Source organism: Pogona vitticeps, chromosome 1 (assembly GCF_051106095.1).
Source record: "Pogona vitticeps strain Pit_001003342236 chromosome 1, PviZW2.1, whole genome shotgun sequence".
In the NCBI taxonomy this organism is placed as follows: domain Eukaryota; kingdom Metazoa; phylum Chordata; class Lepidosauria; order Squamata; family Agamidae; genus Pogona; species Pogona vitticeps.
Window position 1 is genome coordinate 119,799,063 of NC_135783.1, and position 72,089 is coordinate 119,871,151.

The following is a 72,089-nucleotide window of genomic DNA, read 5'->3' on the forward strand; positions in this document are numbered from 1 at the left end:
CCTCCCAAATTTAAAAAAAGGCTGGAACTAACCATTTTCTTTCAAGGTAAACAAGTTCTCTGGGATATGGTGGCACTGCGGGTTAAACCGCAGAAGCCTCTGTGCTGCAAGATCAGAAGACCAGCAGTCGTAAGATCGAATCCATGTGACGGAGTGAGCTCCCATCACTAGTCCCAGCTCCTGCCAACCTCGCAGTTCGAAAGCATGCAAATGCGAATAGATAAATAGGCACCCCCTCGGTGGGAAGGTAACAGCATTCCGTGTCCGTTCTGAAGAAACCGTTTTCAGACAAATGGGGATGAGCACCGTGCCCTACAGTCGGACACAACTCGACTAAATGTTATGGGGAACCTTTACCTTTACCTAAACAAGTTCAGTCTTTTAAATGTATTTGATCTGTTTTAATCTGCAAACATAGAAAGTTGCTGATGTCTGGGGTGGTAGTGTTACTTTGTACAGAACCTTAAATTAAAATACCATTTGCCTAAATGTTTCCAGGTTTGGTACTGAGCAAGAGCAGACTATCTGGCACATCTGTGCCCATTTCGGTGCTGATATGAGTGCCAGTTTCACAGTTGCAATTTTTTGTTTGGAGCACTCCTATTTTTTTAGTTGGCTTATAGAATGCTGAATTGGGCTGTCACATAATATCTATTGGCGCACTCCCATGCATTCCCATCCACTAATAACCTAAGACCAGCTACAAAGCAGACATTTCAAAGAAAAGGATAAACCTGAATTTCACTTGGTTCTAAAATATGGGGCTAAGTGACACCACTAATCCTTTAGTTTTCTTTTCTCATTAGAATGAATCTGTGTACATCAAATCCAGCAGTTTCTCTTAATCCACATGTAGCACTGGATTAGATGCAAAATGAGTTGTGGATACATTGCCTGTTCAGGAACACTAACAATCTGGGCCATAATATTTCAAAATGAGCTATGTATGTATGTATGTATGTATGTATGTATGTATGTATGTATGTATGTATGTATGTATGTATGTATGTATGATTTATTTATTTATTTATTTATTTATTTATTTATTTATTTATTTATTTATTTATTTATTTAACAGATGGGAATTCACTGAATCCAAGATTAAAGGGCAAATTTATTACAAATAAGCCGCATATATGGTGTGAAAAAATGAGCTTAGTACTATTTAAACACTAAAATTTTATATACATTTTCTAGGACTGTAGGTATTCCACTCCATCAAATGCATATAATGAAGCTCTCCCTACACCTAGCCCTCTTGAAATATGTAGGGAACATCTAACAAAACACATATCCTATAATTCCCTGTGGAATACATAGTTTCTCATGAAATTTCCAAAAGAAGCTAATGCAGTCAGACCTAAGGACTCATCCATTGCAAATGATTGTTCATAGCAACCTGAAACTTGAATTTGTCCATTCCTGCCTTTCCTTGGTTGGAGGATAGTACAGAGAAGGCAATTCTGACATCGCATGTGGAAGTATACTTCCTAAAGAAAGCCACACACAACCTCCAAGTATCATATATCTTGAAGCCACCTGTTTCTACAAATTAGCCCTGCCAAATTGGATAAATGTGTAGCTGCTTGTATCCTTTTAAGCTAATTTTGTGGCAGCATCAACTAAAGACGAAATGTATCTGTTGCCTTCTTTTCTATTATATTGCAAACAGATGGGCAATAGCCATAGCAATACACACACACACACACACACACCGTGCACACAGTGATGGGCAGAAACACATAAAAGCATGCTGTCAGATAGCAATGTGTTACATAGGATGCAGCTAAAGATGTGAAGATGAAAAGCTAGTTTTAGAACAATGCTCAGGTGATACTTATGAGAATATTAATAAGTCTGACACTGAGAAACCAGTGAAGTTATTTGCACATGCTCTCCCTCACAGTCAGCCTTGTAACTGAACATCTGGCCTGTTATATTCCTCACATAGTGGAATTTCTCCTGGATAAATCTGTATCACAAAATGGAAGCAGATGTATGGACAGCTTGGAACAGAAAACATTCTAAGTTGTGTCAGTCGGTTTGGTATGAATTTGCCAAAATATGAACTTTCATTCACATTCAGAATGGAAAGTAAGCAAAGCTGTTTGGACAGATTAAACAAGTGGAGCAGGAATGGCATGGAGGTGAGGGACCTGCTCTACCTTCTTCCCACCAAATTATGGGGCTGGGAGTCTTTGAATTCTGAAGATCCCATTCCTGGTCCATGGTATCAAAGCTATGTGACTCAAATACTGAAAGACCTCTACTGGTTGCCAGTTGTTTTCCTAGCCTGATTCAGAGTGTTGGTTCTAACCTTTAAAGCCTTAAATAGCTCATAGCCTAGCTTCTAAGAGATCAGAGTATGACCCTGCCCCAATATTAAGGTCTTCTGTGGATAACCTCTCAGGAGTACAATCACTTGTAGCCATATATTTGACACATACAGGAGAAACACCTTCTCCTGTGTAGTTTCCAGAATTTGAAATACACTGCCTTCAGAATTCTTATCAGTTTCTGATAAGAAATTTGAAAGTAGGATATGAAGCCACCTCTTCAAACTGTCCTTTTGAACCCTTTTACAGACCATTCTGATGATTGTAATGGCACTGATAATAGTGAGGGTCTTAATGCTTTCATTACACAACTTATTTTAGGTTTTTCTTAAGACCAAATCATTTTCCAAGCTTGATTTTTTCAGTGGAAAGATGGGTTAAAAATATGGTGAATAAATAGATAAATAAAATTTGACATTAAAACAAAATGATTGGGAATGGGAATTGTACAGGAACCTTGGAGTGGTTCAAGAGCCACCACACCTATGCTGAATCCTTGCCTTTCCTTTGTGGGAACTGACCGACGCTGTAAGTGGAATGCTGGATACTTCTTTAGAAGAATAAAATGTTGCAGTCCAACAAGAAGTGGTGATAAAAAGATATTTATGGAAAAGAAAACCCTCCCTGACCCCCCACTTTAGTGGATAATTACCAGCAAGGTTTTGGAATGTGTGGTGGGTTATCAGCTTCAGGATTTTCTGGATAAGTGAAGTCCATGGATAGCTCTGTGGTCTAGGTATCTGGCTGCGGACCCAGAGGTTGGGAGTTTGATTCCCCACTAGGTCTCCTTGACAGGGGCTGGACTTGATGATCCATAGAGTCCCTACCAGCTCTGCAGTTCTAAGTTTATTATTATTGTTGTTGATGTTGCTGTTGTTTTTGTTAACATCATTAAAACTAACCCACTAGCTATGCCCATTCCTTGAGATGTCAGATCTGGCCACAGTGACACGGCTGTTTGGATTATTATAACATACTCTGCATTGGGCTGTGTTTGGATACTCTTCAGAAATGTCAGAAGTTCCAAGATGCAGCAGCTGGATCACAGCTGGATATAGGAAGAATAGAGACTCCTTGGTACAGTACTTCATGTCTCTTTCCAGACCTACATCAAAGTGCTAGCTTTGATTGATAAGATCCTTTACACCTTGAGTCCAGGCTCCATGAATATCCCCATATGAGCTTTTCCAGATTTTACATTCCCTGGGAGAGGCTTTTTTTTCCCTTAGTTTCTGCACCCACCCAGGTATGCTTGTTGAAGACCTAACAGAAGGCCTTTAAAGAAGCTGCTCCCAAGGTGTGAAACTCTCTTCCATGGGAAATCACTGCCATTTTCTGCTGGCAAGGAAACACTTCGGTATTTTAGGTAGGCATTTAAGGAGCTGAATGACTTATCTTTTAAATATGTTTAAGTTGTTTTAAATTATTCTTATTCAGCCATTTTAATTTGTGCTGTACTTCTTTTTTTAAAAAAATTGCAATTCATTGTATTTTTAGTGGTTTTAAGCTTTGTTGTTTAAAGTGTTTTGCAAAGTGCCTTAGTCCTTTTGTTGGGAGAGAGATGTTGGAGTATTTCAAAAAGAATCAAAGAAAAATAAATAAAATATACAGAATAGCACTCTTAAGAATGGCACTACTTGTGCCGTGAGTCATAAATAGATTGCTAATGGAAGTCTAGCAGTAAACCATGCACCCGACAGAAACACATTTGTGTTGAAACAGTCAGCAAAATGTACTTGATTTACTTGTTTCATCTTTAAATCCTGTGGTGATAAACGCTTGAGCACTTTGACAGACATACAGGGTAAAATCCAAGGGATGAAACCAAGTGGGAAACCAGGCATCCGTCTGCAGTACAGAAGTGGCTTATTAATCTTCAATGTGGCTGTACTTCTGGATGTTCCACAATATGTTACCATGACCAGTGGCCTTTAAACTCTTTGCAAAGTTCACTTTGGATGCAGTACTTGGGTGGCATGTTGACAAGCGATAAGTGGCTCACTTCAGAAAATGTCTTTCCTCTGCAGTAATTATGACACAAATGCCAAAGCATTCCCTGAAAGCAGCACTGCTTTAAAAAGAGCGAGCTATTAATTGCACTCAGCCAGATTCCCAGGTTCAAATTCAAAGGTGAGATTTAAATGTTTTCAGACAAAGTGCTACCCATTTTTGTTCATCTTAATGATAGTAATTTAGTACTATGACAGTGGCCAGAATCCAATCAACTCTTTCTGTCAATGGAGACCATCCTATCCGTGGAAGAAAAAGGTAGCAACTCTTTCCTGCCTGCAACTCCCAACACAGAATCAAAATGTGCTCTGGAAGACTAGGAAAGTCTCCACAGCAGATTTTTGGGCATCCAAGAAGGTTAAGGCAGGAGGTAAAAAGAAGAGAAAGTCCCATTGCTTTAACTGGGTGCTGTAAGTATAATGAAAAATGTAACCTATTGCCTGATATGCATTAGTTGCTACACACAGATATGGAAAAATCCTATCTACAGACTCTGCTTGGGGAAAAAATCAATGTAAACCCAACTGGTGTGTACCCAGTGTAGTGTTGTAGATACAGTGACAGTCTAGGACTGTGGAGAAGAGGGTTCAGTTCTCAGCTCAGCCATGGAAACTCACTGCAGAAAAGGAACTAGTAAAACCGCTCCTTAAATACCATACCTACCTTGAAAGCCCTGTCAGAGCCTCTATAAGTTGGTTTTGACTTGATGGGACACAACAACAAACCAAATGGTGATTTAGAAAAGAGAAAACTCTTACAGTGTCTGGGAAGCAGGCGACAATTTGAAAACAACAACAACTAACTTGGGAACGAAAGTGCAATATATTTAAATACAAAACAAAATAAAATAGAGAGAGGAAAATCAATGAGGGAATATCTAGATTTCCTCTAGACTATATGTTTTAAAGTAAGAGAAAGAGACATCCAGCTGAATAGGGAATGGCAACCTCCTGTAGTACAGATTTTTGGTTTGTAACTACCAAATTCCTTTCTATTGGCCATGCTGCCTGGGGTTAACAAGAATTGTGGAGGGTCTCAGGTAAGAGAGAAGGTACCGGAAAGAGAAAAAGAGTGAGGAAATGGAGGATTAGTAAGGTCAACAATTGAAAAATGAGGGGATCAAGGAGCAGAGCATGATGGCAGAGATCCTATTCTATATTTCCATCGCATAATACCAGTAATACAACTTTCAGCAATAGTCCATAAAAATGCACAAATGCTGCAGTTGCTGCCAAGTCCCTGGACTTTGGGCAATGTGACCAGCCCTTTGCCCGCCACCCGGGATGGAGTGAGAATGCCTAAGTCTCTTGAGACTGGCAAGGGGGGGGGGAGCCTAAAGTACTTAAAGGGCTTTCCTCCCCTCACACTGCCCACTTCCAGACCAACAGTCATCGAGTAAAGATGACTTGAGATCTGGGGGTGTTTTATTAGTGACCAACTGGGTTACTGCTGTCTTTAAGACCGCTGGAACCTGGGGTCGGGGACGCATCCATTTCTTGATCAAGGGGTATTTAGATATCCTTGCCATTTACCTGTTTCTGCACTACAGCAGACCCCCTCCTTTTGCCAAAGGATGGCAAACATTTGAACCTGAATTTATATTAATAAAGTGTGGCCCGTATTTAACCCATATCACCGTCTCACATCTTTATTCCAGGGTTGGGAGGGCAAAAGACAACATTTATAAAAAGTTTACACAAAATACAAACAAGCTGAGTGTGGCAACCCCAGACCTACTGGAGTATCCCACCCTGTAATTATGCTGCCACCAACCATTCCCTATAAGGAGTCACACAGACCAGGAATGGATTTTAATAAATAAAAGAACAAGGTTTATTGAAACAACAAACAGGGTACATAAAAGAATCAGGTAAATAGGAAACTGGAACGTGGCATAACCCCAATCACACACATACAACAGCTTGGTTCCCACGGAACACTTTAAGGTAACGCACAGACCCTGAACCTATCAGTTCTGGCTACCTAGAAAGAAACCTGAACCTATCAGGTATGTACTAACTGACAAACAGTTGTACCCAGTCTGACACACAGACTCCAACTCCCCTTCTCCACACAAGCTCCAAATATATATACAGTACAGCTCCTCCCCCCTGATGTCACGCCTTCCACTCCCCATAGGATGGAACTTTCCCTCCAAACCCATGACAGACAGGTACCATCAGTGCTGTATGTGACACCTCCCCTCTTTATAAGTTGTTTTGCGGGGGAAAAGCTAAAGTGCTTTTCTCCAAAAAACAACCAGGATCAAAACACAACAACAGTTATACATTATAACACAATCCCATAACCCATACTGACTCACTCTAGGTCAAACATATCACTTATGCATTTAAACATTAATATTTGCAATACATTAAGTTACCTTTATTAATACAAACCAAGCCTGTTCAATAAACAGGTACATTTAACTTTTGGTCACCAAAATATACATAGTCCATGGTTTCTTCGCCGTCTTCACTCGTCGGGTCTTCTTGACAAGGCGTCAGCAACACAGTTCATTGACCCTCTGACCACCTTCACTTCGAAGTCAAAATCTTGCAGGTTTAAAGCCCACCTCATAAGTTTACTATTATGGGTTTTCATTGTCTTTAACCACTGCAGTGGTGAGTGGTCAGTGCACAGAACAAAATGTCTTCCCCAGATGTAAGGTTTGGCCTTCTGAATCGCGTATACTATGGCCAGGCACTCCTTTTCCACGGTTGCCAAATGTCTCTCACCTTTCTGGAGTTTCCTACTCAGGTAGGACACTGGATGCTGGTCACCATTTTCATCCTCCTGGCAAAGAACTGCTCCTACCCCGCTGTTAGACGCATCGGTGTAGATGATGAAATCCCGGTCGAAGTCGGGAGCACGCAGCACTGGATAATGGACGAGCGCCTCCTTCAACCTCCGGAACGCCTCCTCACAGTCGCTGGTCCACGGGATGCGGTCATCAGTCTTCTTCTGCGTCAGATCGGTCAGCGGAGTCGCTATCTCGCTAAACCTCGGGATGAACTTTCTGTAGTAGCCCACCAACCCAAGAAATGATTTGACTTTTTTCTTGGTGTTGGGTCTGGGCCAATCACGAACGGCTTCTATCTTGGCCTCTAGGGGTTTGATCACTCCTCCCCCTACTATGTGACCCAAGTATTTTATTTCTGGGCTACCCAGCTGACATTTGCTTGCCTTTACTGTTAGCCCTGCTGCACTTAACCTCTGCAGCACTATCTCCAGGTGTTTCAGGTGATCTTCCCAGGTATTGCTGAAGATCCCTATATCGTCAATGTAGGCCACAGTAAAGTCACTGAGCCCTGCTAAGGTCTGGTCCATCAGCCTTTGGAATGTGGCTGGTGCATTTCTGAGACCAAAACTAAGGACTCTAAACTCATATAGACTGAAAGGGCTGCAAAATGCGGTCTTTTCCTGATCCCTGGGATCAATCCTTAATTGCCAGTAACCCTTTACTAGGTCCAACGATGAAATGAACCGACAACCCCCTATGGTTTCAATCAGCTTGTCTAGCCTGGGCATTGGGTAGGCATCAGGAGTGGTTACGCGGTTTAATTTCCGGTAATCTACACAAAATCTAATGCTCCCATCAGGCTTGTCCACCAGGACTATCGGAGAGGACCAAGGACTAGAAGAGGGGACAATTATGTTCTCCCTAAGCATCTCGTCCAGCTCCTTCCGCACCTTGTCCCTATAGGGTCCCGTCACTCGGTATGGGGATACTGCTTGCGGGGTTGCATCCCCTGTGTGGATCCGATGCATCACTCCCTTTACTATCCCCGGCTTATTTGAAAAAACCTTATGATATTTCGTGAGCAGCACTTTTAGTTCTTGCTGCTGGTCTTGGGTGAGTGCAGGACTGAATAAAATTGTTCCAGCGCTATCAGGTCTTTGAGCTGCTGGAAGGTCTCTGTCCCCTCCTGAGACAGCCATTTCTCTAGCAACCTCACCAGTTGGGCCCCCACTTGGGTAAAAGTCTGCTCTGGCTTTTTTGTGAGTGACCTGAATCTTTGCCTCAGCTGTTCAGCATTTATCCCATGCCGGGCAAACACCAGTTTTTTAAACTCAGTGAAGTCCTTCAGCAGTTCCACTGGCATCTCTGCATAGACTTCTGCCAGGCTGCCACTGATTAAAGATCGCATAATGGTCATCTTCTCAGTTTCCCTTACTGAGAAGTCCACAAACGCTCTTTCCACGAGGGAAAAGAACACCTCAGGGCAATCTCCCTTGTGGTACACAGGGAATTTCTTCAGGTCAGTTTTAGACAGGCTGCCTTCCCCATTCCCTGGGTTCCCCTCATTATTATTGTTATTCCTATTTCCACTCATCATCTCCAGCTTCTTCAGCTCAAACGCCATTTTTTCTAACTCCAACTGTCTCTGTTTCTCTTCCTTTTCAAACGCCATTCTTTCTAACTCCAACTGTCTCTGTTTCTCTTCCCTTTCAAACGCCATTCTTTCTCTCTCTCTTTCCATCTCAAATTTTCTCTGTTTCTCCCTTTCCTTTTCCTCCATTTCCCTCACCCTCAGTTCATGCTGTTGGGCTAGGAGCATTCTTCTGAGTTCTGAGGTCAGTTCTCCCATGCTCTCATCCTGCACTGAGCCAAATTCCTCCTCAGAACCTTGTTCTCTCTGTGGTTCTCTCACTTCCCCCATTTCTGCCATTTGGCTTCTAGTCAAGGGCATAATCCCCCCAGAACAGGCTGCCTTCAAAAGTCACGCCTCAAAATAAAATGACGACTTTTTTCCTTTTGCCTCAGAAACAGCCTTCTATAGACTGCTGCTGTCCCTCCAGCACCAACTTGCAACTGTTGCCAGGCAGAATCCACCCCCTCTGCTAGGCCTCTCAGCAGACAGGCTAGATCACTGTTACTTCACGCAGCTTTGCCTCAGCCCTTTCCCGCCAAAACGGGTTGCCTCAGAGCTCCCTAATCTAGTCCCCCAATCTGAGTTTGCACGTTCTTCCACTAGCCTACCTCCCCGTGAGGTAAGCCTAGAAGATTACCTACGCGCCCTCAGATCTTCCCTGACTAGACCCCCCTTGCTCTGGGCACACTTGCCAAGGCTTTGCTGGACCACTGGACAACTGGACCAGTCGTATCCCACACGCTGGACACCAATCAATGTGGCAACCCCAGACCTACTGGAGTATCCCACCCTGTAATTATGCTGCCACCAACCATTCCCTATAAGGAGTCACACAGACCAGGAATGGATTTTAATAAATAAAAGAACAAGGTTTATTGAAACAACAAACAGGGTACATAAAAGAATCAGGTAAATAGGAAACTGGAACGTGGCATAACCCCAATCACACACATACAACAGCTTGGTTCCCACGGAACACTTTAAGGTAACGCACAGACCCTGAACCTATCAGTTCTGGCTACCTAGAAAGAAACCTGAACCTATCAGGTATGTACTAACTGACAAACAGTTGTACCCAGTCTGACACACAGACTCCAACTCCCCTTCTCCACACAAGCTCCAAATATATATACAGTACAGCTCCTCCCCCCTGATGTCCCGCCTTCCACTCCCCATAGGATGGAACTTTCCCTCCAAACCCATGACAGACAGGTACCATCAGTGCTGTATGTGACACTGAGGAATATATAGTGGTGTGAAGTGATTAACCATGGAAGCTGGGAGATATTTGGTGTCATAGTCCAAAAAGATAGCTTTTGTCCACCTGGAATAAAGAGACAGGCCATTTAACATTTAACCACCCACAACCTGCAGAGGGGCCTGAAAGGTAAACCTAGTAAAGTAAACCTGGGGCATGCTCCAGGGATACTTCCTACCCCCCCTCCCTGACCCCCCAATGGGCAAATCCCAAACCCCTGTTACGTCCCCATAACAGCTCATACCCAAGTGGCTAAAATGGGAGCCCCTCCCCAGCCACCAGCTGTCCAATCACTGAACTTAGATGACCACATGTAAAGCACCCATCATCTGCCCATCTCTCCCTGGGAGGCTTGGGAAAAAAAGTCCCTACTGGTGAAGGGATCCATGCTGCAAAGGTAGATATTCTGGGCTTTGAAGCAGGACAGAGCTAAAGGGAAGTGGCCTGTGAGGATGAAAGTGAAATGAAGTGGTTTCAAAATGAACAGAAATGGCTGTGAGAGTAAGGAGGGTGGGTGACTACAGAGGCCCATGGGAATTACCTAGGATAGGTTAGTGATCATTTTGACTATAATGTTGAGAAAGGCAACCCTAAATAATAATAAAGAAAGAGACTGAGAATAAGGCTAATAGGACAACAGAGGAGATTTTAACTACCTGATGTCAGACAATGCAGCACCTGCACTTACTGATGAGATGCCACTAGACCTAACTATCACGAAGCTTTTGGAATTTTGTTGATTGCATCTCTAAGGAACATACAATGATGAATTACAATGAAGATGCAGAGTATGGTCTGCAGAAAATTGTTGCTTTTGAAACCATGAAAATGAACCTACTAACTTTTTTAAAATCCTAATGTTTTAACGCATTAATGGGAATAGCTGTGAAATGTGCCTGTTTGCACATAGCATCCCGTTTGGCTGAAATCACACGTTGTTAAGCTCAATAATACTCAGCAAAGAAGTGTTAACAAATATCAAGGGCTGAAATGGCAAGGCAGGAGAGGAGCACTTCTCAAGCGTAGAGGTGAAGATAAGAAAGTGAGGGTGAAAAGAACTGCAAACACACACACCATATCCACATATGCACACACCCTAAGGTGCTAAGAAGAAAACTGCATGCATTTAGATACACATTTATTTAAAATCAAGAATCCTGAATCTCATTAATTCTCACTTAGTTGAGTCTTACTTTTCCATTTTGTCTCAATGGCCACATATTGTAATGGCTTACTTTTAACATCCCAATAAAGGTAATAGAAATGAAGATGTATTTTATCATCTATTTTGTTAAGAAAATGAAGCACTTTGGCCTGAAATGGTTACAGAAGAATTCAATAAAATACAATTGTTTCAGAAAGATTAGAAGAATGAAGGAAGAAAAAGGTTAAAAATAGTAGAGGTTGCATGGTTGAGAGATGGTGGACATGAGGACAGGAGAAGCTCAAAATTCACGGGTGACCCAAAATATTATCTCTAAATAAAGGCAGTAAAACAATAGAAGATAAGGGAGGAGTTATCTTTGCCCACTCAGGGAAAAGGTCAATTATTTGGTCAGAAGCAGTGTAAAATGTCTATTGCACCGCATGCTTTTCATCACCTCAATTCCTTGCATTTGGCGATGCTCTGTATTATGATTTCGTACAGGAACATAAATTTGGCAGCACACCGACTGAAGATGCAAAAAGAGCTCTGGATCACAAATGCTACGTACTGTACTTGGTGGGACTCTTGAAGCCACGTTAGATCTGAAATATTCCCCATGCTATGAATTGAATGCTCAGAGAGTGAAATTCTATCAAAAATAGGTTTTTCATCACTCCAGAGGCTATTCATTTGTGGTTTTTAACTGTGACAAGAAAATTAGGGGGGGGGGAAGGATTGGGTTTTTATATTCCTGATTTGGGCTAGCAAAAATTAGAAATATGTTGCATGCACTCAGTTATAGAGGCCTTTTCTTTGTAGAGAATTGCCCTGTGCTTTTGGAACCTTAATCATCATCATCTTAGAACAGCACCACTGGAAGAGATCCTAAGGATTATTGAGTCCAGTTCAGAGTCAGGAAAAAATGTTACCTTTGCAAGCTGCACACAGTGTATGCTTTGGGCAAATTCACAATGGGAGTATAAACAGAGACAAGAGCTACTTGTGCTGACAACAGACTATTTAATATTTAAATATTGTAATTGAAGTCATTCCAGAGAAAAATATTTTTGTTTTGAGGGAGACTTTGTCTACATGGTAATATGGTATAGTAGGGTCAGGGTGTGGTTTCAAATGAGCATTCACTTACTTTTTGCTGGAGTTTTCTTTGCAACTTCACGTGCTGCCTGTAGTTTGTGTGACATGGAGGAACTTTTCTGTGCTGGAGTGATGATCTATCCAACACTAGCCAATTGTTCCTTCCAGCCTTTGAATTCAAAGAGAGCCATACCTATCTGCTGTGTGGTTTTTTCCCTCTCTTTAATCTGTTAGTGTTTGCTGTTGAGTTGGTTGCTAAGTATGTATGCAGTAAATAAAGCAACATAAACAAGTCTGTAATTTCCAAGCCACTATAAGTAAAGAGATTTTTATTATTATTATTCTTTGCCCTACAAATGTCCTAGAGTGAGTTATTACGTTTTTGGGACTTTGAGTGCTTGATAATGCAAAAGGGCTGGCTTTTGAAAACGTATAGCTATTCTCCTCTGTGGGTCTCTGTACTTCTACTCCATAGCAAAAAGGAATGCTATCAGAAATTCAGAACTCTTCAACAACTCTTTAGTAACCATAGTGTTTGTTTGTTTTTGTTTTTTACTGAAGTGGAGAATTATACTAGCCATTTATTTCTAAAACTAAATCTAGCCTCCCCCCCTCCCCGGTCTATGGATCATGCAGTTGTTAAGACACACTATACTCAAGTTTTCTTGGCAACCACAAATGCTAAAAAGGTGCTGTTTAAGAACTGACGCCCTGATTCTCATTATTTTATCATATCTCAAAATGTCAGGTTTCTGGAAAGTCTAAAAGTGGTGGAATTGGCAATTAAATCACAAAAGTTGGCATCACAGACTCCTGCTAAATCTCTGCAGTTGCTTGTGTGAAGCTCTCAGTAGATGTGACATGAAACAAGGCAAAAATTGCAATTTAGTTAACAGTGCTGGAAAGCATGAAGTTAGCACAGGAAAATTCACAGGGCAATTTGTTAAAAAAAGAGAGAAGGTGGCGGCAGAGTAGAAGTCAGATGTGCTAAACTCTCATACAAATTTCTGACAGGTAACAAATCCCCGTGACACAAATGACACCAAAGGCAGGTGAAATATAAACAGAAACCTGCTAAACAAAGACTACTGCCTAGTTATTAGTGTTGGCTTGTGTTTACACTGGGAAGGTGGCATTTTCTCTTGTTAACATGGACTTGATTTCTGTCTTTGTTCTCACACTGAGAATCCCTGCCACTTTAATCCTGTTTCGGTCCCAAATGTGTTGACTTTCAAATGTATTGGAAATGTAAATGTCTATATTAAAATGTCTTTGTTTGTAGTCCCCCCCCCCCCGCTTAAAAACTGTTTTTAACTATTCAGTTCATTATAATGTTTATACTCTGCCAGTACATAAATCCTCTGAACCATCAGAGAGTGGGATGGTAGCAATATACCGTGCACCCACTATATAGAGTATAATCAAATATTATAGATTCCAAAAATACAGACAAAAAATAGGTAACACAGATATCAGTTTTAAGCAGTATTGGATGTGAGAGGCAAAAAAAAAAAAGAGAGAGAGAGAGAGAGAGAGAAAGTGGGATAGTTTTGAATAGAGATGCAGATGTCTTAAGAAGTTAAAAACCACAGGAAAATAAGGGTGGATCCTGCCCCCCCATAACCCTTTTTGCTCCCACTTCCCAAAATCAGGAGAAAAATTGGATTTTGAAATACTGTATTTTAGAATTATTAATAAATGTTCAATCCAAAGTGGTGATATATTGCTATCTAGCCTTCATGCCCTCACAATGATTTCTGGACTCATTTGCACCACCATGAACAAACAAAAGAGATGCACACAAACTGAAAATGTATACACGTCATCAAGAAAATTACGGCCATGCTGCTGCCCTTGACCACAGTGAGCTCTGTCCTAGAGGACATGTTTTGTCCACTATACTGGGAAAGATGGGATCCAGAGATGGAAAACATTTGAGCTTGGTTTTTGGACTTCAAGTCCCAGAATCCCACAGCTGGCCAGTGGCCGCACCTGTCAGCTGCTGGTTGTTGTAATCCCAGACCCACACAAAGTAATTTCCCCTCTTGGACATGGCTCCACTCCTCATTTTGACAAAGCTCATTTTTGACTGCAAAGGTAATTCATCTGATACCTTGCTCCTGGTATACGATTCGCTCTGTGTTGTACACAGGGCAGCGGGAGACATGGAATTGGGTAAGACGACAGACACATCATGGATAATAGTTTCCCTGTGGCTTCTAGAACTGCACTGGCTATAAACAGCACTGCTTGAAACCATGGACTCCATGGAGGCCGTTTGATATGTGAAGGCAGCTTTGTTGTCCTCTTGTGAATCAATTGCTATCAAGTAGTTTAACTGGTATATAAGTCACAGTTTTAATTCGCCCTTGTAAAAATGCAATTGAATCCTCGAATTACCTGTCTGTAGGTATGTATTATTTCTCTCTTTTGAGGCTGATTTTTATATTTCAGTAAGATGACATATCAGGAACACACAAAACAAGGTGATGTTCGTTAGACAACTAAACATGAGAATAAGATAATATCAAGAAGAAGCAATTGAGAAGTACGCCCTGGTTTGGTCTCCTTTAGCTATTGTGACTTCCTCTTTGCCTCTGGCTTTTCCAGTTTTCTCCTGAGTTAATGGATTCTCAACTCTTGATACCTGATATCTTGTCTTGCCATTAATCACACTGAAGTTACCAGCTAGTATAGCTTTCAGCAAGATCTTGGCTTTAACTCCATCCGAAAAGCAATGAATCAGAGTCATGAAATTTAGGATAGTGCCATTTGGGGAGACAGAGGACCCTCCCTTTCGAAGACTTCTCAGAATTCAAGCTTTTAAAAAATAAAAATTTATGTGATAGTATGCAAAAATAGGGGGACACTCAGTCTTTTAGAAAAAGATAAAGGGTGTTTGAGGACGGGGCGAAGATTATCATCCTTTGGTTGGCCCCAAATTATCTGGAAAGAAAGAAGCTTCTCATAAGAAAAAACTTACAGTGTTGTTATGCCAATTCTGGACCTCTTTGGCATCACTGGACAACTGGCCTTGTGAGTTCATCAAAGCAAGCAGAAGGATAAAAGCAAAGAATTGGGATGGAAAACAATGTTAGAGTTCTGAGATTATCCATTTGACAACTTCAAAGACTCCTGGTAAGATAAAAAGGGGCTTTGCCTCCATTATTAGAACACTGTCAAGTTTGGGATATGTTTTATACACATGAAAGAACACACATGATTTAAAACTCTGACTGACTAAATGTAAAACATGCATGAACATGCTTCAGTCAATGGAGGAAATGTGTAGAAATATCCGGAGCTTAGAAAAAAGTGCATATACATTAGGACTGTGGTATCTGCTGAAGATCGATTTGAAGCCCTGCTACACAGATGCTGAAAAATGTAGAAATATTGAACACAAATACATTTCATGATCAATGGTTCCCCTTAGTGGCCCGTTTTTGTGAAAACACCCTGGAAATATAGATAAATACATATTTCTGAAGTTATCTGAAAACTAAGTCATGGGAACTAGACTTCTTTTTTATTAGGTTGAAACATTTCACTATTCATCCAAGCAACTTCTTCAGTCTGAGGAGAGTTGGCAGGAGACCCCCTGATATATCCATGTTAGTTTCACTTCCCCCTGGTCTGAATAGGCTCATTTCACCAACCTCAGAAGGATGGAGGAGGTGAGCCAATGTTGAGCCAGCTTCCTGAACTTGTTGGGACTGAACTCAGGTCATGAGCAGAGGCGTGACTACAGTACTGGAGTTTAACCAATGCACCATGGGGCTCACATTTCAGGGTGTGATCACATGGGGAAATTGTGATTTGTTGCCCAAACTCGTTTTTAACCCCAAAGGTTGTCTCAAGCAGAGCATCTGTGACTGAGGTCAAGGCACATCTAAAGGTACTGCACTAGATACTAGAAGATGGGGCTTAGCTAGTTAACTGCCACTCTTAATGCAACTTGTATTTAACAAAAATTTCCAGACCTGACATCAGGACTAGAGGTGGGGACAAATATACAAACAGATCGGTTTTTCCTATGAATATAGCTGATTTGTTAAATATTTGTTGATCTGTATTTGTGGGTTCCAGACACCCCCACAAACAAGAAGGGATGGATATCTACCCATAATTATTCATCCTTCATATTAAAAAACAAAAATAAAAAACACCATTCTGCCTTTCTGCTGCTGATCAGCTGATCAGCAGCAGAATGGCAGCCACCACCCCACCCAGCCACCCAATACCACAACCTACCCCCACCCCCTTCCTTTCCCTATCTTAGGCCCCACCTCAACCATCGCCACCCCCACCAATAACCTCTTACCTTTATTGCTGCTGCTAAGGCCTTCTGGCCTCGGAGCCACACATGTAAAAATGGAGACTGGCTGCCCTTTTCTAAGATGGCAAAAAAAGGGCAGCCTGGATTCCCTTAGCCTGCTTGATTGGCAGCCGGTAGGCAGAACAGGCTTCTGTGCCATGTAGTAAACTCTCCTTGGTGGGACCCAATTTGTGGGTGAATAACTCGGATGTCCGATATCCAATCTTCACTAAAGTTGGCAGGTATGTTGGGGAAAGACATGGGAGGCTCCATTGTGGTTCTGGATTCTCTATGTACTTGGGGGGAGCTTTACTGGGGGGTGCTTTTTGTGACTATATAACTCAGGGATCCGTGATCCAATGTTCACCAAATCTTCAGAAGTTGTAGAAAGGCAACAGAGGAAGCCTCTATGCAAATTTAGTGTCTCTAGGTCATCAGGGGCCAGTGTTATAGCCATTTAAAATGCAGACAAATTGACAGATAGATTCATTGAAGAATATTCGTATATTTGTATTCGTTGATCTGTTAACCTTGATGAACAATGGATAAAAATGAAGTGCCATTTTTTATTTGTTCCCATCTGTAATCAAGACTATACTTTTTAAGTAGTGGCCCATCCAATTCTCTGTCTTCAAGAAAATGGTGAGGCTGAGGAAAAGGGTTTTGGATTAGAACATCATGCCATGTGCTCCATTTCCACAGCATACCTGCACCATAGCACTTTCTACTGTTCTACCTTGTCCATTCCAGCGTATACACATATACTACCACTTCTGTTTGTATTTTTTTCTCCTTTTTGCCTGTTGTTTGTGATTTTCAGCCCCACTTTCTTTCTTTTCTTTCATATGCTTTGTATGATGTTCTTCATGGAGGAATATTATTTCATAATTGAAAACCCTCTGGAAGTTACATAGCATCCATAGAAAAGGTGCAGATATGACGAGGGAAGAAAACTGAGCTGTCATTGAGAACTTGAGGTCAAGGCTTCCAGTGACAGGTTCAGTTTTTTCAATTCACCTGTGGTCAGAGATATAGACTTCAGCTTTTTGTTTTCCTTGCCTTTCTCCTTTTTTGTCTTATTTTTCAAAAAGGGGGAAGAGATCTACCATGTCTAGGAAAGTCAAGAAGCAAAATGGAGTAAACTTTTGGTGCTCACCCATTCAATAAGAAAATGAAAGCTGGGAAGCTAAACTAGACAGATTTTGTGTTGCGAGTCCATTTTAAAGTGGAAAATATTGGCTAGTGAATAATGACAGATAAGGAACTCAAGACTTTGTCTTTGACAAGGCTCTGGGCTCTTCTAAACACAGGATGTTGGACTCTAGCAGTTTACTATTCTTTCAAAGCTTCCATAGCAATCCGGTTTACGCTAATTCAGTTTGGGATATTTCAATATATTTGCAACCAGAAACAAGTTACTTACAGACCTTTCCTTAGGTAATCAATAAAGTTGTGACTGAGAAAATGCCATTTGAAAATGATAATGAAATACGGGATAGCAAAAAGTTTTACCAAATAGAATAGGTTTATATCTGCTGTAGATTAGCATCAAAGGAAAATTCCTCAGGTTTCCTCATGAGGAGGTTTAGATTTCTGTGGTGTATAGTCAGTGGAAGAAAATTTTACAATATTTAATATTGATATTTAAATCGTATGCATGACGCTTGAAGTGAAGTCACACTGTGTGTTCAGGAATTTATCTTCAATGTTACTGTTTTTCTAAGCCTGCTTTTCCAATACATGCATGCATAAATGCAGAGAGAGAGAGAGAGAGAGAGAGAGAGAGACAGACAGACAGACAGACAGACGGGCGGGCGGGCGGGCGGGCGGACAGACAGACAGACAGACAGACAGACAGACAGACAGCATTAGAGGCAGATTAGAATAATATTGCCCTTAAACGAAATTATTATTTGAAGAACTATCACATGATATAACGGTAACAATTCCATCACCACATTTGCATTAGAGGTTCTCTTGAACGTTCCTAATCAAGATGTGCACAAACCAGAAAAATAGCAATTCGTGGTGGTTCATGGTTTGTGGCTACTCGTGAAACACGAACTTTCTGAACTTTTTTTAAAAAACCCCAAAACCATGAACCAGTTAATTTTTTGAAATAGTTTGTGCCTGGGAGGAGGGGAAACTAAAGCCCGTGCCCCTCTGCCTCCCACCTGCCCCTTTCCCATTGCCCCTTCCTCCTGTGCCACTGCAGCCCAGCTTCCCTCCCAGGAGCTCAGCCTGCTGGCTCTGCACATGGCACGCTTGCCAGCTGGCAGGCATAAGCATGCACAGAGACCATGGCTTCTGTGAGCTGGGCCTGCTATCTCTGTGCATGTGCCAGAGTTCAGAGAAATCAGCTGGGACCCCAGTGCATATGCAGAAGGGCTCCTGGAAGACCTCACTGATGCCACCTAGATGACAATGGAGGAGGAGGAGGCAGCAGCAGCAGCAGGACCAGGTAGGGGTGGGAGGGCAGTTGGGAAGGGGCAGGGATGGGCTGTGGGGGCAAGGGGGCAGAAAATGAGCAAAACTGAACCAGTGAACCAAAACTCACTTAAAACTTGTTGGTTTGTTTTGTTTTGGTTCGTCGGTTTTGATGTACCCAAACCAACCTGGACTAAGGAACCAGCAATTTTTAATGATCTTCCTGGTTCATTATTTGGTTTGTTCTCATCTCTAGTTCCTTATAGTAAGCTTATTTCTATGGTGTGGAATTATGATTCCCTTAAACTGCACTCACCTGCAGTCCTGTACCAACCTGTGAGATAGGGCAATTGAATTCAACAAGAAATACATTTGAGCAAACATTTCAGTTTGTGCTTTTAATTGTTCCTTTTAAAGTTTGTATGTAACAATAGTACTGAATGTAATAAATCTATTCTCTTCCCATGTGTGTTTGCGGAGCATCAGTCTGAAGGGAATGAGAAGACAAAGTATAAAGAGATATCTAGAATAACATGATGAAATAAGATTTGGAATTGATTTTTTTAAAAAAATACTATTATCTGTTCGATATAATTTGCATATTTAACCTGCAGCACCACCACGTCCCTATATTAAAAAGTCGTCTTCTCTAAATTTATCAGGTGGAAGAAAAAGGCAATTCAGGTCATGAAATTCTCAATACCCTGTATAGATAGTTATATATCATATTAATACAAGAACATTGGCAAGCTTATTTCTTAGATAAATCACTTACACATTTAAAAATGGACCTTTCGGGAAAAAGAAAAGGAGGAAGGAAGGCTACTCGGCAAAGTAACATTACTGGGATTTTTAAAAAGGCAACATGTCTCTTCTGTGTGCATTTCTTTTACTTTGAGTATTGATTTGAAATAATGCAACACTGGAAAAATTGATTCACTGTCTAGTCAAATTAGTCTTGTACATTATGCACATTCTAAACTTGGAAGAGGGTGGAGATATATAGAAAAATTAATAATTAGGAATATTGATTTATTCATCAAGGCATTTTGGGAACTAGTGTAACAGTTGTATGGCAGGTAGAGGAAAACTAAAGTGTTTTTGGAACTATGAGAAAGAATTAGGGATCTCTCTCATCTGTGTCCCTGAACAGTCTAATGTGTTTGTGAAGTCTAAGGTGGTGTGTTGCCTTCTTGATCCTGTGAAGCAAAGAAGGCAAAGCAATCTGCTGAACACCAGGAGACAGAGTACGAGGATAAAAGTTCACTGGTTCACACTGTGTCCAAAGTTCACCAAACTGTTTTCAGGGCATAAATCTGTGAGTTTGACTTTGACCAGTGCTCCTCTGGAGCTATTCAGGGCATCTGTATTAATTAGCAAGTCAGTATTACTGGCATCAACACAAGCCCAAAAGCTTCTAGCTTGTGAGCAAGAAAGAAAATGACTGCTGGAGTTCTCTTTGACAATGACTGATTCACTTCTCTTACGTCTGTAGTGAGAAATCTTGCTTGTATACAAATAGAACTATACTATTGTATAAATGAATCACATCCATTTGTTTTCATGGTGCCTCTGTTCAGGGAAGGCAAGAATCTGGCCCGATAAAGCATTTGCTGCACCTTTCCAAAAAGATTGTGGAATTATTAGAGTTAATTGTTGTTATCTGCTACATATAGAATGAGATTCCCAATACTCTCAAAGATAGACAGTTCCAGTCAGTAGAATCTAGGATATACTGTATCAGACGTGGGCAAGATGCAGTATAGAGACTGCACTATGCTCCCCAACTCTACCCTCTCCTATTGCTCTAGACCTTTCTTGGGTTCATAAGAGCTGGAAATAGTGTGGAATGGCCCATTGCACACCCCAGTGGGAGCAATTAGGTTTTTCAGGGTTATGGAATGATCCCCTGGGGATGGAAAGGTCTCCTAAGGTCCTAGGAGCAGGTGTGGTCTGTGGTCTTTTGGAAGCTGCCAACCTTGGCAAGTCATACCAAATAAAATTAACGTTAGCTTACAAAAATATAGTATACTGTGGTACAGAAGGATCCGAAGGTAAAATTAAGATGAAGTTGTAATGCAAACCTGACTATTATCATCATTGCCATCCTCCTTATCATGTTTATTTGAATGTGACTTTTCTGTGGTGAAATCCTGCTCAAAGTGGCTTACGGCAACTTCAGAAAAGTTGCATGATCAAAAGCAGCACTTTCAAAATAATGTAAAGATTTCAAATATTAATATCACTCATAAAGGTAAAGGTAAAGGTTCCCCTTGACAATTTTTGTCCAGTCGTGTTCGACTCTAGGGGATGGTGCTCATCCCCGTTTCCAAGCCATAGAGCCAGCATTTTGTCCATAGACAATCTTCCGTGGTCACATGGCCAGTGCGACTTAGACATGGGAGGCTGTTACCTTCCCACCGAGGTGGTCCCTATTTATCTACTTGCATTTGCATGCTTTCGAACCGCTAGGTTGGCGGGAGCTGGGACAAGCGACGGGAGCTCACTCCGTCACGTGGATTCGATCTTACGACTGCTGGTCTTCTGGCCCTGCAGCACAGGCTTCTGCGGTTTAGCCCACAGCACCACCACGTCCCTGACGTGATGACGTGATGAGTATCACTCATACTGTGCAATAAAACAATGAACTAAAAAATCATAAATTAACAAGCATATATTAAAATCCAACAGTCCACACCAAGACCTAATAATAGAAACAATACCAGGGGGAAAGATGAGGGAGGAAAGGAAAACAAGATAGATGCGCAAAAGCTATCCCACTGGAGTCAAAGACATAGAAGTCAGAGGTTCAGGGACTGGTTTTATTCCTTGCCATTGACGTAATATGATGAAGGATATAAACTGATGGAGAGGTTTTTTTGTAGAAATGAACTCCTTTTCCAGAGGAGATACCAGTATTCCTCCTCAGCATTAGGAAATTCAGTTCTTCAAGGAACCTTCAATTTATGGATGTGGGGTATTGTGCTTCTCCATCCATAATTCAGAACTCCAGGAAATGGTTTGATTTTGCTGCACAATATTGTGTTTGCATTGCCAGCAGGAAAAAAAAAGATGCTAAACTTTACATAGAAAACTTGGCAACACCAATGGCAGTATGGCAGTACCAAAGGCAGGCTCTAAGATACCTTCTCATACTCACTACCACTTACAAAGAAACACCAAGCAGGGAAAAATTCAAAAACACGACTTTTTTTTCATCAGTTAACCAGTTCTTTCTCAAACACAAAGCAATTGACAGGCCTTGTTCTCTATTCTTTTTATGTCTATGTCAGCTTTTCTTTTCTTTTTTCTTTTATTTTTATTTGATGATGATAATGAAACCAGACATATCATCCCCTTGCAATCATGAATCCAAAATAGCCTGTTTGTATAGACAGGAAAGAGTTAAAAAGTTCTCATCATGACAGTCATATTCCTGATTCCTGATTGACATGTTCAAAAGTTCAGATTGCTCGAGAGATGGAACCACTTAGCTACAATGCACTTTTTATTGAAACTCTTCTCCCTGGCAAGCCTGTATTCATTGCTCAGTTTTATAAGAAATCACTGCTTCTTCCATTTGAAAGGTTCAATATATCAGCCCCTACATTTTGGATTGTTTCCAAATAAATAAAAGTGGGTGTGACCTTAAATTATCTTCCAAGATAAGCAAAATTAGTTTTTTCAACAATTTTATGTTGGCTATTTAAATCTGAAGTACATTTAAAACAAGGAGTTTAATAGTTTTTCTTTTAGAGAAGCATAACTCAAAAATCGTATGTCCAGACTTCCCCAGGTTTGTCATAGGTCAAGAGCAGACTCTCTGCTACATTTGTGCCAATTTTTTTGCTGACCCAAAGCTCAGTTTCAAAGTTATAATTTTTGTTTGGGCTAGCCCTCTTTTTAGAATTGCTTTGTATAATGTTGATTTACTCTGCCACACAACATCATCACTGCACTCTTGTGCAACTATAATCAAACATATGCTGAAATATCCCCACAAAACCACAGCAACCATCATATACAGTACTGAGATTCTTGGTGCAATGCACTTCACTGTGTTTCTGTGCATCACCAGCACTAATATGTTTGTCTACCATTTTCTAATTATAGTTATAGGTGCAGAATGCAAAATATGAACCATATGAACCTCTTTGACTGATGAGCCTGAATATTCTATACATCGGAAGAATTTACTGTGTTTAATAAATAAAAGTTGCATTGGACTGTTTATTATGAGATTCTGGAAATTATTAAGCAAACAGAGAGATGTCATGTCAATTGATTTTCTAGAATGTCAGTTTTACAGAGCAATTGCTATGCAGGACTTAACAGAGCCATACAGAATGCATGCTTAATGACACTTGGTAAATTGAAATTGATACCCCATATAGAGGACAGATTGACAGACTCAGGAGACATGAGATTCAGGAGAATTCTCACTCAGGCAAGGAAGCTCACTGGGGTTGGGGAGGACTGAGAAAACCATCCCTTAAATATTTCACTGACCTGTTAGTAACCTGTTAGGTTCTGACTAGATGGCACAAAACACATTATGCCACTTTGAAATGAAATTCAATACAGTTTAAATTTACAGCTGTGTGAGAACATGTAACTATCCAGATATTGTTAGACTACAGTTCACATCATCTGTCAACATTGGCTATGCTGGCTACACTTGATGGAATTGCAGTTTAAACTAGAGGAAGGTAACAAGATGCTCTCCCTTCATTTTATATTGAATTGTGTTTGTTCACATGTGGCTTCTTCACATTTTTTAAAACCTTGGTTGAGACAATACACATTAGCATCTACAGTATTTGTAAGGTAAAACAACAATAAGATTTTTAGGACATACTGTATTATTATTATTTTTCTTTACCACCCCCTCCCATATGCTGTCCAGTTGGCAATCCCCTTATTTTGATGGCTTAATACAGCTATTATAAGAGACAGATGGCAAAATGAACTTAAAATCATATAGTAAATGTAGGCATGATCCAATTGATTTATGACAGAAATGGGAAACTATGACCATCCAGATGTTTTAGATTAGAATTCCCAATAGAGTTCACTTATGTAGCTATTGATAATGATTTATTGATGCTGCAGTAGTAGAACATCTGGAAAGCCACAGTTACTGATCTTCATAGTGTGCTTCATATATGGAAACTTCCATATGCAGATCCGTACTCCCTGGTGCACAAAAGCCAGATGTACAGAGAAGGAACTTGCCCTCATTAAACAGGTGGTAGTATATCTCATCTCAGTAGAATTAGACTAAAATGAGAAGAACTTGTAATATAGAACATATTTCCCTGTCTAGGATTATCCTCCTGCCCTTAACAGTTCTAAAAGGTGGGTTTAAATCTGGTACCACCACATAATAGTGAGCATGTGATTGCTGGTTGTTGTGCTCATGGCTACCTGGATTAGGATAAAGGGGTGCAAATCAAGATAAATAGTGATCTATTTAAATCCAGTAGAAATCAATCAATATATGAAATACTTTGATGGCCACTTAACCCCTGATGAAATAGCATAGCACATTTAAAAAATGAAGTAGAAAATCTGATTTAGACACTGTTATTCACTGTTTTCTAGTAGCAAATGCATGCGCTCCTCATGAAACTGCCTATAACTAGATCTCCTAACTTCTGTGATCTCTGCAGCAAGGCTTAGAAGGATGGTGGCGGTGAGTGATCTGATCGTTAGATGCTTGAAGGCTATTGCCTGTTCTAGCTCTGCTGCCATGTGCCAGGCTCGAGGTAACCTGCTCAGCCAACCTTCCACTATATCCTTGATGTTGTTAAATGCCAGATCTGCCCTAAATAAAGCCCAGCTTATTCAAGACCTGATATTGGATGAAACAGCAGATCTGGGCTGTATTACTGAAACCTGGGTGGGCTCAGAGAGTGGTGTACCCATCTCTTTATTTTGCCCACCTGGATATTCTATCCAACACCAAGGTAGACTGGAGGATTGGGGAGGGGCAGTTGGCTTTGTCTTAAAAAACACATTTGAGATTGTCTGACTCTCTGCCTTCTCAATTCGAGGCCTAGAGGCCCTCCACATGCCAGTGGGGACCAGGGATGGATTTGGGATAGTGCTGATTTTCTGTGCTCCCTGCGACCCCCTGCTTTTTTTCTGGAGCCGGCGGGCTTCGTTTTAGCGAGAAGGTTGAGGTAACCCAGGCTCCTTGTTCTGGGCGACTTCAATATCCTTGCTGAGATCGAAGGCACTGGTCCAGCTCTTGAGTTCTTGGAAACCATGGTTTCCTTAGATATGTCCCAGTATGTCAATGGTCTCACCCACATGGCAGGCCATATGCTAGAACTGGTGTTTTCAACAGGGCAGGTGGAGAGTGATCCGAAGGTGACTGACCTTATGTGAGTCCCCTTATCATGGTCAGATCACCACCTGATAAAATGCAGCCTCCCAGTGGCACTCCTCCCCCATTAAGATGGCCCGCCCCCACAGGCTACTGGATCAAATTGGTTTCCAAGACCTAATACAGGGGATACTGGCTAATCTGTTTGGTGCTGTTCACAAGGCTCTGGTGGAAGGGTGGTATGCTACTGCTACCAGGGCCGTTGACACAGTTGCATCTAAACATGTCTGCCGAGCCCGCCCATTCCCCTGGTATAACCAATATCTTTGGGCAATGAAGCAGAATAGGAGGAGGCTGGAGAGCATCTGGAGATGGGCCCCGGCGAAATCTAATCTAAAAGCTGCAAAAATCACATCAAACAACTACTTAGCCAAGGTGAAAGCCACTAGGAGAACATTCTTCACTACCCAGATAAGTGAAGCTCAAAACCTTGTTGACCACAGAATCCTCCTGGGGCAGCTCTCTGAGTTGGGGGTTCATGGTCTGACCTTGGACTGGCTCCAGTCTTTCCTCAAGGAACGTCATCGAATAATACAGCTTGGTGAGATGATGTCCACCCCTTAGACCCTTGACTGTGGAGTCCCTCAGGGGTCGATCATCTCCCCAATGCTATTTAATATCTATATGAGGCCACTGCAGCAGTCATCAGGAGCTTTGGAGCTTTGTGTCACCAATATGTTGATGACACCCAGCTCTATCTCTCCTTCCACCCTTCTGCAGAGGATGCTGTCCCGTCCTCTGAGTGCTGCCTTTTTGCCATGCTGTGGTGGATGAGGGATAATAAACTGAGGCTGAACTCGGGTAAGACAGAGATCCTGCGGGTGTGCAGGTAACTTGTGCTTTGCAGGCTGCTTTCCTTTACTGCCCCTCAACCCTTTATGAAAGGCACTGTAACCAACCAGCTACCCCAAAGAAGCTCTCTGCTGCTGGGCTGCTCTCTCTCTCTCTCTCTCTCTCTCTCTCTCTCTCTCTCTCTCACTCACACTCTCTCTCTCTCTCTCTCTCTCTCTCTCTCTCTCTCTCTCACACACACACACACACACACACATACACACACACACACACACACACACACTCCTTCTCCCCCCTCTTTTTTCATATAGCAATTAATTAATTAATTTTATTTATTTATTATTATTTATTTTTTATTTATTTTAAACTTTTTGACCAGAGCACTGGACCCATTAATTGGGGGACGGGGTGCCCTGAACCCAAACACTCCATAAGGGGCCCCTTACAGACCTTCCCTTCACAGCTTACCCTGCCCCCTACCTCCTGGGGTCACTTCTGTTTGTCTTAACTGGCTGCCCAGTGCTTGGGCTGCCCAAACTTCCCCTGTACCCCCAGAGTTCTTCTATTCTTTTTAAATTGTTGTTGTTGTTGCTGCTGTTATTTAACTCCCTCAAGGGGCCTCAAAAACCTTGGGGCTGTGTCAATGCACAACCTAATTCCCTCAGCATTCTTTGCACTGCTCAGCCATGTGGTGAAAGTGAAACTCCGTGGATCAAAGTAGCATTCTCTCCTTTGCTTCCCTCGAAGCAGGGAAGAGGACAGCACAGGTACGGGCAGCCTTCCTAAAGGCTTGCCTGAAGCCCTGCCTGCCTGTCCTCTTGCATGGCTCCCTGCTCTCATCCCGACCAGATGGGTGGGCAAAGAACCCTGCTCTGGCAGCTCTGTGCCATTGTGGAGGGCCCTTATCACTAACTGGTACTTACTTATTTTGAGACATTGGTAAGAGAAAGAATAAAAGTTTTCATTACTTGCAGTTGAACAAATAAACAGCAAGTTAAAAATCTGACTGCCTTCAACAACAGACTTCAACAGACTCAGGAGAGGAGAAAAAATTCTGAGCAGAGAGGATCTTTGAATTCAGAGATGGGAGGGAACTATTGGTTATGCTGGATAAATTGACAGTCACTCAAGCTCAGCAAGAACTCCATTTATTACATCATCCTTAAATTGCATCCTTCCCTGATTCTGCCCATCAAAAGAACCACTTTTCCCATTATGAACCTGTCTGGTTGGTAGGATCTTCAGGAGAGACTTGCTTGAGAATATCACTTGATGGGATCTCTTCATGAGTATATGGGAAAGAGTTTACAATTCCCAAATTGTAAAGTGTACTCTTCTTAGAACTCTGACCAGTTCCCATTCACACTGAAAGGGGGGTGGAAATTACAGATATAAAACTTCATTCTTTTCATTCTTGCATGAAAATAAAATTCAGACATTTCCCCCCTGCTGTTGAAATTATGAGAGTTTTTGTACATCCTTCATGGTTTGGCACTTTTGCTTCTTGCAAAGCAAAGCAAACACCAACAGTGTTTTAGTGCAAAAAGCATCTCATTTTTGCTGCACATAAAACATTGTATTTTGAAAATCTTGGCTTTTTACACACAACCCACTCCCCACCCCTGTTTATTTTGCAAATGCTATTGTTGATGAATAATATGCTGGTGTTTTCACTCTTATGTAGGAATTTTCTCACTGTTTTCTCACTTTTTCACAGTGTTGGTGTTATGTGCTGAAACACCCCTTTTGAAAATCAAGCATTAGAAAACGCATTTTTTTACAGTGCTGAGGAAGAAACATCTTTCCCACTTAGCCTTTTACAAAGATTTTATGGTTTCAATGTTGCAAAATGTTTGATGATGTTTTCCCAGTTTAACTGCCTTTTCTTAAAGTGGCAAGCTGGAATAAAAGTGGAATAAATAAAATAAAATAAAATAGCATACTCTTGCTTCACTTCCATTCAGGGAAGTATATATTTTCAGCATGAAGCTATTTTCAGAGTTTTGTGCATGATGGAATTATTTCTCATTCTGAAACAACTCTGTCCACCCAGAAAACTATATGTCAGAGAAAAGTTTCTTACATACCACCTTTGGGAATTGATTTGTCTGTTGAAGAATTACACCATGGTATCCCCCATCTGAACGCTGAAGCATGCACATAGTTCAGACACAGATTTGCTGTTGACATCAGCATTAGTTCCTAAACCAAGTTACAGTGGTGCTTCGCAAGACGAACGCCTCGTGGGACAGAAAAACCTGCAAGATGAATAGTTTTTGCAATCACTGTGGTGCCTCGCAAGATGGCTTCTTCTATAGCCATGCTTCAGAAGATGAATATTTTTTCACAAGACCAATGCCTCGCAAGACAAATGAATTATTTTCATCTTGCGAGGTTCTCTAAGAAATGCATTGCAGTGCATTCCTATGGGAAACCGCTTTTCGCAAGATGAAAATTTCGCAAGACAGCGCTACTCGCGGAACGAATTACTTTCGTCTTGCGAGGCACCACTGTATTCCAGCTTTCTGTAGAGTGGAAATCTAAGAAGATCATATCGGCAGTAACACAGGTAGACTTTGGTTTTATTGCTTGTTGCTGTTTTACTTCCTGTTTGTTCATATGCCTATGGAGCGAATGGAATACATCCAACTGCTAGCTGAAATAAAGTAGATCTACTAAATCAGTTATTGAATAAGACACCAGTACTTCTGGAAATCACATTTACTTGAAAGGCACTATTCTAGCTGGAACTAGTAAGATAGGCTAGTAAAAAACAGGCATGTCTGGATCGGACCCAGATATATATGTATTTGAAGCAGCTTAAAATACAACTTGTTTTGGGAAATGTGGGATATATATCCTTTGACTATAACTATGGGCATGAGTTTCAAGAGCTTGTACGAGATATTTCAAAGAAGAAGGAAATGTTACAAGTTATAACCACCTGAATTCTCCTCTGATTCATACTATAGAATCATAAAATCATAGAATAATGGGGTTGGAAGGGGCCTCTAAGGCCAATGAATCCAACTCCCTGCTCAGTGCAGCAATCTATATCAAAGCAGATATGACAGATGATTTTCCAGTTTTCTCTTGAACTTCCAGTGTTGGAGCACTCACCACCTCCCAAGGTAATTGGTTCCATTGTCAATTCAGGTATAGTGAATAGATTAGGACTCAGGAGAGGAGGGTTCAAATTTCTACTCAGTCATGAAAACCCATGGAGGGTGCGGGAGCACTGGCAAAACCAGTCCTTAAATATCTCACATAGCTTGATTGCTATAAGTCAGATGGGACTTGAAAGCACATAATAACAATTTAGGAATAAATTCCATTAAATTCTCTTAGACTTACTTTTGAGTAAATTTGCACAGGACTGAGTAGAATATAAATTAATACAAACTGGTGAATGAAGCAAGTCCAAGAAAATATATAAAAGGTTATCTTAAGACACCATAACCTGTGAAAATATATTAGCTGGCATATGTTAGTATGAGATTCTGAAGGTATAGAAATATATCATCGTATTTGAATTATGTTTTCTTCTAAAGATCAGGGCATCATTTGATTAGTTTTTTCCTTAACAGTAATAAGTCATTACAGAAATGTAGACTGTCTCCTTGGTTATAAAACCAACCGACCGAAAAAGGTTATTTTTATCAATTAGCTTTCAAAGCCAGCTACAAAATGAATTTCTTTGCAGATAAATCCTGGGCAATACTATATTTTCAGATTAGTTTGCTTCTATTTTCCTTGCTAACAAACCGTCAGTTACTCTTTAGGAAAATGTATCATGTATTGTACACAAGGCAATTGAAAGTTATACTTCAGCAGCCCGAAAATATGTTAAAACTAGAATATCGGTTTTTCTTGAAAGCAGCGTATATAGCAAGAGTAAGCGTGACATATAAATATTCACTGAATTATGCATCGTCATGAGGTTTTTCAACTGCTATATCAATATGGCATCTGGAAGCTTATACATGTTAAGCCATAGCTCTTTCCCTGTTCCCAGCTGCAGGGAGTCTAAACAAACTGCTAGCAGGGATGTGGGTCCTTTTTAAGAATAAAGGTGGGGTAAAAATATTTTAAATAAATTAAATAAATATTTGATAGATGTTGGTGGGGGAAAGTCCCTCTTTTTTCCCTGCAGTGATTCCTCTGTGTGATTTCCCCCCTCCCATCTCATGGGAGATATTGTGAGATTTCTCAGAAGTGTTGTGGTTCTTTCCTTTTTCTTTTTCTGGAATAAATTGTTCCAATTCCTACACAGAATAGTACCTTTGCTGCACACAAAACAACAGTGTGGATTATGATGTTGTGGCTGGAATCCTAGTGTATACAGTGATGCCCCGCATAGCGACATTAATCCGTTCCAGGATTAACGTTGTTATGTGAAATCGTCGCTAAACGGAACAAAAAAACCCATAGAAACGCATTAAATCTTGTTTAATGCGTTCCTATGGGGCAAAAACACCGTTCAGCAAAGATCCTCCATAGGGGAGGCCATTTTCGCCGCCTCAATAAGCGAGGAATCCATCCAGAAAACAGCGGCGCCCATTTTGGAACCGCCCATCAGCTGTTAAAAAAGCATTGCTTTGCCATGATCAGTTCCCCAAGCAGGGAACCGATCATAGCAAAGCACTGCCAACCAACCAGCTAGCCAGCCCGGGAGACACCAGGCGTCCTTGGGCAGTGGGCGAGCGAGGGCTCAGGAGGAAGGCTGCCGGAACACCCGGGCCTTGCCCTGCCTCCTGGCTCTCCCTGAAGCACCCCTCAGCCCCGTCTCTGCTGCCGCTGCCAGCGGAAGGAGGGCCACCGGAACACCCGGGCCTTGCCCTGCCTCCTGGCTTTCCCTCAGCCACCCCCTCATCCCCTCCACCACCGCCACCGGTCAGCTGGGGGAAGCTGGAGCCGGCATTTCAGCACAGCTCCGGAGGGGGGAATCCCTTCCCCTTCCGAAGCCGACGCTGAAGCTGGCATTTCAGCACAGCTCCGGAGGGGGGAAATCCCTTCCCCCTCCCCTCCCGAAGCCAAGGCTGAAGCCGGCATTTCAGCACAGCTCCAGAGGGGGGAATCCCTTCCCTCTCCCCTCCCGAAGCCGACGCTGAAGCCGGCATTTCAGCACAGCTCCAGAGGGGGGAATCCCTTCCCCCTCCCCTTCTGAAGCCGACGCTGAAGCCGGCATTTCAGCACAGCTCCAGAGGATGGGGAGGGGAATCCCTTTCCCCTCCCCATCCGCCCGAAGCCCTGCCCATCAGCTGCGCGAAAATGGGGCGTAGCGGGAAATTGCAAAGCGATTTTTCCCCATTGAAAACATTGTTTTACGATCGCTTTTGCGATCACAAAATCTTCATCAGTATGCGGATTATTCGTTAAACGGGGCACCCGTTAAGCGAGGCACCACTGTATTCCTTTGGAGTAACACAACTGTGTAATCTTCGGCAGTGAATCCTGAAAGTTAAGAAGGCAGAGCAGGTACAGTGGGGCCTTGACTTATGAACTTAATTGCTTCCAGAACTCTGGTCATAACTTGAAATGGTCATAAGTCAAAGCACCATTTCCCATAGGAATGCATTGAAATGAAATTAATCCATTCTGGCTGAAGAAAAAAATCACCAATCAATCAATCAATCAATCAATCAATCAATAAAACCCAAACAAAACACTGCAAGACCCATCGGAAATGCAGTTAATCCATTCCAGCCAAAGGAAAAAAGAAAAGAAAAGCAAACGAACTGTGCAAGACCCATCGGAAATGGGGGAGGGGACTCAAAAAAGAAACAAACACTGCAAGACCCATCAGAAATGGGGGAAGAAAACCCAAAAAACAAACTCCCCAATACCCATCGGAAATGTGGAAAAAAACCCCAAAAAGCAAACAAACCCTGCAAGACTCATCACAGCATAGAAACATAATTCCACCCAGCCCCAAACCATGTTGCAAAACCCTCCCAGAACAGGTTTTAAAAAGTAGAAAGCAGCACCTTACTAGGTGGTTCGAAGCCTGCTCCAATCACACACACTCTAACCATTATAACTCGAAGCTCCAGTTGCAAGTAGAAGCAAAATTTTGCAGCCGGAGCTGGCCGTAACTCGAAATGGTCATATGTCGAGATGTTCATAAGTCGAGGCACCACTCTATCTCTGATTGTACACAGAGTCATGCAGTAAGTCAAAAATAATAGGATTGTGAAAGGTGGCATATAAATGAAGTAAGTAAATGAATGAATAAATTTTGAAATAGAGGAGATATAATTCTTGAAATCATAAAGATGATATAAGGAGTCCTTGATCCAAAACACTGTGACTAGGATGTGAGTTTTGCTATAAACTATCCACAGTTGCAAATGTAATTTATGAAGAAAGAACTTCAAGGGCAAGGGGGCTTCAATAATGAATTGGAATGCCCCATATGCATAGGCTGAAGCACATCTTGAAAGGGAAATATGAAGAAAAGTGATAGTTACAATTATTGGCCAGGTGAGAAATGAATGAAGGGAATGAGAAAAATTGAAGGAGACCCAAAAAGAAGAGGGAGTTATTTGCAGTGATGGTTATTTCATGCACACAACACACCAAAGTATGATGATCATAAATAATCATGTTTTTACAGACAGATTTGCTTCAAAATACAGATATTCTGTAATCTTGATTTTTGAGCTATCAGAAACCTTGAGTTTTGTTCAATGAAGGAAGATTAAATGGGATTATGACAGTTACTTGGTTCAAGCGGTCCCTCATTAGCCACTCAGTAATACTACCTTTTTAATCGTAGACTTGGTGACCCCAAGAGAGGCAGTTGTGATGATAACTAGGGAATCTGCCTGGCATGAGTGCCTCCTAGCACTCCAGTCCATCCAGACTGGGAAGTATCTCCAAGGAGTTCAAAAATCCGCAAGGGCAAGCACTTAGGACCAATGGACCTACCTCAAAGGTAGAGTTGCCACCACACTCACACAAACACTACAAATCCTGGTAGCTGGTCAAGGCATGGCCTGATTTTAGTACAACAAACCCTTTGAGCCAAAACCCCAGACAGCTGGCTGAAGAGATTTTTTTATATGTTATTAAGGACAGTTTAAAAGCAAAAAGTTGTAAAAGGTTTCCAAAAGGTTTCAAAGAGCAATTGGAGCAAAATATGCAATTGAGACAAAGCTAAGACAATCAAGAGCACACACCAGAAAATAACAAAGTTAAACTAATCTATCCAATACTCACACATTAGCATAGAGTTAGCTTCATTTCGAAACATTCAAAGAAGCATCCTTTCTGGTGCGGCATACTAAGACAGCAACTGAGCATAGTACAGTATCTCCTGAGAGGCAAGGTAAGTCAACTAAAGTAATTTCTGGACCTCTTTTTATAAATTAAATGTCCCCTTCTAGATAGTATGCCATTTGGGCTCCAGGTTCCCTTGAATGCTCACAAAGACAAGAGCACTTTCAGCCCCCTCAATTCACACAGCTGAACTCATCTTCTAATTAGTGCAGTACCAGGGAAGAAGCTGACTTAGTCTTGAAGGCCTTTCTCACAAGAAATAAGCTGCAGGTGTTACTCCCTTCTTGTTCTGGGCAGACACTAACCTTCACTTTCTCAGCCAGCTTTTCCTAGGCACTCACAGATGAGCCTGAATTTTCTAGACCGGTGGTTGCCAACCTTGGGTAATCCAGGTGTTTTTGGACTGCAACTCCCAGAAACTCCAGACAGCACAGCTAGTAGTGAATGCTTCTAGGAGTTCTAATCCAAGGTCACCTGGGTCACCCAAGGTTGGAAACTACTCTTCCTGATGAAGGCCATGTTCCCCATTTTCTCAGTTTCTTCACAGTCATGCTCTGGAAGCAAAAGTGTTACTGCTCCTGACTAGTATGGTTGAAACTAGAATGGGTGTAGAGTTGAGGAGGACCTGAGAGAAGTAAGCTTTGGTAGTCCTCCTCAACAGGTCTTGGTGTACCTACTGCTGGCAGACTTTGGTGGCAGCAGTGCTCTGAGGGCAACAGATGGTTAGATCTACTACTATTTTAATGTCCTATAGCACCTTCAATACTACAGCATTTGTGGGGATTCTGATTGTTGCTCAACCCAGCCTGATGTATCAGTTTAGGAGATCCAGTTTTATAGGTTCAACTTGGTTTTTGAATAAAATCCTGAAATCCAGCAACTGAAGCTTGGTAGAAAAGACATCCACATAGCATCAGAGCCTTCATATCTTAGGAATTTGTTCTGAGTACCAGACCTGAGTAGAGATTGCTGTCCTTCTGCGCAAAAATCCAGTTATGGATGCCTCAGACCTTGCTTCCTTCACTTCAACAAAAAATTTAGGGTGAGGATGAGGATGTTCCTATTGTTAAACAACGGGGTGTCATTTCCCAGCGATCTACCAGAAGATACAAATCAACCTTCCACAGAACCTTTTGCTAGGAAACATGAAGCTTTTTACCCCATCTTTGCTACAATTGGCAAATGTTACTAAGCCTGCTCAGAGGAGTTGTCAGCTGCATGATTTGTGCTTTTGCAGAGCTGATGAAGTCTGATAATAGTCCACAAATTGCACTGGAAAGGTTAACATCTCCTATTTAATTGAAAGCAATCTGCTGTGAGGCTGCACATTGTCTTGTGTTCCAGACCTTTCCCACCAGACAGACAGTTGGATGCATCTTGAGAGTTGTTTCTCTTTGGAAGGAACACATTTTTCTTTGTGTATTTAATGTTTTCCTAGCAGAACACTCCATCTTAGATGCTTCATTTTGTCTGCTTCATTACAGCTCAAGAGTATATTGCTTTTTCCCTCTCCCAATTCTGGTGGCACATCTATCCTTTAAACTGTTCAGTTCTGCTTCTTATCTCATATATATACACTAGATATACATAGAAATTCTAAAATTTTACATAGTTAAGGTTCTCCTTTAAGAAGAGTACAGCTTTGACATTTGTCATGATGTACTGGAAGGAAATACGTACCTGCCCCCTAATGAAGGGATATGCCTTCTAATGTTTTATGATGAAGGGCTCTGTCATCTTAGAAAGCTAATGCCATTATCAAGTTGTTAGCTTTTTAGGTGTGGAAGAAATGGAAACTGTATAGGAAATGGAAAGAATAGTAGCATTCTAGGAAAGAGAAAAATGCAAATCGACAGCCACACTAAGGCAAGAAGATTGTTTTAAGGAAACACCTTACTTTCCTATCTGCAGATTGCAGGAGAAACTGATTACCCACAACGCTTAGCTTTTCTATGACAGTGAAAGCTACCTGAGGCACAGTTTATCACTATGGCTATGCCATGCAATTTTAAGCAATTAAAATCTTGATAATGCCCCAAGCTTCTCATGTTTGTCTCATAAAAGGCCAGAAGTCATCATCATCATCATCATAGAACTAAAGAGCTGGAAGAGACCTTATAGATTAGGGGTCAGGGGACTCTTTTACCTTTTACCCCCCAAAAAATTTATATACGCCGACATTACCCCCTTGATTCGAAAGGAAGGAAATCATACATTATTTGAATTAAAAATATTATTGAATCTACACAAGCTGTGTACCGAACTAGCAGGATGCACCAAATTTTATAAAGATGTGCACTATTTTTACTGGAACACATTGCACTCCAGCCATGGTGTGGTATAGGAAGTAGTAAGGTGTCCAACGTGCCTAGCAAGTTGCATTAAATTTTTGCTAGCTCGCAGAGGATTTAATCATCATCAGTGGCTGCCAGAGTGGTGCTAGCAATGACATGCTTGCTAGAGACAGCTAACACAGAATTGGACCAGGGAGCTTTCCCTACCACTTTAATCATTCTATGTGTGGTGTGCAAAAAGGAACAAACCAGGCTAAAGGTCATATCACACACCCTGGTGCCACAGCACAACATCAAAAATAATAATAATAAAATCATGGCCACTGGTCCCATCACCTCCTGGCAAATAGAAGGGGAAGATATGGAGGCAGTGACAGATTTTACTTTCTTGGCCTCCATGATCACTGCAGAGGGTGACAGATTCAAATATGCCTGTTTCTTGAAAGGAAAGCAATGATAAACCTAGACAGCACCTTAAAAAGCCACCCTTTCCCCCTCGCCTTAATTCAAAGTTTCTCTTTTGCTTGCCTGTTCATTTTCACAGTTTTGAGTCAGTCTCTCTCACTCTCACTCTCTCTCTCACACACACACAAACACACATCCATCCATCCACCCTCCCTCCCTCCATTTCCTCCCTCCCTCCATTTCCTCCCCCCATTTTGTACATTTGAATAAGCTTGATGAAGTCCTTGGTCTCTCGCACCTTTCTTCCCTCCTTTCCCTTGCTTGCTCCTTGATCCTCTCCCTCCTCCTGCTTGTTTGCAGTCATTTCCGGAGGAAGCAGTCATTCAGAAGCCCCAGATTGAGTGATTGCCTGGGGCTAATCCCCAGCTGTAACAATTAGGGAGGCTTATCTCCAATCTCTAAAAGAAGGGAAGATTTATGAGTGCCCTGCTGCAGCGAAGGAAGTAATAGGGAGAGGTGGCTTACAATTTGATGTTTGGCTTTAGAGGGTGGGGGTGGGAGGGATGGAGGGGGGTAGCAGTCTGCTCATTACCCCCAGGATTTTCACTTTTACCCAATTTGGGGTAATTTATCCCTGTTGTCCAACCTATGTTATAGATCATCAAGTCCGGCCCCTGTCAAGGAGGCCCAGTGGGGGAATCAAACTCTCAACCTCTGGCTCCACAGCCAGATACCCAAACCAAATATGGTTCTTACCATGCTGAGAATAGCAGTGCTTACTGGGTTTGGGCAGTACAAAGGGTTGCAGATTCATAAATTACATGTTCAGAATGGAAGTAGTTTCAAGTTAAAATTATTCAGGTGCAAGAGAAAGCATTCTTAGAATTGGTCCTTCTTGCACTGATGGCTTTTGTACCTTCCAGCACACAGCTAGAAGCCTAAGTATAAATACAACCTACAGCCATGCACTCCTGTCAGAGAAGGCTGTCAAACACATGGTAAACCACAGCACATGAAACGTCTGTCTTGATCTCTTCCAATACATGAATTGTAGGTGTATACAAATGGCTATTCCACATTCTTCACAATAACTGCAGGCAGAGAAACTGAGAGGACCCATGGAAGGAGACATTCTCCAACAGATTCTCAGAGGTGGGACTCACCATTAGCCACAGCTGGAGCACAGGCTTTTTCTTTTATTCCCCCATGGCTTTAAGTGAGGATCCTTTGTACTGTTGCTGAAAATAGCAACGAAGAGGAATAAGCAGGAGCTTAGACACCACTTTGCGACCCTGTGCTGACCTCTGACTTGTGTCTTTCTAGAACATTGCGGTTAATTGGCATAGTGGCCTTCTTTTTTCTTGGTGAGTAAAAAAATGAAAATAAAAATCTCAATGCTAGTTGTCATTCTTCAGGGTGCAGAACTTTTTCCAGTTACATATCGCAGGGGTCACTTACCGGAAGGTGTTTATTGCACTGTTCCATCTCTATGAGCCTTGTAGCAGGAATGAGGGAGGGCAGTGCTGTCTGGGGGCAGTTGGGGGGGGAGAGCAAAGCTAAAACTGTGGCATGATTTGTTCTCCACAAAACTGAGAGATGATTCCCATTCCTTGAGTCGGTCTTCCTCAGAATGATGGCTGTTCTGCCTTCTAGCACTCAGCCCCACCAAAGAGACTTCCACTTTTTCTGCCTTATTATTTGGCAATATTTTCCAGCTTAACATAAGATTGTACTGTGGCAACATGAGTGTGCTTTGTGTTTGTGTTTGTTTGTTTTTGTCTTTCCTACTCCATATCTCTGTGTAGCTTCTTTGGCTGATCTGAAAAAACAGTGTGGTACGAATTACCTATGGGTGTCTTCCTCTAGGCTTTAATTGATATGTGGAAAGCTGGGGCACCTGCCAGCTATTACAGATATGATGTTATAAAGAAAGACAGGATATTTAAGTACATCCTCATCTCAGTAAGAATCTTGACTTTCACCCATGAGAGTTGTCTGAAATGTCTCCTTCTCTGACATTCCTTCCATAAGAAATGTATTTCCCATCAAAACTGGGGAAAAAAAGAATGGTCAAATTCTCATGGAAGAAACTTTCAGCAATGCCTTAAGATGATGAGGTGATCCAGCAGGTTTGTAATGAGTACAAAGTTTGGGGGGAAAGTACATTTCAAAGCCTACACAGATGCTTGACTTAAGCAGTCATATAGTTATGTTTTGTATTCCTGCTTTCAGTTAGTTTATTTTCTATCTCAAGTAGAAAACAGGCCAATGACAAGGATGGGTGCTACCTTTGTTAGATCTCTGAAACCTCACAAAGAGAGGCTAACTTTTGAGTCCCCACACAACCCCTCATCAGGCTGAGGAGTTACCAAACTGGTTGTGTTTGCGAAAGAAACATTGCCTTATATTGAAACTAGAGATAGAGGTATTCGTATATGAATACAGGTGGACATAACAAGGGTCTGGACCCCTGGAGCTGGACCATCCACTCAACCATCCGTTGTTGCAACCAGCTCCGCTCTCCTTTCCAATTGCTCCAGAACTCATGGTCGACTAGCCACTCTTGGCAGAAGGAGGGAAGATGAGCCTCCCTGCAAGGCTGATAAGTGGCTAGTCAACCTCAGGCTCCAGAGTGATTGGATGGGAGTGTGGAGCTGGCTGCAGCAGTGAATAGGTGAGTGGATGGTCTGGCCCCAGAGGACCAGACCTTTGTTATGTCCACCTGTGTGGGGGCATTCGTATACAAATATGAATACCCCCATCTCTAATTGAAACACATGCTTCCTTTTTTTGGGCTGGGAACAGAGGCACACAGAAATGCGGTAGCACACAAGTCAGGATACAATGTCCTTTGCACACTAGGTGAGTCAATTGTAGCCAAATTAAAAATGTTTTTCAGTGGCTGGAGGAAAATATTATACTTACCTGGTCTATACTCACCTAGTCCATCAACAACAACAACAACAACAACAACAACAACAACAACAAAGTGTCAGGGAGGGGGGAGGTAAAAACCAGGTGGGATAAGACTATATAGGATGTAGATTTATGTTTCATTTTACTCATAGGGTTTAATTCCCCACTGCGCCTCCTTGACAGGGGATGATCCAGGATCCCTTTCAGCCCTGCACTTGTAAGAAGGTAGGTAGGCAGGTAGGCAGGTAGGCAGGTAGGTAGGTAGGTAGGTAGGTAGGTAGGTAGGTAGGTAGGTAGGTAGGTAGGTAGGTAGGTAGGTAGGTAGGTAGGTAGGTAGGGAGGGAGGGAGAGAGAGAGAGAGAGAGAGAGAGAGAGAGAGAGAGATTAGATAGATAGATAGATAGATAGATAGATAGATAGATAGATAGATAGATAGATAGATAGATAGATAGATAGATAGATAGATAGATAGATAGATAGATAGATAGATAGATAGATAGATAGATAGATGAAATGGTTTGTTATTTCTCCTGTCTTCTAAATGGAACATAGAAGAGGTGTTGCTGGGTTTTTGGGTTTTTGACATGAACTCACAAATCCCCCAATTGTACTCCCCCCAAAAAATCAAATTCTAAAAGTTTAGGCAATGTTCAGAAAATGAGAAGGCAAATGCTTCCATCAGTTTGAGAAAGGCCCAGTTTCTTTGACAGTTTCCTCTCCTTTTCTGCATACCAAGAAACTTAAAACTTTGAGAAGGTTTTGCAGACAAGACTGGCTGGAGCCAGGAAGCACCTCAAGCAGATACTTGAACTGGGATAAGAATCACAATTGGAATTTCCCCTGCCTCATAATTGGATTTAGGAAACAGGGTGAAGTGCCATGTGTCATGCTCCTTAGCAGGACAGGATGTTCATTTGTTCATGAAGATTTGTAGGAGCATCTTTCTTAATTCAGAGCCTGAAAGACCTTTTTTATAGCCAAAACCCGATAAACTGTAGCCCTTGTCATGTTTTGTGTAAGAGAGTGAGCTGATGGGGGTGCATCCCTGCCTTCAACCACAGGCGTCTCTACCCAGCTGCTTCCCCATGTGTGGGGTTTGTGTTTTTTTAAGTAGAGGCGGACCACCTAAACTAATGTATGGCTCTGCGCAATGCTAACAGAATCTGCAAACTGCCTGAGGCAGGGCTTTCAACATATCTTTGAGAAGCAAGCAATGGGATGGTGTTTGTGTGTGTGTGGGGGGGGGTGCAGGGTAATTAGCAAAAATTTTGTTTGCATTTTGGGATGGAAAAGTCCAACCATGCTTACAAAGGAGGATGCTTGAGGTCACGCCTCCCACCTGGGTCTGGATTTGCACGCAACATAGAAATCTGCCGTGAATTTTTGGGACAATTTTTCTGCACTTTCCATAAAAGGATGATGCACAGCCTGAGGAAGTGGGATTAAACCCAGCTTGCAGCTTGTATGGGTTGTTTTGTTTGTTTGTTTGTTTGTTTGTTTGTTTGTTTGTTTGTTTGTTTGTTTGTTTGTTTGTTTGTAGTGATTCAATAAAGATATCATCTGACTCTTGCATGTGTGTTATCCTCAACTACACAGCCTTTCCTGAAATCTCTGTGCACTGAGAAGTGTGTCCGGAAAACATTTTTCTCTTTAAACTCTGCACCTTCTCCAAGTCAGCTGAGATTATGTTGCCCATGGAGACAAATTTATATTTGGAAATAAAACTTTCAGAATGCCCCACTGCACTTTTAGCTGTTTCAGCAACGTTTCTAACATTTATAGGATTTCCTTTAGACTGCAGTTTCCTTTCACGCTTCCCCTGAGAAATCAGTGCCATTTTACTGGTGCCCTAGTTAAGAAAATCTATTCTACCTGTTTTTATTCTCTCAGCCTAAATTAGTGATTAGAAGGGCTATACCGCGAAAGCTTATCAACTTATTACAAGGAAAGGTTAAGAGGCATTTGGCCTATGCTCTAGAGAGAGATCAAATTATCCTAATTTCTGAGAAAAGGCAACATTTTGTCAGTATAAGCTGAAAATGGATTCCAAATTGGTAATATAAGAAGTTTATGCCAAGGTCACAGACATATTTAATAGACTTGCAGCTGTCTTTGTTTTATTTTTACAACAACATTTTTTCAAGCTTTCCTGCTGTTAAGCAAGTATCCAGAATGACGGGGGGGTGGGAATAATATCACCTACGCAGGCTAAGAAACCAGGTTTTTTTTCTAGTGTCGGACAGCCAGCTGAGGAATACAAATGCAGAAAGGTGTTTTATACCAGGCCAGACAACTCCTCTAGTTCCAGGTTGTTTAGTCTGACTGACAACAGTTCTCCAGGCTCCTGACCTTTTTACATGGTGAGAAAAGCATGAGATGATCTACATGCAGTGCATGCGCTTTAAAGCTGAGCTGTGGTCTCACTTGGACCTGTGGATAACTATTGATGTTTTTGTCAGACAAACAGTGTCAGCCTCTGTCTTCTTTCACCAATGTATTAGGGGCCGTGTGAAATAATTTGCACTGGGATGAAGGCTACTTACAGGGGAAATGTAGCAACAAAAGGCTGGAATAATGCAACAGGATCTTCCTGCAGTTCTTACTGGAATTTCTGAACTGAACTAGTGAAATAATACAATCAAAGTTCACTCAAATTTTGTCTCAAACTGTGCCTTGGAACCTTTGATAAGCATTGTTTTACTTCTTTCACAGAAAATATTAGCATTCTACAACTTCTCCAAATGTGCTTGAACAGCAGTAACAATTGGATGGGGTTTATTACAGCTGTACAAGAATGCAGAGAAGATGTTCAGCATCAAATGTGGCAGAGTTATAGAAGACAGTATGCTCTTGATCGGAGCCAAACTTGAAGAAGTTTGGACATAGGCTTTTTGCATTCTGATTTTTTTAAAAAAAATAAACAACTTTGCAGTTGACTGAAAATATTCCATTCCAGCCAAGTTCACTGACATTGGAAGCAGTGAAATATTTAATCATTCCATTTCTTGTTTTGCGGTTACAACTTTGTCTTGATTCATACTTCTCATGTATGTTCTAATTGGATGCGTTCTAATTGGATGCAGCATCAGATTTCCTTTCACCTCATGCAAGTCATTGACTAGACATCTTTTCAGCTTTAAACTACTTGAGCCATTATCAATAGCACTATTCAGACTCATTTTTTTTCTTCCCATTAGTTAATTGACTGCTTTTCAACTTTAGAGTCTCATCTTCAAGCACTATACCTTGTTTCATTTTGGACTGTTTGATTGTAGGGTTTTCAAGGTAAGAAACGTTCAGCAGTGATTTACCATTACCTGCTTCTGTGAAGTCTTAACAAAAGTTACCTGAGTGTCAGCATTGTTATCTGTTAAAGATGTTTGCCAGCATCACCTTCTACTGCTGCTGCCCCATACCTGCCCTCCAGAACTTTCTTCACCCCTGAAAATGAGGTTCCTGTTACCCCAGTGGGTAGGAGGGCATAACCAGAAATGATACTAGGCAGCTTGCAGGTATAATTAATGGAAATATTTATTTAAATCACAGCAGATAAACAGGAAATAAGATTTGTGAAACGAAGGCACAATATAAAAGAACTAAAAGGAAAATCAATGGATTTCTAACACAATACAATGCAAATGAAGAGTGCAAAGCAGAACAACCTGTATTAAAGTATTGGATGAAATTACAATTATGCAAAATCGGCCACAGTTAGCCCTTTATGAAGCTCTGTATTTGCCCCTAATCCTCCACCAGTCCTCTAGTTGAAGCTCACTGTGTTCCAGTTGCTTGGCCTAAAGATTGAGAAAGAAAGATGTATAGCCTGTCCCAAGGAACAGGTTCCTGAGGATTCAGGGAAATGTGCAGGAGAATTGATCCAGTCGAATCCAGATGAGAAAATCAGAAGGAAAAATGTAAACTAGATTAGTGAAATATCTCTCTCTCTCTCTCTCTCTCTCTGTGTGTGTGTATGTGTGTGTGAGAGAGAGGGGGGGAGAGAGAGGAAACAACAAAGGAGGTGTAGAATCTCCCACAAGGAGGTTCTACAATGTCTATCCCATTGCAAAAACTGAAGCTTCTCTTAAATTCAAGGCAAGCTAAGTCCAGTCTGTAGGCCATATATCTGCAGGCCAGTTCAGTCCATATGTCCACAGACCTTTTCTCCAGTGTAGCCTCATACCATAAAGGTAGGACCTGATTAACAACCCCCATCACATTTCAAACTAGCCATTCTCTCCTGCTGATACAACTGTTATTCCTTTTTTAAAAAAATTATTTATTTTTAAAACTAGGGATAAGGTAAGGAGTACAAAAGGTAGAGGGGGATGGGGGGGAAGAAGGGGGAGGAGAACACAAAATGTACTCTCATCCAATCTGTTTGTTCATGTTGCGATATCAAGTCCACTTTTCCCCTTTCTACAATTTGATTGCCCTCCAGGTTTCAATTTACAGATTACATCTTAGTTTAATTCTATGTTATTCAAGCACTATCTGGTGACTTAAGCCATTTATATAACAAATCCCATCGTTCAATTGCCTTTTGTATTGGACAATCGTTCAACACTTCTGATAGAGCATCCATTTCTGCTGCTTCCCATACCTTCTCGATGAGTTCCTTTTGTTTTGGTATCTCCGATTTCTTCCAGTTCTTAGCATAAAGAATTCTGGCTGCAGTGACTATATATATAACTAGGTAGTCCTTTGTCTTATTTATATTACCTGGTATAATGCTCAGTAAAAACAATTCTGGGGTTAGTGGAACATTACAAAGCAGTATTTTTTGTAACAGAGCATGTACTACTATCCAATACTGTTTCGCTACTCTATAAGTCCACCACATATGGTAAAAGATTCCCTCTTGTCCTTCACACTTCCAATAAAAATTTGACACCTCTGTATAAATCTTTGACAATTTTTTCGGAGTCATACGCCACCTATAAAACATCTTATATATGTTCTCCTTAAAATTTACCAATTTTGTGAGCTTTATGTTATTTTTCCATATTTGCAACCATTGATCAATATTAATATTATGTCCTATATTTTGTGCCTACCTAATCATACATTCTTTTGCCATCTCATCTTGCATTGTAGTTTAAAGGAAATAATCATACATTTTCTTAATTACTTTATCATTTGAGCCCAGCAGACGTTTATCGAATACCGTTTGTTCTGTGTAAAAGCCCTCTATCTTTCTTTACCTAGATTCCACTTGTGGTCTGGACCACCAGTCTAGATATATGTTTTGCGTTTCTTACTCTTCTTTTGATCTTAACTCACAATCATTTTTAATAGATCTTGATATCTTAAAAGTTTCACTTCTGTCATGAGGTTAGGTTATGTAAAGGCCTCTGTGGGTGATACCCAGCCTGGTGTTTTTGGTAAATCTGCTGGATGATCTTTTTCCAAGTTCCTAGTAGGGCTCTTCTTATCATATGCGAGTTGAAACTTTTCTGCTCATTATCTTTTTTGTACCATAGAAAAGCATGCTAACCTAACTGTAGTTTATCATTATCTAAAATTATCAATTCCTTTATCCAGACTAATACACAGGCTCTATAATACAATACCCAATCTGGGAGACCAAAACCTGCTCTTTGTTTGGCATCTTGCATTGCTTTGATTTTAATTCTTGGCTTTTTAGCTTGCCACACAAATCTCATTATTATCTTGTTAAGTTCTTGAAAAAAATGACTGTTTTAATATTATGGGAATTGTCTGAAATAAAAATAAAATTTTAGGTAGATACAACTGTTATTCCTGAAAGGATGGATGCTTTTTAGTCTGATGCCTCACCTGTGAATATTCCACCATGGCTGACCCTGCTAGGAATCCAGACATGGAACAGAGTCCAGCCTTGTAACAGAGTCCAACCTCAGCTTCTCTCACACACTCAAACCCTCCCTCACCACATTGAGGTGTGCATCCAAGAAAGGGATCCTTCTCTCAATAGGTACATAAAAATGGTTTGGCTCAGATATGCTGGCTATGTACAACAGAGACCAAGCTTCTTGAAGCTGAGCACTTGTGGATATAAAATACACACTTACTGTATCTGTCAGAATATTGGAAATAAGTTCCTGAAATATATTAAAAGAACTGAAATAGATGGTTATTACAAATGATATCTGAGAGTAATATATAATTAATGGTTTGATTAAAATGTGTATTGACTTGGATTTACAATTTTTTACCTTCGTCTGAGGCAATTATGCGTACAGTATTTCTAACATAGTGCTTACAGTTTCCATTCTGCCAGCAAGAGTGTTTCTGAGGGGAACTCCACTTATAACAATGCCGCTGACAAAAAGGGCCCACCTCTCCTAGTGCCATGGCATTTCCTTTAGCCCTCCAGAGAAGATCTTCAGGAAACATGGCTGATTGGGGATGGGGCAGGATCCATGGAGATTGCTTCTCCTCAGATCCACCATTTGAAAGTCTTCAGCTGAGGATCAAAGACCTCCTGTGAATTTAAGGAGCAGCAGGACACTTTTGTTGGATCCAAGCCAGTGTCACAAAATAAAGGATAAAAGCACATGGCAGCCCCTGTAAAAGTCTTATCTACCATTGGAATCCAAATTATTTTCTCCATGCAACTGCTGACCTTAAAAAAAAAATTGTGCTGGAAAGACAAAACTGTTCCAGTTCCTATTACAAGCTACTGCACATGAAGGCTGAAGATGGCTTCCACAGCATGCCCTTTAAAATATTCTGTATGCAATAACTGTACAGTCAACTAAGAGATGTATGTAGATAGTGGAGTTGGGGGAAAATTGGATTTTGCTCTATTCCTCGTCGTTGTTTTAAAGATTAAATTGTGCCTAAACATTTTTTCATTATAAAACAGCCCTTGTGAGCATCCAAAACGTGAAAGACTTATCCTTACTCGAAATATAAACACAAGAGAATGCATAATTAGATAAGCTCTGTGGATTTGTTAAGAAAGAGATTGGTTTAATTTGCCAAGCACTTTTCACATAATCCATGGAAGCCAGATTGTTTGTATAATATAGGAACCCCAAAGTTGTTATCGGTTTGATTATTACAATTTGGTTAATATCCTCTTGCTAGTCTCCATTAGAGCAGACCTATTGACTCAAATGAATTTACATAAGTGTCGACGTACCATTCAGCAATTGATCCTATGGGCCCACACCTTCCATTTGGAGTGAGTAACAGGATACACAAGCGATTATTTCTAAGCCATAATGATAAACTGCTATTCACTGATGACGAAACGAAGTATGATTTATCTTCCTAGTGAAGATTAAGAATTTCATCACAAAACAAAGACGAATGGATTGTTTTTATTCTCTGGCCTGCACATTTTTTTGCTTACTGCATATTTTCCTCTTGAGCCCAGCTCTTAGCAACCTGTTTGTTTGTTTGTTTGTTGTTTGTTTGTTGTTTGTTTGTTTGTTTGTTTGTTTGTTTGTTGGATTTCTATCCCGCCCATCTAGACCAAAGGTCTATTCTGGGAGGTTAAAACAGTAAAATTAAAAGCAAATCAGTATCTTACTTAATCATGCCTTGCCATGCCCATCCTTCAGCACAGTTCCTTTGTCCTTCTAAACATGTAGATCAGACATGGGATATTTGTATTCATTTCCTTGGTGATATGAATTTGAACTGCAGCATCCACAGGTGCCACAGAGGCCCATTCTGCACACACCCCCGAACCAGCTGGTCCGCTCACTGGTCACCGTGCAGTGCTGAGGTCCTTTGTCATTGTTGTCACACCAATCCAGGAAGGAGCTCTACCTCCCTGCACAGCCAACCAATCATCAGCTGAGTGGGAAGACTCACCATCATGCCTCCTCACTGGAGTGGTCAGCTGCTTGGGGAGGTGGAGCGACGCCCTCTGGGCTCCTTCCCAGATTGGTGCAATGACAACAACAGCAAAGGATCCCAGTGCTATGCAGTGACCAGTAAGTGGACCATCTGGTTCTGGGGGGAGGTAATGGGCTTCCGTGGCACCAGTGATGCTGTAATTCGTATTCATATTCCCAGGGAAATGAATACAAATAGCCCATGGCTAATGTAGATTAAACAGATTCATGTGGCTACAACTTATGCAGTGTTCTAAAGCACATTTTTTTCTCCATCACTGCCTCAAAAATCTATCAAGTTTCTTTGGAAACTGACAAAGTAAATCATGGTTAACGATGATCTCTATAGTTCTTCATTTTTTATTAAAGATGTTTCAGTAATAATTCAGGAGTGATTATGGCCACGTTCCACTGTGCTTTCTTCTGTTTGGTAATGCTACATTGATATACATAGGAAATAGCAAAATATGGATCTTACCTTGCTTTTTGTTAACTTGCCAGAGTGCTGTGTACATTAGCAAAACCCATCATGTATAAATGGGCAATCATTAAACCGCAGATTGAAGGCACTTGAATTATTTCATAATGAGGAGAACCTAGTGGGAGAGAGGACATTTTAATTTATTTCTAGAAGGTTTTACATTCCTCATTGTCCATTCCCAATGCAGCTAACAATCTACTAGGTCATAAAAGAAGAACCATAATATAATTGAAAATTGAAGCAGCAGCATCATAATAACATACAGAAGCAGTTAATCAATAAGAATTGGGGGTAACATCTAAACAAAATGGTTTTTAAGCCAAAACTCCCCACTGAAATGGAATAAAATCTTGTACAGACCCACAAATTAAACCTCACTGACCACACTGGGACTTAACTTCTGAAGAGAAGTGAGTGAACTGGCCTTGATCCATCAAGCTCATTTGTCTTGGACATATATCCATGTCTATTTTGTGTTTTCATACAGACATTATTTCAGGAAGCATGAATCAGGTGAGACTCCTTAAGAGTAACCTGTTTGATGGTTTGCCCTTAAACACTGACCTGCTCTGTGTTCCTGAATTCCAGTTTCCTCCTTAAATCTGCTCCTGTCTTTTCTCTGCTTCTTAGTTGCTTTTTAATTCAGACAATTGTTTTTCCTCCACAGTCACTGATTTTGAGCTCTTAGTTCACCACAGCTTATGCCTATCCAGTCTTTATATCACTGATGTGGAAGCCCTATCCCCACTATGAATCTGGGATATTTTGCTTCTGTACCCGCAATTCAAAATGCCAGGAAACAGCCCAATATTGCTGCACAATACAGTGCATGTGGTGCCAGCAGGAAAAAAAAAAAAGCCAAACTTTACATAGCAAAGGGCACTCTGGATGTTGACAACACCAATGGCAGCAGTCAAGATGGTCTACAGGATACCCTTTGCTATACACTCACATTCATAAAGTGACATCACACAAGGGAAAATCCCAGAAGCTGACTCCTTTTTTTCATCAGTTATCCACTTCTTACCCAAACACAAAGCAATTATTGTGGCTGTTTTTCAACAAGAATTAATGGTGAAATCCCATTTTTTTTTGAGTTGGCTTATGGAATGCTGTTTTGAGCTGTCACACAATATATATTGCTACACCTCTGTGCAGAAATAATTTATTTCACATGTTGCCATATTCCACTGCCTTACATGAGAATTGATGTACTAGTTTAACCATAAGTGGAACAAGATAAAATTAGAATCCCCTCTTCCCTGTTTTCTTGTGTATTGGACAGGGGCCTCTGGCAATCCAGAATATGCAACCCACAATATAGAGGGCCAATTAATTTTCATGGATATAGATACATGAATAGACACAGTATCCATGTATCTATCATTCAAGTATATGGCAAGCTATTTCAAATGTAAGTTGTTTAACAAATATTCTATGAAACCGATTATACTGCGTTTTGTTTCACTAGTGGAAAAACACAAACACTCCAGATGCTTTGTCCTTGAATCAAGTTCAAAACACCTGAAGTCCCAAACCAACATGACAAGTAAGAAGGGGATGTAGGAATTGCATTATAAAACATCTGGAAGGTCAAAAGCTCCCCAGCCCTAATCAGTTTGGTGGCACAGCAAAAACAAAATGAAACAAAGGAAACTATTTCAATAGCACTGACTTAGAGGCCAGGCTGATCTGTCTCCCTCTAAAAGCCTTTTCCCAAAATAAAATGATGTATTTCTTAGAATGCTAAGATGCTCTATTAAATATTAAAAAAAAACCCAACATTTTCTTAAAGTATTGTGAAGTTTAGCTGGTTGGTTGTCCAAAGCTCCCAAAGAAATTTTTAGTTGTACTGGGAAATAAATCAACAGATGTACCAGTTTCACAGTTTACTTAGAAAAAATGACAGGGTTTATCCGAAAGATTTTAGGAGAAGCTAGCAACAGCATCTCTTGGAAAAGCCAGAAGTTCTCTGCCTCCTGTAAAGGGAATCCTTCTTCTTTTCCAAAGGGATACAAGGATGGCTTTTGTCCTTGTTCTCTTAACAATTTAATGTACCATTTTTATTTCCAGTGGTGTCCTCTTATGATGGCTGGAATGAGAAAGGGTGACCTCTTCCGTCAACATATAGCATCTTAATTTTCTGTGTTTCTTTTAAGGTCCATTTTGTGAAGAGCGTGTTGAATCATGCCGTTCTCAACCATGTCAGAATAAAGCAGTATGCCATGATACCGCTTCAGGCTATAGTTGTGATTGTCCAGCTGGATTCCTTGGCCATGACTGTGAAATTGATATCAATGAGTGTTTTTCAAGACCATGTCAAAATGGAGGCACGTGCACAGATATGCCAAATGTAAGTATAATTTGGACAAGAAACTACAGAAAACACAGAAGACGAATATACGTTTATAAACAATGAGCCAAGATTTACAATTTATCCTTCACATGTTACAGCTAATCCCAACAGTACTCTTTCCATATCTGATACTTGCAGTTTTGAGGCCAACAGCAGAGAGATACTTTTCCTGTTGTTGACTCTACTGGATGAAAGCAATTGAATTGTTTGGCAATTTTTTTCTCTGTCACAAAACAAACCCTCAAATTATAATGCTCTTTACATTCTTCTTTATTAGTTATTGATTGGTTCTTGTTGATCTTTTTGTTGCTCCTGAAGATGAAGTGTCAATTGAGGAGAATAAAGAAGAGATCTGATAATAGAGGTCATGTCTTGAAAGACCTTACCTTCCTCTTCCTCTTCATTAGAGTGGTTTTAAAAGATATGAACAACAAAGGAAAAACTCGTTAAAAGCCAGGTGTAAAACTACCTGATCATTACCTTACAAAGGAAATAGGACTCTTAAAGAGAGAGTTAAGAGGGTCACAGTTTTTTAAGAAGCTCTACAGAATGCATTGGGCGTGGTGCACTGCGGGTTAGACTGCAGAAGCCTTTGTGTGCTGCGAGGTCAGAAGACTAGCCGTTGTAAGATCGAATCCAGGTGATGGAGTGAGCTCCCGCTGCTTGTCCAGCTCCTGCCAACCTAGCTGTTCGAAAGCATGTAAAAAATGTGAGTAGACAAACAGGTACCACCATGTGGGAAGGTAATGGCATTCCATTTCTAGTCGTGCTGACCACATGACCACGGAAACTGTCTTTGGACAAATGCTGGCTCTACGGCTTAGAGACAGGGATGAGCACCACGCCCTTGAGTCGGACACAACTGGACGAAATGTCAAAGGGAACCTTTACCTTTACCTTACAGAATGAATTGGTATGAGTGAAACACAACCAGCAGTATTACCATAATATTCTGAGCCTAATTCATGTGGCAGAGTGGCTTAATTTAGGATTCTCTCAAAATATGCCTTTTCTGGTTTGCCACCGTATAGCTGGACAGTGACTTAGCACATTCAGATCTTCCTTCTAGTGCCTTTCCCAAGAGGAATAGGGCAGGCATGTTGCAGTTCAGTAAATCCACAGATTTACTTATTCACTGCCTGAAAATATTAAATAAAGATACCCAGAAACACATATTTATACATATTTACCTTGTGTGTTTATCAGAACTGGCCATTAGACGGAGCCAGAGACCATGTCATATATAGTAGAATGTGCAGCCATGTTAGTCCATGCAAGCATTATAAGTAAAAACAAAATAAAAATAAAAAGTAATGAAAATAAAAGAACAAATAAGAAAGTAAAAGATGTGGTGGCACAATCAAGAATAACTTATATGTATTTTAATGTGTGTTTTCATGGAGAAGAACACTTCCTCACATGTAAGAGAAAGAGATTTAACATGGCAATTATTTATGTTGTTGTTGTTTAGTCATTGAGTCGTTTCTGACTCTTCGTGACCCCATGGACCAGAGCACGCCAGGCCCTCCTGTCTTCCACTGCCTCTCAGAGTTTGGTCAAATTCATGTTGGTAGCTTCGATGACACTGTCCAACCATCTCATCCTCTATCGTCCCCTTCTCCTCTTGCCGTCACACTTTCCTAACATCAAGGTCTTTTCCAAGGAGTCTTCTCTTCTCATGAGATGGCCAAAGTAGTGGAGCCTCAGCTTCAGGATCTGTCCTTCCAGTGAGCACTCAGGGTTGATTTCCTTCAGAATGGATAGATCTCCTTGCAGTCCAGGGGACTCTCAAGAGTCTCCTCCAACACCACAATTCAAAAGCATCAATTCTTTGGTGGTCAGCCTTCTTTATGGTCCAGCTCTCACTTCCATACATCATTACTGGAAAAACCATAGTTTTGACTATGTGATATCTCTGCTTTTTAAGATATTTATAATATTTATACATGGTATCAAAACAAACTAAAGAGATCATAAGTGGCCGGTAAGAAAGTCAGTGGGTGTTTAACACTGTAGTGAAAGCATCTTAGATATTCATAAAATAACAATGGTGGAGTAACATGAATGTTAATTGGACTGGCTTTTCACAGTTGCTAATGATCTTTAATGAGGGAAGGTTCCAAAAAGTTTCAAAGTGTTTGCAAATGGATTTGGCTGAAACCTCCTGTTCAGCCCTTCGTGCTGAATACTGAAGGTCTGATTGATTTCCAGGTGGGAGGAGTGAGGAAGGCTTACTTGCATCCTCATCCTTACCATAACTAGAGCTTGCTCATGTGCTCAGGCTAATGCCTGAACAAGGGTCAGTTTTTTGTTAACTCAGCTGCAATCAGCCCATCCCTAATTCTGATGTCCAGCCTGCTGAAGACTTGTATGGGTCAAAAACTAGCATTTAAACTTATTTTTAGTCATTTATTAAAGGTATTGCCTCCCTTGCATTCAGATTCTGATTGAACACAACTTGTTTTTCTTTTGCCTTTTTCTTATTTTCTTTTCTCCCATCTATTTGTGCTTCACTTATGTTTGATCACAAATCTGTCCCATCTTCAGCATTAAAAAAAACGTTGTATTTGTGCTATCCACACATTCCCATACAGTACACATTTCCATATGTTTGTCTGCGCGGAGGCTTGTATTACAGGATTCTGAGCCATGATGCTATACCAAACTGCCTAAGAGTTACAATGCATGGTTTGCTTAGAAATGCAGATCAAATGAAATTCTCCCCCATCCTTTGGGCCTGCACTTTTTTCTCTTTATTGCTAGTCGGTAAAATCATGGAATAGACACAGTGATTTATTTTCACCAGAAATCCCCCTGAATTCAAAGTTACTTCCTTCCTGCTATATGTACACATTGCAGGAAGCTTAGGCATGTTTACTCCCCCAGAAGTAAGTCCTCCTGTCATCAGTGAGGTCTTAGAGAAGGTTGGACTGCTGCCCCAATTTCTTAATGCTTATTTGACTGATTAATCTCCTTTTTAATAATATTTAGATGTCTCTTTTCCGCAAGAGTGCTTAAGACAACACTTCCCCAAATTATACAACAAAGCAATTTAAACGATATAAAAGTACCAGTGCAACTTAAAGCAAAGCAAAGCATGCTGCTTATATACCGCCCCGTAGTGCTTCAAGCACTCTCTGGGTGGTTTGCAAATTAATTATGCCGGCTACACATTGCCCCCCCCCCCAGCAAGCTAGGCACTCATTTTGCCTATTTCGGAAGGCTAGAAGGCTGAATCAACCTTGAATCAGCTACCTGGGATTGAACCCCAGGTTGTGAGCACAGTTTGGGCTGCAGTACAGCAGTTCAACCACTGTGCTATGAGGCTCTTAATAAAAACTTAATAAAAAGTAACAATTAAAAATAATCATTATTAAAAGCTGGAGTAGATTAAGGGGCAGTTTAACAGTCAATAATGGGCATTAATCAGAAGTATAACATTAATATAATACAGTTTGACCTTAAGCAGAGCATATGGTTCCTAAGATGAAGCCATGGTGCATAACTAGGAAATGCTGAATTTCCAAATGCTTACATTACAGATCAGTTGCAAACTGCCTCTGCAGTTCCAAAGTAATCAAAGCAAACAATAAAACAAGAAGGGCTATTCTCAGTGCCATCCCTGGAGTATATTATGATCCTCAGAGAAAAACACAAGTTAATTGCTAAAGGCAGCTGCTTAAAAGATACAAATCACATTCTCCCTAAGGCCAGTTTATTGGATTTACAAAGGAGATTAAAATTACATCCTTAAGATTGCATAAAGGTAGAGCAAATCTTACATGGTGCTTTCGATTGTAAGTTCTTAAATAAACGGGAAAATGATATTTATGGAAATTTCTCTTATTAGTGGATGAAAGGAGGACATTATCAGTATTCCATGAAATATCATCTTGAGCCCTGAAATCCTCCTCTGTCTGTATCCTTCAACTACTGGCATTTCATTATGAGTCTTCTGATTCTTACTTATCACTGAGTTTTCGACTTTGGGTCCCCAGATATTCTCAGACTGCAACTCCCAGAAGCCTTTACTACATGGTGTGCTGGCAATGCCTTCTGGGAGTTGCAGTCCAAGAGCATCAAGGGACCAAGGTTGGGAACCGTTGACCTAGCCTATGCTTCATTTCAAGGTGTAGAAGATAGTTTGGGCTCCCTTTCTTATTGGTTCATTGTCAACAGAGATTTTAGCCTACTGCTTACTCCAGCATAGAACACATGGGGTTACCATTTTACTAACTTCAATTACACTCTCCTCACTGACATCCAGTATAGTTATTTATCTGAGACAAATACTCATTAGTTTTATTCCTTGCCACTAATGTGGTTGTTGGAAAATCTTTTAATAATGCACGGACTAGAAATTTATGTAGTCATTATGATAGAAATAGACACTTAAAAAAAAACACAAGAATGTAATGAAAAGGGTTCTGGAAAAATTTATAATGCTAGCTTGCAGCTTTGTTTGCATGAGGTAAAAAGAGGGAGGGGATGAAATGAAAGGTCCACACTGGAAAATAGATCTGGCCATAAATAGCATTTTTTCTTCACAGGTTTTAGCAGGAAAAAATAAATAGTGCGGAGGCAGTTGCTTATATATTGTTAAGTGCAAATGAACAAAAATGTCTTTCTTGAAGAAATATGAGGTGGAAAGAATGAAAGAGGAGATACATTTCAAAGTGATATTCTAAGTTACATTCCTAATGAAAGCTGTAGAAGAAATCTGTGACATTATGTCATATCCAGGCTATTTTTCCTAGATAATGAAGGGCATTATTATTCCCCTTATGCTTACCACATCTAGCGATGTGGTGAAATAATTCTACAATAATTTCATAATGTCAAAAAAGTGACATATGAATCACCAGGTGAAGGGAGAACTAGTCTATTTCTGGCCCACATTACTTTTGTTGGAAATCAGCTTTCTCTCTCCGGTCTTGCTTCTCTACAAATCAATGATTTTTTAAAAAGTTTACTTACATCTTCATGTTGCACTTGAAAAAGAACATTCATTTTAATACAAACACAAAGGCTAAGATCCAGTAATAAGTCACATATAAGTAGCCCCATTTAATCAGTGGAGATATGGTGAGTCATGCCCTCTGTAAGTCCCATCGATTCAATGGGCCTACTCTAGTTATAAATTACTACTGGATTTCAGCCAGTATGATTGCCATCATGATCACCATCAATTTCTCAACATTGCTGGTGCTTGGGGACAAACCAAAGTGTCCAGCCTAAAAATTAGGAATTGTGTCTTAAAAATCTGTGGTTATAGTTGGTGCTCTAAGCGAAATATCAAAAGACCTAGAAAACTGTCTTTGTACCGTGGGCATAAACAAGACTTTGATACACTAACCGCAGAAGTCTGTCTTCCTTGGAACAACACTGAAACGAAAAGAAATCCCAATGAATATCCCAAGTTCTTGAGAATGACTAAGTATTCAAGGAACTAAGTCCAGTCAATATTTGGTGGGCCGTGTATAATAATAATAATAATTGATACTGTCATTTCAGCTGAAAATTGTCTTGCAATATTTGGGAAGCATTAAAAGTGGGATTCATTAAATTGCACTAAGGCCAGCCTGACTATTATATGGAGTGAAGCGATCACCTCAGGCAGCAGGTGCTGAATAGCTGGCATGAGCAACAGTCACCTAACTCATATTCCTGAGGCACTGGCAGTTGGAAGAGCAATTCTGAAAGAGACTGCACTCATGTTAGTCAGTTTTAGTACGCACACTAAAAATAAGAGCAAAACAGTAGTGGCCTCTTTCAGGCAGATTTACTTCAGAGTGACACTTCATGGATCACAATTCACTGCTGCTAGTCAGAAGATGCCAGAGATAGCCTTTAATGGCGGCTGAAATAATGTTCATGTTGCAAAAAGGGTACCGTGACAGTTCTTCTGCATTTCTGCAAGCAGTCTTGCAAGGAATTCTGTGCTGAAGTCCCAAAGACCAATCACTATACAAAGTAACCTAATTTGCCTTGTCCAAGAGACAAGAGAAGTTTGTGCTGCGATGCTAAGATGGTCACATTGCCTGAGAATGTCTTCTTCCAGTCAGAGACTGTGTCAAACCCCTGTTTCTGCCTTCAGATGTGTGTGTGACTGAACATACGGTAACAGACCGTAATACACAAAAGCTCACACTGAAGTAAATCTGTTCGTCTTTAAGGTGCCTCAGGTCCTTTCTTCTTGTTTTTGCAATATGCCTTAGAGTGACAGTAAGCTGTGTAGCCTGACCTAGGTTACCTAAGCTAGCCTGCTGCCTCAGATGTCAAGGATGACACTATCCCATCAACAGTGCTGAAAGAAGATTCGTTTTTCTATCCATCTAGCTTCTGTATCTAGACAGGGGAAGAAATGTCATCTTGTCCTTCACAGAAAAATATTTTCATCAAACCATAATCCACACAGCAGTTTGGGAGATTAGTTCATACTGGAACTCAGCAACTGAGCAAGGTGGGAGCAAAAGTATACCACGGCATTGGAGACAAGATCACCCCCCCCCCAATGCCTGTACGTGGGTAGCTGGTTTGTGCCAATAAGACTGAGAACTTCCTCAATCAACTCTACTCATCAAAAAGGAGGGATGATTCTCTAAAGAAACAGCACTCTGAAATTCTCCCATATTATGCCAGTTCCGTCATTACTTTTATGGGTAGACTCACCATGTTTTGAAGGGAACATTTACCTCTTCCCTCCCCATCATCCATTTTCTCCAAAGGGAACACCACATGTCTTCCATGTAGAGGGTTTTCCCTCTAAGCATGGTGAGTCTCTGCATGTGAGCAACTGCTAAACAATTCTGTGGTTTCACTGATCATGCTTCCCAATCCTCCATCCACTTTCCTAGAGTCTTCTGTGCATAGTTGAATGTCAGGGATACATGATGAAGACATCAGAACATTACCGACATACATGCACTAGCTTTTGTGATTTCTAAATTTCTGGACTTGATGAATCCAAGAAGTCTCTTCTTTTTATAGGATGTGGTATGTCTCTGCTTGCCAACATTCATGGGCAAATTCTGTGAAAAATCGGTGACACCCTGTGAGCCGCCCCCCTGTCTGAATAATGGCAGCTGCATTGAGGCAATAGAGAGCTATCAGTGCAGGTAAGTTGGTTTTAAACTTTTTGGGACTTACGAAACATGTCACTGGCTCCCCCACAACCACAAAAAAGGTGGGGGAAAGTAACACTTTCATTTTTCATGCCCGCCTGCCTAGTAGTTGTGTTGTCACAAGAAGGCAATCTTTGTTTTGGGTTATGGGGTATGTGGAGATGAGAGGCTAAGAACTGAAGCCTGGAAGTCATTTCCCACTGTTTCATCATGAATTCTGTAAGATAAAATGTCTACGGCCCTGTCTTGAGATGAAAGTGAGACAAGTTGGAAAGTGTATGGATAACAACATCTTTGAAAAGAAGCAAATCTAGATATTCATTCTTAATTCATAGACCTATGATAATAATTCTCAATCTTACTCATCAATCAGTGGGTTAAAAATAGGACTGTGCTTTAAAAACATATGTGCATCCACAAATAACAGAAGAAGAGGAGGTACGTAGGTACCTAAGTCTGCCCCATTTTTATATAGATTTATAGGCTTTTTGCTCACACCATTAAGGAGTACAATTTGTTCTCTTCACACTTGCTTGACTTTTATTTGGCTGCCTTAAAGTGGGCTCTGTGATGCATTTTTCAAGTGCTGTAAACAAACTCAAATTTTTAAAGTATTCATAAAAGCAGAATATTAAAATCTGTGGTACATAAAAGGATGGCAAACCATTAGGGGGGAAACTTACAACATTCAAGTATATGATGGATGTGTTGGATACAACCCCATAGTCTGAAAAGAATCTAAACCTGAAATATTTTTAATGCACCCGGAGAAATATTGATGGGTAGGAAAACCAACCTAATTAAGATAGAGTTCATGGAATATGTAAGCATTCTTATTGAAGTGTAAACTCAGGACTGCCCTGTACATATTCAAAGTTGGATTTTTAAAACCTGTCTTTAATATTACTGTTGTTGCTAAAGATGTTGCTGCCTTTTTATAACAAGCCAAAGCAGATAACTGATGCAGCCAGTTCACTCTCCATAATAGAAGAACCAGCCATGAAACCAGGGGGGAGGTGTCAATTGGTTGTTGTGTTTTCAGGTCACATACCTGTATGCGACAACACTAAAGGAATGGGCAAAACCCCAGCATGCATTTGTTCCATAGTTTGGATGGAGGAAATGAAAAGGGAAAAGGTATGGAAGGTAGAGCTTTCTCTTCTTTCTCCTTGGCCTCTGTTTCTAACTGCTACCTTATATTCCTTCTCCTTTTTGGTTGACACAATAACTGCAGGCAAAATTGGGAATAGCTAATTATAAAAAAGAATATATGCAAAGCTGCCACTAATAAATCTCTTTAATTGAACTTTTCCATACTCTTAATACAAAGTGTTATCTTTACATCATTGGGTTGCAATTCACTTCCGTCTAATTAACACAGCCGGGGTCAAGGATGCCAGGAGGAGTAGGCCAATGTGTCTCCAGTCCTGGCGCCCAGAATTAATAAATAAATGTGATGGTTGTTGTGGGTTTTTTGGGCTCTTTGGCCGTGTTCTGAAGGCGGTTCTTCCTAATGTTTTGCCAGTCTCTGTGGCCCGGCATCTTCAGAGGACAGCATTGAACTCCATTGTCTTTGCATCAATACTTTCTATTCTGCTCCAATAGTCTAGATCAGTGGTTCTTAACCTTTTTGAAAGAAACGCCCCCTTGAGCCATTGAGGAAGTTATCATCGCCCCCCTCCCTGTACTGATATTTATTTATTTATTTATTTATTTATTTGTTTATTTATTTATTTATTTATTTATTTATTTATTTATTTAAGACACTTAAATCCAATGACCCCTGAAAACAAAATTCAATTCCAAGAAAATGAAATGCCCCAAAAAGTAACATTTAATGATTTTGTTGCAAGTGAATTTTAAGACACAAAAAGAAATATAAAAAGGGCATAAATACAAACCGCAGTGCAGGAACTAAAAATTTCAAGACGAAAACTCTGAAACTAAATGAAGATTGGAGGAAAACATATATTCATGCACACTGTATAAAGGCTGCAGCCATCTTCACAGGTTTGGCTTGCTCCAGCGCCCCCCTACCGCCCCCTTCTGCTCCAGCGCCCCCACACCGCCCCTTTTCATTCAACCGCCCCCCTGAAAAATGAAATCGCCCCCTGGGGGGCATTATCGCCCACGTTAAGAACCACTGGTCTAGATTTAGATGTCACTTACCTACGACCATACTGAAACTATTTTTCTATCTATACCCACCCATTTCTCAAGTTTGATCAACCTCTTATTTCTTTTTGTTTGGAAACAGTTTACTATTCCAAAAGTAGAACCGCACAGATACAGTTTAATTTTCTTCTCTTCAGCTGTGATGTATGACTATTCTGCATCTCAGTCTTGCCTTTTTTTTTTTTTTGTCTTCATATCCTATCCCTGTTTGGGTTATGATTCAAATACACCCCTTTCCCTATTCAAATGTCAAGCCTTAAAGGAAATACAGGTAGGTGCTAGCTGTTATCTATCACAATGGCTCACGATTATTATTTATTCATTATTCATGTTTGCTAGAGCACAAAAATATCAGAAAAGAAGGAAGAAGCTCAAGTGAATGTGTGATGAATACTTTAAACTTTCCTGTGATAACCTGAAACATTGCCAAAAAGTTATGATTTCTTCTGTCTTGAGTTTTAAGAAACCAAACTTTAAAAGTGTTTGCAAAAAGGCAAACCACAGTGGAGGCAACCACTCCCCTACCACAATACTTTTGAGAATCAGCTGCATCTTTCTTTGGAGAGTGCAGTAGGATCCAGCTATCCACAGAACCGGTATCCACTGATGCTCTGATCCACTTGCTGAAAATACTAAATAACCCCCGCACACCCCAGAAATACCCAGAACTGTCAACTGGAGGGAGCCAGAGACTATGCAGTCCATAGCATGCAATGCTTCTGCATTTTTCAGCATCCACTGCAAGGCTTGGAAGTGATGGATATTGCAGTCCTACTGTATGTCTACCTTTATTCTATTGGTTTGAGCATTTGTGACTCCACGTTGCTTTTTGAGAATCAGCCAGCTGGATTGTAAGTTTATGACAAATGTCTAATATCTCTTGGTAGTCTTTAACGTGCCAGAGGACCTCTTGTTTTTTTTCTTTATTTTGTGGAACCATGCTACATAAAAATCCTCTTTAAAGATAATTTCCTGCTGTTCAGTCAAAGAGTGAAGCATGCTGCCTGACCATTGGAATTGTCAGCTGAGTGGAGGCTTTCACACAAATGGCTTGTGGGCACAGAAGCCTCCTTGTTGCAAATGTTCATACCACCCCTGTTCCCCTCTCAGAGCCTAATACAGCTCCCCTCCAGAAATTTAAGACCCCAGAGGTATGACTTTCAGTTACGGAAACAGAATGGTCTCACCCCGGAGGCCTCCAAAAGGGTATTGAGGAATATAGAGCTGTCACCCTTTGATTGTCTTCTTTCAGACTTGGGGCTTTGTGAAGCCTTTGGGCTAAAAAAACAATGCAGTGCCTTGAGGTGGGGATGAGGTAAGGAAGGCAAGCACTTTGTACGTGTTTGAATGGAATTTCACAATCCTGCAATGTGGGGTGATCTTTTCTTTGGACTTACAAACCATTGTCCTAAACTCCCGTTCATATGTGAACCATCACATGAGGGAATGAAGTTTTGCAAGGAGAGCATTGCTTCCAAAAGCTGGTTATGTTTTTTTTAAAGTGCATCAAAGGTACCCTTGTGTGTTATAGATGATCCAGTGCAAATAGCCTTGATTGTGTGTTCAAATCACATACCTGAATGCAACAGAGCAGGTGAGCAGGTGAGACAGAAAGGCATCACCTTTCTAACAGTGGATGTGATAGGATAGTAGAATGAATAATAATATAGATGAAAGAGATGAATTATGTTCATAAATGGATGATTATAAGTCCTTGCAGTGCAGAAACGCTGGGTTTTGCCTCAAAAAGAAACCTATAATAATAAATTAAGCAAATGAAATAATGGCCATGCTATTGTCCACTCACTATTGTTTCAAGGCTCTGTTTATAATTATTGACTACTGTTACCATGCCCAGTACATAGTGATCGTTAGCTCACAGTTCTAAATCTCATTTGTCATTATTTTTCTCCATTTCAAACTAATAGTGCCATCTATTTTAATTGCTCCCCAAAGCGCCTCTATTAGGTATCTATCTCACTTTGGGTTGGTTTTACATATTAGTTTTCCGCATGTTCTGTTTACTGTCAACATAATATCTTTTTTTACCTCTCAGGAAAGACGGAACACCAACCTGAATTTAAACTGGCTAACCTACCAATAACCAAGGCATGAAATGTTAATTGGGTTGTGGTTGTTGTTGTTTTTACTATATTTTGCCCAAATAGCAGGAATTACATTCTTAATAAAAGGCTGTTATTTGGTGAAAATGTGGAACTAATTAAATGGAATTAGCATTGCAAAATTCATGTCTTCTAAAAATCTGCTGGTGTATTTACAGCTGCATGCCAGGGTACACTGGAAGGAACTGTGAGCAAGTAATTGACTACTGCAGGCTGCTCAGCATCAACTGTCTGAATGAAGGATTGTGTCTCACTATAATTGGAGGATTCATTGTAAGTAATTTAATATGGTAAATGAATTCAGAGTTTAAAAAAAAATTGAAAACTTCAGCCAACCACATCCTTAGAAAACATGTTCTCCCCCTCCCCTGAGAGTAAAAAAAAAAAAAAAAAAAAAGCAGCAATATATTGATGTACTTGTTATATACTTCAGTCAATAATGCAAGTATTAACTCAGGTAATATGGATTTCTTAAAAAAAAACAAAAAAAAAAAACCTTCTCTGCCAGAATTCTTCTTTAAACTGTATCAAATAACTGGATGACAGTTTTATCCTTCCAAGAATATAGTGGCTCATTTGTGGATCAGTGCCAGACACCACTTAGATGAAAAGCAAATTGATACCATAATATTCATACTGCTGAAAAGATGTTTGAAGGGGCTGCTGCATTTTTATGCAAGAGAAGCTATCAAGTTAGTCAACAAAACCAAACGCATTATAAGAAATTAATCAGATTTTAATTTCTAAGGCAGAAGAACAGTAATACTTTTGAAATTTTCCCCTGTTCTGTTTTGATGTTCAGGAAGTGAAAAAAAAGTGGTTTGTGTGTTTTTTGAAGGGAAAATGTGGGGAGAAGTACTGATGGGGTGAAACAGATCTATTTTTGATTTGAAAAAAGAAAAGAAAACTGCTTTCTGATTCTAGGAACTCCCTACCACTATATACCAGTGTTCCTTACTTTTACTGTTATCCACTGCCACCAGTGAATAATCTTCTGATGGCCTGGTACTTTTGGATTCAGGAATGGAATGAGCCAGACTATCAGCTGGAAGTTATGAAATGGGCAGTATTCTACATCAACCAGAACTGTACAGGATTATCATCATCCATAACCATACAAAGACTAGAACTCCTATGTCAATATTAGCACATGTCCACAGAGACAAATAAAATTCCGGATCACCACAATTTCCAGAGAGCTGGCAACAGGTCTAGTCTTGACTGGAACAGACTCTCTGAAATGCACGGGAATTTCAGTTAGTCATGAGTAACAAGTTCCATCGAGTTCAATGGGTCTACTCCCCTATGTGAAAGGTATCCCAGCACTGTTATCAAATACAGACTTCCCTTGCCCTTCAGTTTTTGGTGAAAGTTGACTTCTCACTGAGTTGATTTCTAAATACAAGAGGAGAGGAGGAGAGGCAGCCCCACTATATCTACACTAGGAGGTTACACTAATGTTCCAGAACGAGAACTAGAGTTGCCATTCCTTCTTGGTGTTCTGTTTCCGATGCACACGCAGAGGGACACTTAATGAGTCTCCAGGAAGGAGTTACTTTTTAATCTTTATGAAAATCTTTCAGAAGTGCCTGAAGGAATGTAGAATGCGGAAAATGCTAAAGCAATGATTCTCACTTTTTGGACATCTAGATATTTAGGACTTCAGCTCCCAGGGGCCTCAACTACCATGACCAATAGTCCAGGATTCTGGAAGTGGATGTCTAAAAGCTGAGAACCCTAGTACTAAATGAGAGTTGAAAGTGCCTACCTCTGGGAACTTATGATGTCTTGGAAAGTGGAACTATGCTGTGTTTTAGCTCTTTGTGTATCTATGGAGGGAGGAAGCAGAACTGGTTGGGGTATGATCTTCTGGCATCTCCTGTTAAAGGAGTCACATAGCAGGTGGTGAGAAAGACACACCCTGAATCCATGGACAGCCAAATACGGCCAGCATATCCAGCGAAGTGTTGGGCTTGAAGGAGAAACATTTTGGCCTAATGTTGGGAGTCTCACTATGTCCTAATGTTACAAACATAAACCAAGTCGGTATCAATAAAAATGTGCAGGAATTTCATTCTGTGCTGAAGAACTGAAAATGAATAGTTTTCTTTGTGGTTGTAACTGCAATTAAATATTTTAGCAAACATTTGGTCTCCCTAATATGAAAATGGGCAGGAGATAGATCTGGCGGCTTTATGTTCTATTGTGCTACTGTCAGGATAGCAGATGAGAAAAAGGAGGGGAAAAAAACCACAGCTTTTATCTCTTTGCAGTTGTTTATTTCTCAAACCCATTCACATCAGGCAATAAAATTAATTACGGTGTAAGGATTAGAATGTGTAAGTGGCTTAAATCATGCGAATGAATGCTATTTGTGTGAGGTGGTAAAGCAAAAAAAATGCTGATATTGAAGTGCAAACTAAGCAAATATCAAGAGAGGTGGAAACAATTGAAATGCACAGTGAAAGCTTTGGACAAAAAGGAAAACAGTTCAAAGTGAAAGGAAAACACATGCCAAAAAGTGAAGCTTTTTTCCTCCTCCCCACCCCCATGACAATCCTAGAAAATATGGCTGTGTGATCAGTATGTTCTGAAAAACAGCAGCAGACCCACTTCACATGCTCCTCATTCAAGGCATGGAGAGAGACTATGATGAAACTTTCTGAACAGTTAACAGCTACTCCATTCTGGCATAAGGAAGCTTGAGTTTCTTTGCTTGAGAAAAGAGAATAGCAGGGCACAATATATGCTTGGAAGCCAACATGACAGGCCTCAGGGACTGACAATATAATGCCGGTCAGACAAAGTGGGAGAAAAGCATGAAGAAGATTAAAGGACTTGGCATGCACGACTATGTTTTTGTTGAAGATGCTTATGTGCTGAGATACAGTGCGGAAGAAGGCCAAAGAAGCCAGGATTAAACTATCACCATTCTTTTCCGCCTGTGTCAGTCCCTGATGTGGCATCTTTATCTGGGGCTGTAGGTAGCTGTGTTTGCCTTAATCCACCCACTTTAAGGATGTCTTTCTTTGCTGTTTATGAACAGTGCCCAGATATCTTTCTCTTGGTTTAGGTTTCTGGATTCCCTTTATTCTTAATCTCATTCTGTTCTTTCATCCAGATGGTGCCTGTGCATATCCGCTTATAACCCATGGACTAAAAGTTATAAAATGCATTCATGAGTACAAAATAATATCAAGGGACAGGATGAAACATCCTCCTTGGTGTATATTTCAGTATATTTTTTTTACAATGTATAGCAAGCTAATTGCTTGTCAGCTAGATTAAGAATAATACTCAGAGTGTTTAGCCTACCTTTTAAGGTTGCTACTCCTAAAAGACAGGGAATTCAGCTTGATTCCCATCATAAAGTAATGCAAAAGTGAGTATTTTCTATGGGAACGAAAGGTGTCAGCAGTGGAATCCAAACTCAATGCTATGACAGCTATAATATTTTTTACTGCCTTTCTCCTTTAAAAAAAACTCAAAGCACCTCACATCATTGAAAATACAATATTTAAAAGCTAAAGAAGTAGGTATGTAAATATTTTAAAAAGAATTAAACAAGTATTAGATTAAAAGGGGTAATAAAATCGATACTGAGACACATTTAAAACAAGAGAGCACAACAATCCATTTTAAAAAACCCTCTCAGGACACTAGTTATTAAGGGAAAGCCTGCCTGAAGAGGGAGGTCTTTGCCTGCTTGCAAAAGGACAACAACATGAGGCCAGTCTGACCTCCAGAGGGAGGGAGTTCCCGAGTCTGGGAGCAGCAACAGAGAAGGTCCTCTCCCGTGTCCCCACCAAGCACACCTATGAGGGTGGCAGGACTGAGACAAAGGCCTCCCCTGATGATATTGAAGCCCAGGCCAGGCTCATAGAGATGCAGGCTTTTAGATAGCTCGGACCCAAGCCATTTAGGGCTTTATGGGTTAAGACCAGCACTTTGAATTTTGTCTGGAAATGGATCGGCAGCCAGTGGAGCTGCTGTAACAGAGGAGTCACAAGACCTCTGTAACCAGTCGCAGACAGCAATCTGACTTTTGCATTTTGGGACCTCTGGAGTTTCCAAACACTTTGGTTTTCTAATGCATTGTTATGCATTACTGCTTTGACTGGGTTTTTAGCACTACTTGCGTTTTTCCATTTCTACGAGTGGTATTTGTTCCTTTTTCATATTTGTATACATATGTTTTTTAGCTTTAATATTGTCTTCTAATGATGTAAGCTGCCTCTTTATATTCATTGTTCTTATCTTTAAATATTGTATTTTTAATTATGTAAATGACCACTGTATATAGGCCTAGGGGCTTTGTATTCATCTATGAATATGAAGCCCCCTGGCACAAGCGGCTGGCTTGATTATCACTGAGCCCCAGAACGTGCCAGATCACTTACTATGTGGTATGAGGTGCATGTGGTCAGCATAATCTCTGTATGAGGTGCATGTGTTCAGCATAATCTCTTTTGTCCCAATCACTGTAGTATCCTTGCTGCTGCAGCTCTGCCTCCCTGCTCACCCGGCCATTCTGTGGCTGAGCAGGAAGACTCATCCTCCCATCCCCTTGCCAGAGAAGACACCAAACTTTTTTAAAAAAGGTGCCCACAATGCTTTTCAAGGAGCCTCTATAAAAGACAGCTGATTACCAAAGGTGATTAGTAGAAGAGGGCTGAAAAGAGAAACTTCCAGCAAGAGCACTGATCTCCCACAGCAAAGAAATGAATCAAGACCCAGCAAAGAGAATCCCTTTTCAGAAGATTTTTTGCGATATTTTCTTAGAGAGTTGATGTGAAAGAACTGATTTCCAAAACGTTTAGCAGTGGCATGAGCTTCCACCATCTAGGACTGAGATTGGAAGCTTCCAAAGCAATCAAGTTCAGCAACAACTCAAGTGATTTTGCTCTAACTCAAACATCTCTGATAATTTGTGGAAGACGGAGAAATCAACTTACAAGGCAGGATGTAATTGTCCAGCAGTTTTGTGACATATTCACCTTACTGCAACAGGTCATCAAACAGTACGATGGAGGGGCAAACATAAGCTGCCTTAGAGCAAGCCCTCTACAGTAAATGTGAAATCCAGAACTAACACAGGTTAATGGTAAATGAGATAGGTAACTTGGGCAACAAAATGACAATCCATTAAGCAGGTTGTACTCTGAAGCTGGATAAGGAGCTGCATGATGCATAACTACTAAGCTGAGACAATGCAGAATGAAGTACTGTACCAGAATTATAGCTGTCATTGGCACAAGATCAGCAGGAAAAGAAGTTTACTTGGATTAATGTTAAGGAGTCAAAATTTAAAACCAAGCGTTAGTCCCTGCTTAGAAAATTAAATGTCCAGTTGTTTTTACTAATCCCTGTCATATAAAACCAGTGGGGGGGGGAGAGACTTGATTAGACAGATGAACTACTTGATAAACAGAGCATAAACCTGAAAGATCTTTTGGTTTCACAAAGTCCTGCTGTGTTAACTTCTACCGTTTCATATTGATTTTCCAATTATTGCCACAGAGTGTGCTATTGATGAACTTCACTATGCTTTTCAGCAGCTGTAAAACTGGAAATGCCTTGGCCTTTTGGGAAGAATTGTTGCTGGGTTCCAAAATGTGTTTAATTGTGTTTTGCTTTCTTTTCTCTTGTCCATTAAGTATCTTTTCTTAGCAATACAGTAGTCCAATTGTCTGTTCTTTAGGAGAGATCACTCAGTGGAAAACTACATGTTACGGGGGGGGGCAGTTCACCTAGTACAATTTGTTTTGTGGTTTGTGAGCAAAAGAGCAGAATTTCATAGGAAATAGTTGGCACCTCTGAATATGCTCTTTAACCTCTTTGTATTCCACTGGGCAGACTTCTTGCCACTGACTCGGATGATCTGTCTTCTCCATAGATGTCTTCTGGAACAGATTTTCTTTTATTATGCTTTTTTTTTTAAAAAAAAAAGCTGTTTGTTTATTCTAGTCTTAGGGCTCTTTTAATTTTTCAGGTATATCACACTGAGTGTGATTTATCATAGAAGGAAGAGGATAAAAGCTGAAATAACAAAAAAAAAAGCATGCACTGTCTTGGTATGCAAGACAAAAACAAATGAGCCTTGCTTATGGATGTGACAATCTGTCAAGATTCATTTTCATTGTGTTTCTGGCATTCTTGTTCTGTCCCAGTTCTGTATCAGGTAGCAAGATGGTTTCCTCGTTTCCTGCACTGAAATGTGTGTATATGCAGGCAATGTGTGTGTGTTCTTCCCTCCCCCCCCCCGAAGTGCACATTTTTATATGTATAAAATGTAACCTTTCAACTTGAGTGCCTTTAAAAAAAATGTGTGTTTAGTTTTGTGCTGTGGATGCAAAGAATACTTCAAATATTTCTTAACACATTGAGACTGCTTGTTGAGAAATCAGTGACCCGCACAAGGAGTTCTTGCATCCAGTACAGGATGTGTCAAAAAGTGCTTTTCACCCACTCCCTGTGGAAGGTTCTTCAATTTTCATAAAACATATCTGAGCAAAATGAGTGCTTCCCCCCCTCAGGAACGCTAAGCGCACACACATAGATAAGCACAGAAAGACTGGTTGATTGATCAGTGAATGCAAGCAACTCATCCAATGAATCTAATTTTTGAAAAACCAAGGCGAGTGGACAACATCTAGTCTAGTTTTATGTCACTGTGAAATTTGTGCAAAAAAAACATGCCCACAAGAACAAGGCAAGCGAAGATTTGGGTTCCTAATGAGAACACTCCCTCCCTTCATCAGAATGCACTGCAGTCTTTTGAAATCTAGGTATTTGTGAGGCAAAATGTCCTTCAATTTGTGACCTGACTCAAGTAGGGAAAAATAGATAATATTATAAGGATCAGTGAATTGAGAAAACTGCTAGATCTTCTCTTCAAAATGTTTTCAAGAGGAGCTGACATGTTACAGAAGACCAAAGTTAGGAAAGGTGTAAGGTAGTGCTAGGAATGTGAATCCTGTTTTTTTTTTAAAAAAATTATTCTATTTCTATACCACCCATCTGACAACCCAGGACACTCTGGGCAGTTTACAGAATACCATAAAACAAAGTATAAAGGACAAATAATACAAAAGCGGACAATAAAATAAAATAATTAATACAATATCGACACATGAAAATAATATCAATAGAATGTTAAAATAAAATAAAGAAAGCATGGTGGAGGTTGAACATTAGCAAAGTCTGGTTATTTTAGTGCTGTTGTATCAGACGTCGTAGAGTCCAGAAAGGCCTATCTAAATAGAAATGTTTTTAATAATTGCTTAAAGGTTCCCAATGAAGGCGCTAGGTGAATGTCGGGCAGGAGAGCATTCCATAATTGTGGGACTACTACCAAGAAGGCCTGGTTTCTGTTTCCTGGGCCTGTCCTGGGGTCAAATCTCTCAGCCATCCTGCCTGGGAAGATCTTACAGGATGGAAAGGTCTGGTCAGAAGGAGGTGTTCTGCCAGATAACGAGGTCCCAAACCATTTAAGGCTTTCTATGTTAGCACCATTAACTTGAAGTTGGTATGGTAACCAGTGCAGGGCAGCCCATGTGGGGGAGATACAGTGGTGCCTCGCTTAGCGATCACTCCGTTTAGCAACGAAATCGCTTAGCGACGCTGTTTTTGCGATCGCTTTGCGATGTTCTCTATGGGGCATTATGATCGCAGGGAAGTCATCATCGCAAAGCCCCCATTTTCGCACAGCTGATCGGTGATTTCAAAATGGCCACCGGGGGAAAAACATGGCCACCCACTGTGTTTAGGGACGCCCACTGTGTTTAGGGACGGATTCCACTTTAGAGGCACCGAAAATGGCGGCACTATGGAGGATCTTCACTCAACGGTGAGTTTTAAGCCCATAGGAATGCATTGAAGGGGTTTCAGTGCGTTTCTATGGGCTTTTTAATATTGCATAGCGACGTTTTCGTTCTGCAGCGATTTTTGCGGAACAAATTAACATCGCTAATCGAGGGACCACTGTATGTTGATGTATTTTCACCCCACTTAGTAGTCTGGAGACTGAGTTCTGGACCTGCCGAAGTCTCTCTGACAGCACCAAGGGCAGCCCTCCATAGAGAGTATTGCAGTAGTCTAATCTTGAGACTACCAACGTGGTGGGGAACCCAGTGTCAAGGTAGGGATGCAGCTGAGTGATCCGCCTTAGATGGAAATAGGCAGTGCTGACCACAGATGCTATCTGAGATTCTATTGATAGTGCTGGGTCCAGAAGTACACCTAACCTGTGCACCTCATCCTCATCCTTCGCGGCAAGAGAACCCCCCCCCCAAAAAAGAAAGGGAAGCACTCAGATCACAGACACTAGGGACTCCCACCTGCAGGATTTCCATCTTGTCCAGGTTCAGCCTCAGTTTGTTGTCCTTCATCCATCCCAGCACGGTGTCTAGGCAGCGCTCAAGGGACAGAACAGCATCCACTACAGAAGGGTGGAAGGAACGATAGAGCTGGGTGTCATCTGCATACTATAAACAGCTCTGCGCAATTCTGTTAGTCATCCACTGGCAAGCTGGGCTTTTTCCGAATCAGTCTAATGAATGTCTCCTTGAGGGAAAGGGGCAGCCTGCCCGCAAGAAGAGACCCATTGATCATGGAAGTAGCCCCATCTACTGTTACAGGCCTGGCTGCTTTCACCCATGGTTAAGCATTGCAACAACAAAGAACACAAAAGTCTTGCTGATGCAAAATGACAGAATGATGGCAGTGATTTCATTTGGGAGAGATATTCCATATTTTGGGTACTGGTTTTTCTACATTTTTTAAAAGGCAATGTTGGGAAATTTTTATCATTGTTGCTTTGATGCAAAGTAGCATTAGGTAATATATTACTTGTGTCTTTGTAATCACTCATATCCCTCTTGTATAAATGCAGAGCAGAAGAGAAATTGATAAGCAAGCTCCTCTCAGCACCCCATTCTACTCTGACAGGCTTCTCGTTACATGCCCATTCTCACGCTGGTTGCAAGATTGGTCATACAAACCATCATGCAATGGGAAGCCTGCTAGAATCGGAAGAGAGAGATCACTGTGAGGCAATTGGATACTAGCCACTGCATGTACTTATCGTGTGGGTACCCTTATCTTCAACAAGGGAAAGGGCACTTGTTCTCCACAGACACATTGTGCATAAATTCTGAAAGCCATAATGAAAAGAAACAATGTTCAGGTTTTTGGTCCTGTGCAGGAGCCAAAGTCTCTCACCAGAAGTGAAGAATTCTGAGAGGCTGAATTGACACATTAAGATGGCCTGGCTCAAACAATGTCAATGGAAAGATTGTTTCAACAAACTCTTCCCTGAGAGTGGTGAAGGAAGGAAGGAAGGAAGGAAGGAAGGAAGGAAGGAAGGAAGGAAGGAAGGAAGGAAGGAAGGAAGGAAGGAAGGAAGGAAGGAAGGAAGGAAGGAAGGAAGTTTGTGTGTGTGTGTGTGTGTGTGTGTGTGTGTGTGTGTGTGTGTGTGTGTGTGTGTGTGTGTGTGTGTGTGTGTGTGTGTGTGTGTGTGTGTGTGTGTGTCTGAAGTTTAGTTCCAACTCAGTCTTGGGCCTGTTTATATTGAAGCTAGACTATGTGTTCAGTGGACCGTAGTAAATGTGAATGAGGCTGCTAGCAAAGTGCTATCAATATCCCAATCAACTCCCCAACAATATTTAGCAGTCAATGTGCCATACAAAATGGATTGATTTCTCATCCTGAGAAGAAAGAGAGACCATAGGAACAGATGCCCAAAATACCAGAGAAAAAATAAGGGCCCCTTTGACTGTATGAACCAGCAAAATTTAAAGATCATAGATATGAGATAAAAGTGGGGATCTGAAATTATAAGACTTTTTCTAGACTGCCATTCCCTTAGGCAGCATATCCAGGGATGAGGGATTAAGGAAGTAGAAGTCCATCAATATCTTGAAGGGCCACATTTGCTCAGACCTGGTTTAACTCCTTACTTAACCATCCTACCTTCCTTAAATAAGTCACTCTTTCTTAGTGTAGGCTGGCCTTGCCTTGTGCAAGGTGCTTTGGAATGGTGGGATACTAAAGGAATTTAGGAGACTTCTAATAGACTTTGAAGTCTACTTGGTCTCCAGTGCTTTTCCCCTCCAGTGCTACAAAGCACAACACCATTCAATAATCCAATAATAAATGGCTTTAAGGAGTATATTAACATGGTTCACAAGAGTAACCACTTTTATTGCTTCAGCATAACTTCAGCATGACCTTATGGGTCCTTCTACGTGTAAGTCATTTTCCAAACTCTGTCAAAATGAGTCAGGGCTGTATGACCTTTTCATGTAACCAACATTCATGTCCCAGTGATGCACAACTTCGTAACAAATGGGCATGCATAGGATAATGTTCCCCTTGTTCCCAGAAATGTGGCTGGATTCCCTATCAATGGATTAAAAGATTTTCTTACTAAGTTAGGAATCAGAGCTGGTTGATATAACCCTATAACATGTAGGAAGCATAGCCCAGGAAAAACACAGAATGCTAAAAAGCAGCACATCTTGCTTGTTCAATCTAGATTGAAATAGGAGGAGAGCATTTTGAAAGAAAACATCATCTGGCTCTTAAAAATGGTCTTAAAACAACAACATCAATGACAAATAAAGTGCTAGAATATTTGAAAGCCATCTGTGCCACTTCAGTAAAAAATTATTTTCTAAGCATTATCATAAATCCCAAAAGAAACAAACAATTAATATATTTGGCATATTATATCTTAAAGCAGTTGGTTAGAGAGATAAAGCTGCTATGAATATTTACCAACATCTCCAACAGCTAAGCTTGGAGCTTAACAAATTTGTCAGTGGAAAAAGTCTGTTGTTCTGAGTTGGCACACCCATAGACAAAATAGGATAGTTGCTCTGTTTTCAAAGCAGCATCATGCTCTGTCATCAATTGCTAGGGGACTAATGACTGCACAAGCAGAGTATATCTGT